Source organism: Primulina eburnea, chromosome 3 (assembly GCF_022965805.1).
Source record: "Primulina eburnea isolate SZY01 chromosome 3, ASM2296580v1, whole genome shotgun sequence".
NCBI classification, from domain to species: Eukaryota; Viridiplantae; Streptophyta; class Magnoliopsida; order Lamiales; family Gesneriaceae; genus Primulina; species Primulina eburnea.
Genome location: NC_133103.1, coordinates 14,560,726 through 14,621,673, shown reverse-complemented (window position 1 = coordinate 14,621,673; position 60,948 = coordinate 14,560,726). Strand labels below are relative to the sequence as shown.

The window sequence follows — 60,948 nt, the reverse complement described above, 5'->3', positions numbered from 1 at the left end:
GTAAAATTCGGATATAGCAAAATAAAAAAATTGGGCTTGTTCTTGTATAAATTACTGTTTTGTGGTTTTTTTTCTTCGTTTTCTCGTTGTTTTTCTGTTTCTAAAACTGCACTCAGATGCGGAAAATGGCTTGATGAATTGATTTTTATTTCTGGGTTCAGTCTGAAGGTGGTGCTACATTTAGTTATGAGGTATTTCATCTTTAAATTTCTTTGTAATTACCTGGCTTGAGGCAGACTTAAATTTCATTCATTTTCATTTGTTGAGATTACTATTTTGACCCATTGATTATAGTTTTTTTAGAGTCATCTATTATGATTACACTGATTAAACTTATCATGTTAGTTTTTCTTGCAAATAGGTTGCTGATAATTTAACTGTTCAAACTCCATATTCAAGAAAGATGAATAAAGAGACCTTGAATAAGTGGTGTACGTTTAGATTTATATGTTGATCATGTAGTTACTTGTAATCTAAATTTCGCGTTTCGAGTGTAATGAAAACGTAAAAAATATATTTTTGACATAAAAAATATTTACAGTGAAAATTAATACTTCGTGAATCAAATAAACATGTACTATAAAGTAATACTTTAACATAAAAATAATAACACTCTGACAATAAAAAAATAATTTTTATATAAAAAGTAATTAGTTTTAAATAATAATTAATATTTTTATGTCATATATTACAAAGTAATACTTTTATATAGACGGTAATGCTTTTGTGATGAAAAATTATACTTTTAATTAAAAAAAGTAGTAGTTTTATAGTAAAAACTAATATGTTTGACGTAAAGTTTTGCTCATTTATTATAAAAGCGTGAAAATAATACTTTTGTAATTAAATAAATATTTTTTGATATAAAAAGTAATACTGTTGAGTCAAATAAGTACATTCCACAAAATAATATTTTTACTGCAAAAACTAATATATTTAATACATTTTATGTCAAATAAATTATGTTAGGATCAAGCGCTTACCATTAGGCCAAAAACTATACCTGTTAGCCAAATCACAACTTTATTTCCTTATACTTATGACAATGCAAAGTGTATCTACTTGGGTGCTAATGGGTCGGGCTGTTAACCTATGATTCCAAGGAGGTCTGTATCTATCTGCTGGTACTGTCTCATATCCCTTAGAGATCATTCTTACCCTTTCCCTATCATCGGCCATATCCCCAGTAGAGACAGTATTAACCATTAAGATCTGATTTCACTCTTTTGCGATCCACTTAGTCAACCAGATCAAGCGGCGCAACGTCAGCAGCTTGACGCATGAGAACTTTCTAGGAGGTCACTCATCTCAGTACTACTATCACTCATGTACGCTTAACCCAACATTTTCCCCAAGAAGTAAACAAATATGTTTCTTGAGATCAAGCATTTAACACTAGGCCAAAAACTATAACTGTTAGCTAAGACGCAACTTTATTTCTTTATACATGTGGTAGAACTGAGTGCATCTACTTGTGTGGTAATGGGTCGGGCTGTTAAGTTCATGAGTCCATGAAGGTGTGTGCCTATCTGCAGGTGCTGTCACATATCCTTTAGAAATCAGTTTTACCATTTCCTTACCGTCGATCCTTCCCCCAGCAGAGACGGTATTACCTATTAAGATCTGATATCAATCTTTTACGTCCAACTTAGTCAACCAGATCAAGCAGCGCAACGTTATCAGCCTGATGCATAAGAACTTCCCAAGAGATCATTCATCTTAGTACTACTCTTACGCATGCACTCTTAACCCAACAAACTATATTAGAAAACAACGATTTTGACATAAAAATTAATATTTTTCAATCATATTATTTTAAAATTTAATATAATAAAAACAACTCAAAGCTAAATTGAATCAAGAAATGATTCTAATTTGTAAATCAAAACGAGTAAAAAGATAATCGACTTTACACATTTACAACAGATAATTTAGACGAGGTTAAGCACATCTAATTATAGATGATATCTTCTAATTACGAGTTTATCTGTTAAATTTCGTAAGCAAATCGATGGAGTTAGAGCTCAATTCAGTCGAGAAATTGGGATTATAAGATGGGTCTCTGAACAGGAGCGGGTCGGATCGTAGAGGGAGGATGGAGAGACGGATATTCGCTGTCGGAAGTAAATCTTAAACAATAATTAAATATAAATTTTATGATAATAAAATTAATGTCAGTAAAATTTGGATATTCACCTCACAAAAATAAATAATACATAAAATTCATGAAAAAAATTTAATATTACAAAGAGCCACATATTCATCTCACATAAACAAATCGTAGCAGCTAATTATAATAATTTAATATATGTAATATTCATCACTTTTTATATTACTATATTCATCACTTTTTATATTACTTTGGGCCATAATCCATTACGACCATGACAGCGACATTTTGGCATATACCTTCGTATATTTATTTTCTCTTATTATTCAAAGGCAAAGTCAATTAAAAAAAATCTGTGATATCCCTTTCCCAAAGGACAAAAGGACACGTCTTTGAAATTTTTGTGTGAAAATTAAAATAAAATGTTGCATGATTGATAATTTTTTTTTCCAAAAAATGGGTATTATCCGATCAATTCAATAATAGAAATCTAGCTCGAGAAAAAATGATTCGATTCGAATTAGACTTTAAATTCGTTTTATTGAATAGTGCATTAATTTAAATAAAATCGTCCTGGATAATCTTTTAAAATTAGTTCATTAGTTTTAAAATTAATTGTTTTTTTCCAAATAAATAATATTTTTAATTAGTTCGATTTTCTTAATTTCCTATGTGTTCAATTTTCTATACCTCCCCGAATTATCCTGTGGTAGTTAGTATCCAACCTTTGAGTAGGTCTCATGTGAGACCGTCTCACGGATCTTAATCCGTGAGACGGGTCAACCCTACCCATATTCACAATAAAAAGTAATACTCTTAGCATAAAAAGTAATACTTTTTCATGGATGATCCAAATAAGAGACCCGTCTCACAAATATGACCCGTGAGACCGTCTCACACAAATTTTTGCCCCAACCTTTTAATCTAGAAGGAAGAGGCTACGAGGAAATCACATTTATTTTTTCACATGGATCTACGGGTACATAAGAAATATCGAGTCTTTTTAACAAGTAGGTCCGAAGGTACGTGAAAAATGTCGAGTCTTTTTAATAAGAAAATCTGAAATGCATTGCGTTGCAATTGCACTGCATTGAATCCCAAAAAAATATAGTTTCTGATAATCATCTATTTATCATAGTATTTTTTAGTCTTGCAACTATAAAAATCCCAATTCCTTGATAATCATCTCGAATTCTTCCATTTATCATCAATCTTAACTTTTATGTTTTCTATAATATTTTAAATTTAAACTACTATATCTAATAAGTTGTTCTTTTGTGAGATGGTCTCGCGAATCTTTATCTGTGAGACGAGTCAACCTACCATAAAAAGTAATACTCTTAACAAAAAAAGTAATACTTTTTTATGGATGACCCAGATAAGAGATATATATATCTCATAAAATACGACCCGTGAGACCGTCTCACATAAATTTTTTACATATCTAATTAAGCTTGTTTCCCTAATTAGATCTAATATTTAGAGATATTTTTACCGGTCTATAGATAAATTAAGGATTAATGTCAAAAAATTTATGGCATTTTATAATTACACATACCACTGTTAGATTTTGTTCATGACAATTAATTATTTTAAAGTTCAACTGAATGGATCATTTGTTCAACACTCAAATGTGTATTGCAGCAAATTAGCCAATTTTTTTTGAAAGTGAATGGCTGTGAGTTTCCCCATATCACATGATTTGAAAATAGTCGATCAAAATTATTTTACAAATTTTCCTGATCAAAATTTAACAAAATACGAAAAAAATATTGACAAAAACTTGTATGAGATGGTATCACGAGTCGTATTTTGTGAGACAGATATCTTATTTGGGTCATCCACGAAAAAATATTACATTTTATGCTAAAAATATACTTTTTTATCGTGAATATCGGTAAGGTTGATCCCGTCTCACAGATAAATATTTATGAGGTCATCTGACAAGAGACCTCTTCAAAATTATTTCGTTTGTATATTAAAATTCCCTTTCCTAGATGCTAAAAAGTACTAATTCATAGAAATTCTTTTCTATACATGAAACGCAGCTGCAAGATACACATACAGAAGAAGACCACTGCGAGAAATCAACTAGTGGTTCACTGTATACCACACACAGCTCTTTTCACAAGTCACAACTCATAGCTTCCTAGCACATCTACAAGAGAAGTATCGCAAAACGAATTCGGCCCGAAGATCTCCGCAAATTGTTCTTCCATTTGAGAGGTTCCCCCGTCGTGGACGCTCTCGAAGAAAGAAACCGACGAGTTACACGTAGTTGTATCGTTTGAATTCGAAATCGATGAGAACTTATACCCGTCGCTCGTCTCCGTCTTGCGTAACCAAATCCCCATCATTCAAATCAATTTCAAGAAACTCGTGAATGACTTTATCATCGTTAGTAATCTCTGTATATTGCTCGATATCAGAGTTTTTCCCTGTAAGTTCTTGCACGAGAGACATAAACCTAGAGGCACTAGTCTTCACCTTCATGGGACTAGAAATGTACACCACTTTTAGTGAATCTTTGCCTTTTTTCTTCTCTTTGAAACTCTTCTTTTGTCTCTTCACCGTTCTTGCAACACTTTGACTAATATCCATTCAAGGAAATCTTTTCAACTTTTATGGAAGCTGCGTCACAAAATGTTGTTTGTGTACGTGACAGATACTAGCAAGGGGTGGAAGATTTACTATATATAAAGTTGTGGGGACATACGTATATTTATTTGTATGTATATGTACATGTGTATGATATAATGTAAACGTTGAGAAAATGGTGCTTCGTGGAAGGAGATAAAGACGACAATAATGGAGAATACAGGTACTTGGATGACCCTCAAGCGTGAAGACTAAGAAGATTGACTCTAGAATTACATAGATCGTTTAGATATAGATTCGGACATATTTGTTTATATAATAAATATAATATCAGAAGAGCTAATCATTAAATATAATAATATTAAAAGATACACACGCGTGATATATAGTTATTATTATTTTTAATTTGATCAAATAATACTAAACAATTAATGAAATTATTTTCGATATAAAATAGTTGTTCGATTTAAAATGAAGTTTTTTTTAGATTTGCAGTTTCTATGTAAAATATATAGTGAACTGAGAAGATTTTAGTAGGATAAGAAAAATAAGTATGAAATTAAATTTTTTGGATTAATCAGAATCGAAATAAATTTTAAATCTATGTCGTGTCAAGTATATTGAATATAATCTGAATTTCAACCTCAGATTTTCCAGGAAGAAAATATCTTCCTCCAAATAAAAATCATGTAGCTTTTATTTTTTTATTTGATGGAGGTATATACCATTGTCATGTAACAATAAGCTTAAAAACAGATTAAAATAATCCATAAATTTCTACTGTACATGATGAGTTCAAGAAACCGTGGGCGTTACATCGAATAGACGTGTATGGACTCAAAAGCTAGAAGAGTTCTGTAAGTAAGATTAGAGGGTGATTCTCACGTGCGCAGCCTCGTTTGACTCCGTGGGCTACTAAATTGGAATTTGAAATATAAAAATAAATATCATATTCCCTTACGATGTATACTCGGACAAGTGGCGACCTCACTTCGACAATTTATACTGAAGTATTTTTTTTTTAATTTTAAAAAAAGCTTTTGGGAGCAAATTTGTGGGCGACTTGGTTGGCATTCGGAGAGCAGACGAATAGCTTCCGTGACGTTATCATCCTTGGAAAAAAGAGTGCGAATATTAATAGACACTGACCCCGCGCCAGCCAAATTGACCGTCCAGAATGTTGGGCCATCAATAACCTTTGTGAATGACAACTATTCAGAGTATGATAATTGAAATGTATTCAACTTCCACGACTTATTTTGAAAATTTAATAGGTATATAACCAAAATGGTTAATAAAAAAACATATATTTTTTTCCAAGATGATAAGAACTGTATCTTTTACGACAACCAAACACAAAAAGAACTCAATTGAATTTTCACTCGAGTTTTCTAGAAGTTTAAGCGTTTAGAAATATGTTCCAAGAATTGAAATAAGATATTAAAACATGTTGGTAAATTTAAAGTTTAATGAATGTAAATTAAGTATCCTATATATGGTCTGAAACAATTCCGAATGCTGGGAACGTGTCTAAGCGGCTTTTGTTATGTAGTTGAGGCGCCTAAGTATCCCTCTATGCTACGGAATTTTCCATGATCGAGACAGAAACATTGTTTGCCATGAATTGCGAATTTTTCATGGATATTTGTCGCTTAAAAATGTATATTGATCACATTTTCAATATTTGTGACTTAGATATCAATACGTTTGAATGGATTAAGATAATGAGAAACAACATAACATCAAATTTGAGATGATCGAACAAAGAAAGAACATTTGCATTTGCACTCTAGGTAGTTATTATCATGTCCTCACACTTAATAATATAGTATAGAAATATAGATAAGGAAAATGATATTTTTAACTTTCATTTTTTTCCCCACTTTTGATCATGATAACAATAAATTTGTGCTTTTACTCTTATAACTTATATTTCTTTTTCATTTTGATCATGTTACGATTAATTTTCATTTTTTACGATTAATTTTCATTTTACACTTGTAACTTTTATATATATATATATATATATATATTTGCAAGAATCATCGTTTTTGTTCATAAAAAAGACAAAAAAAATACATGTTACACGAATAAAATTTTAAATTCATCGTAATATGATCAAAAATGAAAAAAAAACAATCAAATTATAATATTAAAAAACATATTCATCATTAATAGGAAAAAATATAATCACAGGACAAAAAATATATCATATCCTATAATATGTACCAGTGTTCATGACATCCGTATTGCATGTGATCCATAAAAAAATACTACAGTTAATGGTATTTTTTTTATTTTAAAGTAAATTATCAAATTTTAAAATTGTAAATTACAGGAGAGTAAAAGAGAATTGAAAGAGAGTTTTAATATGAAATGAGTGATTAAAGTACATTTTTAAATTATGAAAAGAATTTCACAACATACCAATATAATCAGAATATTATCAAATACCATCAAAGCTCAGGTAGTCTCATATAAATACCAGGTTGAGTTGAGCATTCAATATTGTTTTCAGCGGTTATATTCACTCAGTCATGACTGAATAAATCCAGAACAAAGGATAGGATAATGTCAAAACCGCATCGGACTAGTTGAATCGGAATCTAATTCCGTGAGTTCAACGTATTATTTTTTCATTAAAATAATAAAAATAGCTGCGGCTTTGTACCCGCGTTTGTAATATATTTCATATTATTATTATAAACCGGCGTTTTCATATTTCATATTATATTATGATTATATAATGGAGACGATTAAATATTTGGTGGAATCAAAACGAAACTGATAAGGCGCATGCACTCAACCCAAGGTATAAAGTCCAGGACATACCAAAGGGTTTAGGGTTTAAACGGTAAATCGCATCTTTCCGCCATTCTTTCGCACTGCCTTTTTCAATGGCGACTCACCGAGGAGAAGATGAAGTAGTTCACACTGGAATAAGCCCAATGCATCATTGCATGGAGCCTGAAGTTATCGAAGAAGAGGAGGAAGAAGATCAGAATTGGGATGATTGGGAAGCTGAAGACGAAGCCGTGGAGGATGCCTCCGCTTCAGAATCCCAGTTGCGCTGTCTGTTCTGTGACTATTGCTACAGTTCATGCAGCTCTCTTTTCGAGCACTGTGCTTCAATTCACCGCTTTGACTTCGGCGAGATTAAGAGATCGCTGAGCTTGGATTTCTATCAATGCTTCAAGCTCATCAATCACGTTAGGTCGCAGGTATAATCGCGTAACTTAGTTTTTGGCGCTTTTATGGTTGTATTTTCGTATAGCAGCAATGTTCTTTGTTTTATCAAACAAAGTTTTAAAGTAGTACCCAATTCTCATACTGTGCCGGAGCTTGTTGATTTGAGTTGGTTCCTACTTCTTATCATCTAAAAGAGAACACTCAAGGGCATCAGTTGAATTTTAGATTTGTAGTAATGAACATTTGAGTTGTCAGTTAACTTATTTGACATGCACTTTTGTGTCATACCCCTCGGAACAAGAAAATGTCTAAATTCTGTGTTATTTTTTCCCCTCTCTCTTGTTAGGTTTCAGAAAACAAATGTTGGAGTTGTGCGATGATATGTCAATCGAAGGAAGAACTGCAAAATCACCTACACAAGAATACTAACTTTGAACACAATGTTTTACCTTGGAATGATGATATATATCTTAACCCATTTCTTCCAGATGATGCATTATTGTATAGGTTTGGTGAAGAGGACGAAGACGAGGATGGAGATGCTATGCCCATTGACAAAGAGGAGCTGGAGACTTATTTATCTCAAATTGAGAGCATCAGCATCCATGACATTGGTGTTTCTGATAAATACACATCAAACTTCACGATTCCTCGTGAGAATGGGGAAAAGGAGGTTGTATGTTCGTTTGACAAGGACGTGAATGGAATATCTCCGGAAATGGTAGTACTAAATGGTGCAATGTAATGAAACTGGTGGAATCTCTTCACATAGAAATTGGAAAATGAGATGTGTTTTGCTTTCTTCTTCCGAAATCGCCGCAAACAAGATTAAGAATATAAACAAGAATTATTTTGGTGCATATAGTTCATATGGTATCCACCGTGAGATGATCAGCGATAAGGTAAAGAACATTAGTTTCTTAAAGTAAGTCATGCTTACACTTTCAACATAAAAACCATTTTCTCAATCCTGATTACTGTGATAGAGATATGAGGGAAGTTGTCATAAATTTCCAGGCAAGAACAGATGCTTACAGACAAGCTATCTTGGAAAATCCTTCTTTGCTAAGAAATGCGGTTGTTATGGATGTCGGTTGTGGAACTGGGATTCTAAGGTAATAAAAAATTTAATTTTTCTTTAATCATTTAAAATTTTTCTGTTGCTTTTGTTCCTTAATTTGAATGTATATTAAGCAACAGATGTAAGTACACAGTCTTGCTTTATAGTGATTCACAAAGCACACAAAAGCTAGAAGAAGTAATTTGTTTTCTTTTTGGCCATGCCTTTTTCGCAATTATTGGTAACGTGGGAGAGTATTATGGTAGTTCTCAAACTGAGACATTATCTTCTGCAATGCAATGCAATGCTGGTTTGCTTTCCATTAACAATGACTTTAAACCTTTATTAAAACCTGTCCATGAGTATATTTAACAAATACCAATCACTTTTGCATCATGTGCCATCTGGTATTTCCTTAAAGTAGTCGCACCATCTTATGTTATGTGTTATTATTGTCCCAAGATTGTCCTGAGTTTTTCTTTTTCACTAGTCTATTCGCAGCCCAAGCAGGAGCTTCAAAAGTTATTGCTGTTGAAGCTAGCGAGAAGATGGCTGCAGTGGCTACTCAGGTTAAATCTGGCCACATCAATTATTTTTTTTATTCTCAAGATTATCGTGCTTTATCCAGATATTATTTTAGTTTGTCTTTATGGATGATTTTACTTTTTACCCAAGCAGGTGGCAAAAGATAATGGTTTGCTGCTGACCAGAAGCGAAATCAGCAAAAATGGGGTCATTGAAGTGGTTCCAGGCATGGTCGAAGAGCTATACAACGATGACCATATCAAACCTCATAGCATAGACGTGTTATTGAGTGAATGGATGGGCTATTGCCTGTTGTATGAGTCAATGCTCAGCTCTGTTCTTTTTGCACGGGATCAATGGTTAAAGCCTGGAGGTGCCATTCTTCCGGACACAGCTACTATTGTGGGTTCACTCTTTCCGATGTGTCTTTCTTACCGTTCTTTATGCTTGCCTTCATTATAACGGTAAATATTGTTGACCTTGATTCGTCGTCCAGTTTGTTGCTGGTTTTGGAAGAGGAGGGACCAGTCTTCCGTTCTGGGAGAATGTATATGGTTTCAATATGTCTTGCATAGGGCAAGAGATTGTTGAAGATGCTTGCCGGTTTCCTATAATTGATGTAATCGACAGTATCGACATTATCACGACTACTGGAGTTTTGCAGGTTTGTGGTTCTTTATCAACTCGCTAAAATTTTACCATTTACTTGTAGGGTTTTTTTTAAAAATAGTTTGTTTGTTTTTCTCTCTGTCTTCACTACTACAAAAATGATTTTTCGCAGCGCGCAAATTCATTTTCCGCAGCGCACATTGCATGCTGCAAAGTTACAAGCGTTGAAAGTTCAAGATTATCCGCGTCGTATATGTGCACGCTGTTAATACTATTATCTGCGGCATGTATATATCCGTAGGAATAGCGACGGTTTAAAAAGTTCAAGATTATCCGCGTCGTATATGTGCACGCTGTTAATACTATTATCTGCGGCATGTATATATCCGTAGGAATAGCGACGGTTTTTAAACCGTCGCTAATGCAATGTATTTTAGCGACGAATAATAAACCGTCGCTGATTCAATATGAGTGACGGTTTTCTAAAACCGTCGCAAAATCCATTTTAACGACGGTTGGCTTTATATATTCCGTCGCTAAATTTTCCGTCGCGCGGACGTGGCTCCACGTGTGCAGCGTCCGCGCTTACGAAGCACGGACGCTGTTCACGTTGAGCAGCGTCCGTGCTTCGTAAGCGCGGATTGCATTAGTTTTGCAAACCTTTTTTTTAAATTAGTTTTGAAATTAATTTTAAAAATTAAATTACTTTTAAAAAAACCCTTTACTTGCAATGTTAGGAGTACTGTGATGAAAATGAAAATGAAAATGTGCTACAACCTGATAGACAGGCTGAATTGAGTTGAAACTAGGGTCATCCATCCCTCTATTTTGGGGAACTAAATCAACCTAAGCCATTTATAATTCTATCAAAGGTAAAATATCTTATCAAACATATTTAAACAAGATCTGATTTTGTCAATTCCAGTAAATTTCTCAGCATCCCCCCTCAAGCTTGGTGTAGATGTCGATATCAATTATGCCTTCTTCCAATTTTTCTTTAATACTGGATTGCGAGTAATGATGATGGTAGACTTGTTATAACAAAAGGATTTCATAGGATTTGCAAATCCCATCTTCAATTTCTCCATCACATTTTTAATCCAAATAAGCTCGCATACTCCTTATGTCATGGTCCTATATTTTGCTTCTGCACTGCTCTAGCCACAACCGACTGTTTTTTGCTACGTCATATTACCATATTTCTCCACAACAACGTGCAATATCCCGAAGTTGACTTTTTATCATCAATGGAACCAGTCCAATTTGCATTGGAAAATCCTTTTATACTTTTATAACTGGTTTTGGCAAAGAACAAACCTTTCCCTGGTGTTTGCTTCAAGTACCATAAGATTTGATACACTGCACTAAAATGACCTTGACACGGAGAATGCATGTACTGACTAACTAGAGTGACTGCAAATGTGATATGTGGCCTTGTATGAGAGAGCTAGATTAACTTTCCAACAAGACGTTGATATTTTCCATTGTCAACCGGCTCTTGTTCCAACAGTTTGTCTTTGTTACCAAGCTCAATTGGAGTCTTGCACGGTTTGCATCCAAGCATCCCTGTTTCCCCCAAGAGATCTAAAGTATATTTCCTTTGAGAAATTGAAATGCTTTTTTGGCTTTTCACTATGTCCATTCACAAGAAGTGTTTTAATGCTCCAAGGTCTTTCACTTCAAATTCTTTAGCCATCATCAGCTTAATCCTCTCCATTTCTCCTATATAATCTCCGGTGATGATGATGTCATCAACATAGACTATGATAATGGTGATCTTACCCCTTTCAGAGTGTCTAACAAACATCGTGTGATATGTTTGTAGCCAAATCTCTTGATGGCTTTTGAAAACCTGTCAAACCAAGCTCGTGGAGATTGTTTTTAGGTTATCAAGTTTACAAACAGTTTCTCCTTCTAATTCGAATCCAAGAGGTTGGCACATATAGACTTCCTCTTCCAACTCTCCGTTTTAAATCGCATTTTTGATATCAAGTTGATTTAGAGGCCAATCAAGATTGACTACCAATGAAATTTGAATCTGAACAGTGTTTAGTTTGGCAATGGTGGCAAATGTCTCGTTATAGTCAATTCCAAAGTTTACGTAAAAGCTTTGGCAACCAATCGAGCCCTGCACCTCTCCATTGAGCCATCCGCCTTGTATTTCACCGTAAAACTAAAACCCATTTACACCCCACTGTTGTCTTGACTTTGGAAGTTTCACTATGTCCCACATTTGATTTTCTCGAGGGCATTCATTTCTTCTAGCACAGCAGTCTTCCATTGTGGGATTATTAATGCTTCCTCCACGTTCTTGGGAATCAACGTACTAGACAGATTTGAGGTAAAGTCCCGAAATGCGGGTGACAGTTTTAAGTAGGAAACAAACTGAGCTATATGGTGTTGGGTTCAAGATCTAACACTTTTTCTGAGAGCTACTGGAATGTCAAGATCGATAATAGGACAAGATGTATCCTGGTTTGTTGAGTGGCTATACTATCGGATCATTTGTTTGACAATGAGTGGGATTCACGACTTCTTTCTCAGTTGAGGCCTTTCCTTCGAATGTAGACTTGTGGCTCTTGTTGTCTAGGAGTGTGTTCTTCCTTATATTCTAGGCTGGAATGTTCACTTGTATGGATGACATGAGGGCTAAAAATGCTTTAATTGGGCCTGGACAAACTATGCAGTTGTACTATGCAGTGGATCAACAGGTAGGGGTAGACTCAAACTGTCCCGAAAGCAAGACTTAGTCAATTGCTCCCCCTGCATTGAAGCAGATGAGAAGTAGGGTGTTTCTTCAAAGAATGTTTCATTGTATGTGACATAAAACATCTTGGTTTGAGGGCAGTAACATTTATAATCCTTTTGGGTTGGAGAATAACCCACAAAAACTGTTTTGACGGCCCTAGGATCCAACTTGCTTCGGTGATGTTCATGAAGGTGGACGAACGCTGTACAACCAAAGGTTTCAAGAGGATCTCACGAGGTATATACTGAGGGTAATGCATAGTAAGGGTAGACAGAGGAGTCTTGAAGTGGAGTGGGCGACTAGGTAGGTAGGTGATTGATAAGATATGCAGAGGTTAAATGTGCATCGCCCCACAAGTATTTTGGAACATGCGTAGTGAACATAAGAGCTCGGAAAACTTCTAATAAGTGCTTATTTTTGCGTCCGACACCCCATTTTGTTGCGGAGTTTCGACACAAGCTTTGGTGAATAATACCTTGGTCCGATAAATATTGCCCAAGAATAGAGTTAAAATACTTCTTTTCATTATCTGTTCGCAACAGTCGAATTTGGGTCTGGATTTGGGTTTTTACCATTTTATGAAAGTTTTGAAACATAAGGCTGGCTTCACATTTATCACAAAGTAGGCCAAACATAAGGCTGCATCGCACATAATCCAGTTCGTGATTTAGGCCCGCTAAAAAATCAAAGACTCTCTCTTCTCAAGATTTTTCGGTTGTTTGTCAATGCAAGTAGTGCATGTTACCTCTTCATCAAAGAATAAGTCGAGTTCTTGCCACAAATAAATATTGAGTTTTAGTCTTCAATCCTCGCTTCATCTCTTTGAACTTGGATCGACGTTGCCAAGATCGGAATACATACGACATGCGGCATCCCACACATCCTTAGCCGTCTTAAACCAGAGATAACGACGACTGATTTGAGGCTCCATGGAGTTGATAAGCCATGCGAGAACCAAAGAATTGTCCACCACCCATCTTTGATATGAAGGATCTGTGGATTTTGGAGTGGACAAATCTCCAGTTAGATAAACTAACTTTCCTTGAGCGCAAAGCACAATATTAACTGATTGTGTCCATTGGAGAAAATTCTCGTCATTTAGTTTATGGCTTGTGATCGACAGGGAGGAGAAATCAGCACCGAACGCAATTGGAGTTGCGAACTGTAGGTACTTCATGTGCGGCCTTGGATTGATCATCTGAAACAGCGCTGTCGGAGGTCGAACCAGAGTCTGTTTTGACCATTTTACACGAAGAAAACCTTCGTCTCTGATACCATGTGAGAGAGTGGAGAATATATTTCTGTTGTATCTTATTCATTGGGTCTATACCCTTTAAATAATGTGCAGGTTACATATCATAATCCCACTATTTTGGGTAACTAATCAACCTAAACAATTTACAATTCTACCATAGGGAAAATATCTTATCGACCATATTTAAACAAGATCCGATTTTTGACTATTCTAGTACATATCTCAACACCATATGTACTGAATTCTATCTTTTAACAAACGCTGACTCAATCCATGTTCCAAATTTTCGAAGTGTGTAAGAAGATTGTATGGAGGACTCAACTTTGAAGTTCCTCCCTTGTTACTTTTGGATTTACTGCTCTAACTTTACTAGAATTACCATTGTTATAAGAGTTCAACAATAAAGGCTTTTCCATTTCCTTTGGGAAATATGAGGTCCAATTGGCGGCTAAAATTGTTCTAAGGACTTCAAATATCCGTGAAGCCTAGTCAATTATTTTAGCTCTTGAATTTAATATCATACAGTTTGTTGTTGCTTTTGTTGGCCTTATTCTGGTTGTCCGCATGACCGATTTAGAGTTTAAATTAATGGCATTCGTGAAAAATGTTGTAATATGTACTGAATGCATCACTTAGATTTACTGTGTTTTTGTTTGATTTTTCTCTGCATCCTATTCCAATTGTGCCTTATAAGACATAAAATTGCAGTGGGTCATATGCTGGTTATTTGATTCATTGTGCATGCTTTTTGAGTGCTGATGAGTTATACCTTGTGTTACTCTATTATTTCAGACCTTTGACCTGGTGACAATGCAAACTAAGGATATGGAATTTACGTCAGAAGTTGAACTCGATACTAAGTTGGTTACTTCCTTGATCAATACTACATGTTCTAAACTAGAAACTGCTTGGTGTTATGGAGTTGTTTTGTGGTTCGAAACCGGATTTACGAAGAGGTTTTGTAGAGAAAAACCAAACGTTTTGTCCACGTCTCCTTATGATCCAAGTACACATTGGTCGCAGACTATCCTAACTTTTCGTGAACCAATTGCTATGGGGTCCAGTATTGGTAGTGAGAAATTGGCGGCAGTTGGAACAAATGAGTGTCCTGCTGCGAGAATACAATCTCGCATCAGTATTGTCCGTTCTACTCAACATCGAGCCATCGACATTTCCATGGAGCTTACTGGGATTGGGCACGATGGTAGAAGACGTAGTTGGCCAGCTCAAATGTTCAATCTCAGATAATCAGTTCATTTTGGGTGGTGTCCTGCTTCACTTTTCTATGGTGAAAAGGTCTTAATTAACAACCCTGAAGACAGGGAAGAAGGGACCGACCTATCATTTTTGCGGGGGTTCGTTGCTCTGCTAAGATCATGATCCATAAATATTTTGAAAGTCGGAATCTGTTGCTGTCGTCGGGATGTAGATGAACAACATTGCCTAATGAACTTATGAAGCCCGGAGTGTGGTAGTGGCGATTTGATGTATTTTTGCAGGAAATCTGACTGCATGTATCTATCATCATTATTGTTATGATGATGATGTGATGAGTGAACCAAATTTTAGGGAAGCTCAGATTGACGACGTGATTAGAGGCATTTTTCCCAGCAAATATTTTCTCCTTTGTTTTTTGGGTCTGCGAAAAAATAAGAGCGAACATAAAATGCGAGTGCAAATATTTTCTTGAAGAAAAAATGCAGAATGCAAAGCCAATTTGAGGAAAGTGCTTTCAATGCTGTATTAATTTCGTAACACGCAATGGATCGCCCAAAACATTACATGAAAAATCAGAAAATAACAAAGGGAAAAAAAGAAGAAGAAAAAGAGTAAAGTGGAAGTGAGAACAATGCTCGTGGTTTTGCGGACTTTTGTGTTTGAGGCATCTTGTTCTCCTTCATGAACGTTAATTTAAACTAATCAATTACAATAATTTTCCTTTCCAAAGCTTCACAGTTTTATATTTTCTTTGTTCATGGTAGATTTGAAATGAAATCTATACTCAAACGACTAATATTGAATCATAAACTTCAAGACCATAAAATCATGTGCTAACTCTGGATGCATATGCTACTGTACGCAGTAAAAATGTTTTAAGTTTCGGCATAGTTGGGGATAGTTCTTTTCGGAAAATAAACATAGATGATACGAGACGATGAAAGAAGCATAATTTATGAATAATAATTTCATATGTATGGTTAACATAATGGTTCATAATTTTAATCATTTGTAGAATTTGAGTTAACTATTAGATGAAACAATAATGTTTAATCAATTAACATCACATCCTTCCCATCAAATGATGCCGATCATGTATATCCACACATGTAATTTTCTATTTTTTTCTCCTGAATATGACTAATGATCTACATGGAATATTGTCGTAGCGTTTTAAATAAAAGTACATGATTATAACAAGTAATCAAGATGTGTAAAGATGAAGCAATCACATGTGATCAAGTTCATTCTCAAATGATAAAATTGTTGCATGAATCACTTTTTGTTTCCTCTTTCTTTATGCTAGAAATGGAATTAGATCCATATAAGATCACTTTTTTTTTTTTTTATATTTATCTGGGAGCACTAAATACCCTACTAGAAAAATATCAGAACGTGATGTATGCTTATGTTCAAAATATTTAAGTTGTATTGTAGTCGCCGGCTATAATATTTTCCCCACTTACACACAAAAAATGCTTATATTATTTTTCACCTAAAACTTGAAAATCCTTGTTTAATAGAAATCTTTTTAAGCATAGTGATTCCGAACCAAAGCCGGTTCACAATTATGTATTAAGTGAGAAGTGATCAAGTTTAATTCTTATTTATCTAAGACAAGTTAATTAGTCATGCGGCCTTGTCCGGAAAAAGAAAAAAGAAAGAAAGAAAGAAAGAAAGAAATAATATGTCCATCGATTAGTTATATGCTATTAGTATTTCTTAGATAAAGGCTACATAATCATGAAACCTAGTCAAACTAAAGGAAAGTGACGTGTCAGTAGAACAAACAACACTTCATTTATGCAACTAATAATGCTTTTGTATCTTTTTATCAATAATAATAATAATAATAATAATAATAACGCTTGAGCCTAAAGCAAAGAATTTTTCCACTGCACACTGCCAAATTTCTTCAGAGAAACTTTTCACACTCCTATATATATGTGAGTGCATATTTGATTAATAAATGCTTCCAAATTTTTTCTTGATTTTTGAGCAGATTAATTGCATTAGCTTTCCTTTCATGGCTTCTCTCTTGAAGCTCTTGCCTATACTGCATTTGCTCTTCATTCTTGTATGTTGCATGGCACTAAAGCAAGGCCCAAAGGCAAGTATAACATTGAAAGTTGGTCTTCTATTTGAAATCATCGGATCTTTTCTTGATCGTTTGAACTCATGCAGCCATACATTGTATATATGGGGAGTTCTTCGGATGCCGATGGAGGCGATGACTCGTCAAATCTTCAAATGCTATCATCCATAATTCCAAGGTGAGAGTCCTTATCTCTTAAAATTTAAGATTGATTCATAACGTAATGAAACTGTTCGAATAAACCTCGAAATTCCGTTTCTTTTGTTTGTTGGGCAGTGAAGAGAGTGAAAGAAAGTTTTTATTGAACTCCTACAATCATGCTTTTAGGGGATTCTCTGCTATGTTGACAGAGAATGAAGCATCTGTCTTATCTGGTAAATAAATTTCCTTGATTCTTTACTATAGCCGTGGATTACTAACAGTTCAAACGTGGGCTTGTTCTGTTATAGAGGTTTAAGGAATCGAGTTCCACTTTTACTATATGCTTCTATTGTTTTAACATTTATAGAAGGTTCATTGTCTAAATGATTCTATCAAAAGCAGGATATGATGAGGTCGTATCCGTGTTTCCTGATCCGGTCCTGGAACTCCATACAACTCGTTCTTGGGATTTTCTCGAAGCTAGAGACTCCAAGTTAAGGTCTAGGATCCCTTTTGATCACAACTCAGTTGATGTGATAATTGGAGTCGTAGACACAGGTCTGGATTTATGAAACAATAATGACTGAATTAATTAAATTTAGTTGAGATTTCATACTAACTTAGCCTTTCCACTTCAAAGTTCATTTGAAATTAGTTCTAATCTTTTGCAACACAGATATACTCTTTCATATGCATGCTGTCATAAACTGATTAATATATTTCATTAATACTGATTTGTTCAAGGCATATGGCCCGAGTCACCAAGTTTCGACGACAATGGTATCGCTGAAATCCCATCAAAATGGAAAGGAGTTTGCATGGAAGGCTCTGATTTTAACAAGTCCAATTGCAACAGGTATAGATATTCTTTGCAAATTCAGATATATATATCCTAATCCTATTATGTAACTATTGAAATTTACGGTAAACTTGGCGGCAAATGACTCAAACGTCTAAATAACTAGAAAATAAAACTTACAAAAAAGTGTGAAATTTTCCCCACATGGATTGTGGGGAGTTGTGGACCCTATAAGACCGTGAACATATCGCGAGTTCAAACTGAGCTTGTGAGACGAGCTCAAGCTCGAGGTCTATTTTCTTTGTTTGAGCTTAAGCTCGTAGACTTTCACCAGTTCTTGTCAAACTAGACTTATTTTCACTGACATAGAAATGAAACTAACTCCTCCTCTTCATATGACATAGGAAGTTGATAGGAGCAAGATACTACACCAACAGAGCTCCCGTAGCCAAACAAAACGAAACAAATCCAACACAGACGCGGGGCACACCTAGGGACCTCGCTGGCCATGGAACTCACACAGCCTCGATTGCAGGCGGGGCACGAGTCGATAATGCAAGCTATTATGGCCTAGCAAAGGGCACATTGAGAGGTGGCCTACCGTCAGCCAGAATAGCAAGCTACAAGGCCTGCACAATTGATGGGTGTGCGGGCTCAATTATACTAAAAGCTATAGATGATGCACTTAAAGATGGAGTGGATATCATCTCGATATCTATCGGTGTCTCCTCAATTTTCCAATCTGATTTTCTCAATGACCCTATTGCCATTGGAGCCTTTCATGCCGAACAACTGGGAATCATGGTCGTTTGCTCGGCTGGGAATGATGGCCCTGATAGTTACACCGTCGTTAACTCGGCTCCATGGATATTTACAGTCGCAGCATCTACTATTGATCGGGTGTTTGAGTCGAGGATATTACTAGGAAACAACAAATCTTTCGAGGTACAAAGGATTAATATTATTGTTCTGTCTTGATGCATATTTGTTTGGTGAATTGAGTTTATTTTTGTTGTCATTAATTGTGTTTGTTATGTGGAACTAGGGGGCTGCAATCAATTTTTCTCCTCTAAGTGCGGGTAAACAATATCCTCTTGCATTTGGAGGCGATGTTGCTTCAAGTTTTACTCCTGTATCTGATGCAAGGTGGTCATTTTCTTCCTCTTCACCACATTTTTTATTACAAGCTCAAACGTATATCATTGTAAAATTAATTAATGTATAATGTTGGATCATGCATCAATCTGAGCTTTTGGTACTAATGACTTATTACATTGCACCAGAAGAGGAGGCTCTGTATTTGGAATCATCAGACAGTTTTTTTAGGAGTTTGAACGTACTTGTTTTCATACCTATTTCTACATCAATCTCACGATACACAACCCAGATGTGAAACATTTGGATGTTTCTTTAAGGTTGTCTTGGTCCCCGGTCTTAGGCCGATGCGTAATGTCATGTACCATAATCTAAAAATTGTCACAACACTTTCATCAGCTCTGAGAGAATGATAGTTTATAAAATAATACCAAAGCATGAAAACTTTTGTCCTCAAATTTGTGTTTATCTATATTTCTTTGAAGATATAATTGGCCGTTTCATATTAAAATGCAGAAATTGCATGCCCGGATCAATAGACTACAAGAAAGCTGCTGGAAAAATTGTAGTGTGTGTGAATGATGATCCAATGGTTTCAAGGAGGATAAAGAAATTAGTGGTAGAAGATGCCAAAGCAAAAGGGATGATCTTAATAGATTCTGAACGTGAAGATTCACCGCTGGATTCAGGGACCTATCCATTTGCACAAGTTGGACAAAGTGAAGGATCCCACCTCCTCCATTACGTCAACTCCACAAAGTAAGAGAGTCGTCTTAAAATTTAGAACACAGAATTATAGTTGTTAGTCGAACCTGCAGCACGAAGTTCTAAGTATTTATTGACATTTTGAGTTTGACACAGGAATCCAACAGCAACTATTCTCGCATCAGAAGAGATTAGAAACTTTAAGCCAGCACCTGTTGTTGCAACTTTCTCTTCAAGGGGCCCTGGGATCCTCACCGAGAACATTCTCAAGGTAAATTGATAACCGAGATTCAGCTTATAGTCTTTGTCTAATATATATTTCTACTCAAAGTTCGTCATTTTCGTCATCCAAGACTAAAACAAAATGTCATGACTTGCAGCCTGATATTATGGCTCCTGGGGTGGCCATTTTGGCAGCAATAGTACCCAGGATAGACTCATCCTATGGAGCACCTGAAAATAAGTCTTCACTCTTTGGCATTAGATCTGGGACTTCAATGGCTTGCCCACATGTTGCTGGTGCCATGGCATTCATCAAGTCTATTCATCCTCAATGGACTTCATCTGTCATTAAATCCGCATTGATGACGACTGGTAACAAATCGTTGTTATCAGCACTATATAAAAGCAAACATCCTCTTTATATGGATTGATATTCCATTTCATGTCAACTACGGTTAAAAAAATTTGAGTCATCCGCGAGTTTTGACTAGATATACAACTACACGCGTGACATATCCGTATCCTAATCTTTCTTCTCTGTTGTTTTTGCAGCATCCATACTTAACAACATTGGAAAACCTTTGACAAATAGCACCTCGGATTATCCATCGAATCCCCATGAGACTGGAGTGGGAGAAATTTCCCAACAAAGGCTCTTGACCCTGGCCTAGCATTTGAAACCACCACAAATGATCATCTAAATTTCCTTTGCTACAATGGCTACAAGAACCAAGCAATAAAATCAATCTCCCACAAAAATTTTAGCTGCCCAAAGAAGTCTAATCAAGACTTCATTTCCAACATCAACTACCCCACCATTTCCATTGACAGATTAAATAGTGCCGAAGGACCAAGAAGGATTAAAAGATTTGCAACCAATTTAGGGTCACCAAATGCGACATATTTTTCCTCAGTCAATGCTCCTCATGGGCTACAAGTTAAGGTTCATCCACGGAAACTTGTGTTCACTCAAGGCATGAAAAGGGCCTCTTTCAAAGTGTTCTTCGATGGTAAAGAAGCATCCAAAGGCTACAATTATGGGGATATAAGATGGTTTGATGCCACACATATTGTTCGTGTTGTTTTTGCAGTCAATGTTCAATGATTTGTGGTGTCCCTTTTTCTTTTTTCTTTTTTTAGAATATATACATACAGATTACCATATTTCATATATATATATATATATATATATATATATATATATCTATTTCTATATTCAGGGTGAGCCTACTAGTTTCTTCATATATACTAGCAACCGAAGTTTGCGATGCACGTGTATAATATAATATAATATAATCAGTATTATATGTAAGATATGAATAATGTATTTTAGTTTTTCAAATAATTAGTTTAGTTAAGGTTTTTATATATAAAAAATGATTTTCTCAAATATTTGATTTAATTATAATTTTTTACATATAAAATAATATATAAATAAATTGAAAAGTGATTTATCCTATATATAATACCAAGTTGAGGAAATTATGGAAAATTTTGATGAGAGATACTTAGAATTATTAATGTATACATAAAATCAAATCTACATATCAATATAATATTAAGGCAATTTTGGGGAAAAAAGGGTGTCTCTGTAATGAGCTCAACTATTACCTACAGTATAGATTAACAATATTATAAGCTTCAATAATCACAAGATTATCCTTTGAAGCTTTGATAATTTTCATTTTACCCTGGACCAACTTTGATAATTGTCAAATTACCCCTACAATAGGCAATACTACCCTTATTCTAGAAATTAATTATAAAATTACTCATGTTCCACGAGTTAATTACAAAAACTGAGAAACCAAAATTAAAAATTAAAAAAAAAAGTTGTACAAGCTTACAATGAGTACATAGCATTGCTAATTCTTATTGTCACAAAGATTTTCATGGCTAAAATTATATGTAGAAAAGACCTCTAAAGTAAATATAGCTATTTTAAAACCTTTTTGCGAATTGTTTTTTCAGTCTTTTCAACATATTGGTCTCTTGCGAAAATTTGAGATAATAAATATGGAAATAAAAAATAAATTAGATACCGAGATTTATGTAAGAAAACCCCTAGAAATTATTAGGGTAAAAACCACATGATAAGATGAAAAGAATTCTACTATAATATTTTTATGGTGTATAACCCACTCACGTGTGTTCAAAGAGAACACACACTCTTAATACATGATAACAAACATCTCACAAATATTATAGAACTAAGCACTCAAAGACTATAAAATATGAGAAAACTCGATGAAGGAATTATCTCTGAATAAGAAAGATACTTCTTAGAGCTTTTTGTCCGTATAAAAACAAATATAAAAATGCGTTTTCTGGTCTGCTTCCTTTAGCTGTCTGGGCTGACAAAACTTTGGGGGAACGAGCCCCACTCAATAAACCTATAACATGTATTTTGAAGAAAATTACATTTTTGATATGTTTTTTTTTTATTTTTCGTTATGTTCGATCAATTTACGGGGTACACTAATTTGAACAAGTTATCAAGATTTTAGTACAATAATTTGTATAATTAAATTGACAATATAATCTTCTCCACCTTTCTCGAATTGAATATTAAAAAAATTGTTAGATCACCCCTTGAAATGTTTAACGTTGTTATATATATTTAATTACAAGCACATTCATTTTTCTCCCTCAAAAATTAATCTTCTTTTCAAATATCTCACTTGTTCCATGGTGCATGTAATTTAGATAGAAAAATCACAGAAGTTCCAGTGAAAAATACTGGAAAAAAATTTGAAGAAAATTAACCTTAATAAAAGTTTTCCCAATGTGACGTATACAATGGCAGAGCTAATGTAGCCCAGTGTGGATACCCAAAAAAAGGGTTTACGTAGGTCCAATGTAGAAAGCTACCCACATTTGCCCAATTGTATTTGGAAAACTCCATTAAAAAGTTTATTACAGTTAGAAAATTTGATAAATTTCATTGGAGAATCGTTGTACGTAGATGAAACATCCATTACTAGTTTTTCTTTAAAATATACTAGAAATTTTTTTTTCTACTAAGACATTCGGCCGAAATTACACTATATATATATATCTTAGTAGAAAAAAAAATTTCTAGTATATTTTAAAGAAAAACTAGTAGTGGACGTTTCATATATATATATATATATATATATATATATATATATATATATATATATATATATATATATATTTAAAATACTTTGGCAACATTTAAAATAAACCAACCATCTATTATTTGAAAATCCAAAAGAATATATATATATATATATATATATTTAAAATACTTTGGCAACATTTAAAATAAACCAACCATCTATTATTTGAAAATCCAAAAGAACTCAATTTATACATAAAATCGTAAACGTCAACCAAACTTAAGCTAATATTATTTCAAAAATAAACTTAACTCTGACATCCTCTCAAAAACCTCTGAAAAACATCATAATTCATAAAATCTTTAAATAATCATAAATCATAAACACCGTTTTATTTGCGAAAGACTAGCGACGGTCATGGGATTGTGTTCACCTTCAGTCCAGCTATATCAACCATCAAGATCTCCATTAACATCAATCTCATTCTCACTTGCATCGATCACATGTAGTGTGTCTATTTACTCAGCAAACCTTAACCATAGCAAATAATACATATACATTCACAAGCAAAAATGAAAACAATTTTATTAAAGTAGCTTTTCATGAATAATGAACTTTAAACATTTTCCTTTCAATATATCATATCATATTTCCTTTCATTATATATATACATATACGTTTCCATTTTTATTGAATTCATATCCTCAATTGTGACTTTCGTATTAGCTGTAAGTCGATGGATCCATCTACGTATTACCACGGTACTGGGGCGACGGGGACATCAGCGACAGTCTCACCCGTCAACTGAGCCTTGACCTTACATATTCTCGTATCATTGTATTAGTCACAATCAATTCACCTCTTTCAATTTTTCATATTTTCATTACTTATAAAAATTCATGTATATATAAATCAGTTTTCTTTTTAAACTAACCATACAACATATCTTTTAGCATTAACGTTTCATCATAAAATTTCATAAATATTTGAAATAAACAATTTTAACATTTATTACAGCATTCAGGGCATTGCCAGGACGTCTAACATTTTTCAAGTGTAAAATGACCGTTTTGACCCTGTAACCCTAACTTTCTAAATTTATCTTTAGACCTTAAAACGACGCCCCAAATTATTCCAAAATTAGCATATCACCTTAAAATACACCCAAGCATATTTCTTAGACTTAAAATTTAGCTTCTCGATTAATTCCTCAATTCGTTTTAAAATTTAGAAGTACATCCCGTTTTGACTCGTATGGATTCGAAACTTAACCAAACTTTAATTAAAGCTTATTAACACCTAACTAAACCATACACAACCCAATTCATGCCCATTAAACCATTATATTGTACAAGCCTAAACCAGCTACTGAATGTTCCTCGCCCTAACTTGAAAACCCTAGCCATCTATCCATGCAACCCTCAGCCTTAACCCATCTCCACCATGACCAGCCCCTAGTTGACCACCCTAAGACCCTACTAGACCTTATTGGACCGAGCTTGAGAAGCCTAAAACCCACATCCCCCCAAACCCATCACAAGGCATGCGGGGCTCCCCTTTTTCCTCACGCGATCACCTAGCCTTTCGAACCTAGCATCATGCAGCTCCCCTTTAACCATCCTACAGCCCCTTTAGGTATTCTGGTCATACCCTAACAGTAGCTAGAAGCTGTGGCCATCAAGGACTTCTAGCCGAAGAGCCCTAGTCCACAAGGACTCTATTTTCGTTCCTCTTGCTACCTGTTATGTCCAACCCTTGATCGTTCCCTAAGGACTCTAAAATCCTTGGAAAAACGTCCATTATAAAGCTCCTACCATGGCAGCCCCTTGGTGCAATATTAATATGAGTTTTGGATAATAATATGATTCCTTAAAAAATCACCTAGCATTGGTATGATGATCGGAGACTAGATATGGGGGTCGTTAAAAACATGATTAGCGGGTTTTGAAGAATCGCGGGATGAGATAGTCGCTCCTTCGAATAAAAAAATTCACAAATTTTTCGCGCATGGAAAAATTAACAAATACGGCATTGTATATAATCATAGATACAAGTTTTCATAGATTAAGCGGATTCGTAGGTGGAGAGATGGAAATAGGGCATTCTCTTTCTTAAACTTACATGCATAACGTTTTGCCCATCACTTGATTGATACATATCCTATAATTCTAATATATTTTCGCTATCGCTACACATGATACGACCCTAACATAACATGTATTGAATGTATGTCTCAGATACGTTAAATACAGGAGAGGTCGTGAAAAAAACCCTAATTTTTATAGATCCAACAGCCGGGTTGTTTTGTTTTATGAGCTTGGTCAAATTTTTTTTAAAAATATAACGTGGTACACTACATGGGAGGTTATTTTTTAAAAAAAAATTTGACCAGGACTATTTTTTAAATTAATCCAACAATGGACACAAAATAAATGTGATAAAAATATATACTAGAATAATAATGCTAAAATAAACTTACTGTATGTTCCCAAGTAAAGGTATTTGTTTCCTAAGACGTTTCCTATTCGAGCCTCCCATCTTCCATTGTGGTGGTGCCTGTCAAAAACCAATGAAAAGTGGTAACGTTTTAATATATTTTTTTCCCAAAATAATCACACAAACAGTGTGGTCACATTTTGTTTTTATTTTTATTTTAAATAATCACATATATGTATAATTGTTTTTTAAAAAATAAATTGATTAAACATATCATATCTTTTATGTTGTATTTGAGTTGACGAATTTGAGAATGTTGATTTCAAGTTCTTTGACGTGCTTGGATGGATAGATTTGAAGGATTATGCATTTTTAATAATATTAATTACGATGAATTTCAAATACACAGTCATTTGAAATTCATCATTAAAATATTTTGTCAAAGTAAATCCATGAATCCAAGCACATTTCATAATTGGACCGATGATCGAATCGATCCACTTTAAATAGTAATTCAACCGGATGATTAGACTAGAACACTGTTATATAATATAAAATAATAATAATTAATATATTTTAAATTCTAAACATCTTAAATATGTATACAAATAATACAAATCTATATTTTTAAATGTTTTAAAAATCAAATAATTGTTACTAAAATAATATTTTTAATAAAGTTCAAAATTCAAATAATTATATATATTACAAAAAATTAAATTAAAAAATCGTGAACGGGTACTCGATATGTTCTTTTTGACTGACTTGATCCGTAAAACGATTTTTGAACAATGTCCGGACCGAACTCGTGACCGATTCTCTAATTGATTGGTAATTTATTCATCAAACTGCATTAACAACATTGGCTCCACGTACACATAACAAATCATTTAATTTACGCGATAAATCATAAATTCAGAATAAAATTTTTATTATAAGAATAAAAATAAAAGATTCAAAATCGAGAAAAAAAAAATACGCCAACCTTCAAAATCTACACACATAAAATCTAAAAATAATTAGTGGGAGGTACCTGCTACACCACGATAGGTGTCGATATATGGTTAATTATGTCCATTTAAATTTATTTTTAATATATAATATCAGCTTTCGCTCAGATTATTTTAGATTGTAAATAATATTTTACTTATAATTTTGCACACACGGAATGTATTGCTCAATTACTAGTATGTATATTTACACGCTAGAAAATAAGAAGTTTGGAAAGTTATGATAAATGCAAAAGATTAGGGGTGTACGGACTAGGATGGCAACAGGACTGGATGAGGCGGGGTGGAGGTGGGCTTTCCATCCGTGTCTCGAGTTCTATCTCCGTCTCCATATCTATCTTGATTCCAACTTTTTCGAGTCCGAGGAATCCTCGTGTTAGTAATTTTCTCACAAACTTAATGTTGTTTGTAATTTTCTAACAAACTAGTCGCTACAAACTAGTATATAAATAGGAGACATAGTATTCATAATACTCCATACTGCATTTGTTATAATATCTCTTACACTAAACGATTGATTTTGTTCCACATTGTCTCAAGATCCTAGTGAATCTAACACAGTAAACATTCTCGAAGATACAATGAATTGCCATACACAAGTTCAGATCATGTGATACTTCAACATCAACGTAAATTATCCGAATTAGTTGAAATTTATTATAGAAGGGAACAAAAAAGAAGGTCAATTAACAGGGAACGTGCCGCTGGTCACACTCAACGTATTAATGATTATTTTTCTAATGAGCTAGTACGTATACCGATGAAATGTTTCGATGGTGATTCCGACTGAAAAAATATTTATTTTTATGCATAGTCAATGCTTTGGGAAATCATTATTATGGATGTTTCAAACAGAAGGAAAATGCAACGAGAATAAAAGGCTTACCGCCGATTAAAAAATGCACGACAGCTATCCGCCAATTGGCTGATGGAAGGTCAACTGATCAATTGGAGAAGTATCAGCGGATGTGTGAACAATTGCTCTTGAATGTTTGTCCAACTTTTCCGATGTATGATGCAAATATATGGGATGTACTTGAGAAAACCTATACATAAAAATTTATAAGAGATGATATTACACGTCAATTTTGTAATATATATTTATTTCATTTATCTTTAAATATTATTTTTACGATAAATATAAAATTGTTGTGAAAAAGTAAAAATTTATGGTAAAAAGTAAAAATCTCAAACTCTCAAAATTTACCAAACTACATACTTTATAATATTTTTCTCTCTACTCAATTGTGATTTTCTTCACAAATGAGAGATCTATTTATAGAGTTTCATTACACATAATCCAAAAATAAAATATATCATTACCTACATCATCACACACAAATTTCTAACTTTACAACTCTTATTTTCAACATTCAAATATTCAACTATTACTTTTTCAATATTCAAATATATTATTTCAACAAAAATGATCTAGAGACAAAAACTGATTTTATCATGACCTAAACTTTTAATAACAAAGTTTGGGGATATTTATATTCCTCACCTAGTCTACTGTCATTCGCCCTATAATCCTCCATTTCTAAAAGCTTCGAATGAAAATACTTGCTACTGACGCTTGAAGGTCGTGAATCCATCGGGAAATATTCATTCATGGAGTTTGTAATTCTCTCTCTCGCTCAATCTCTTTCGTGTTCTTGCGCAATTTTATTTCCTTTGTGGGCGCGTATTTAGTTAGATTTTGGAAATAATTTTTACTGCAGACATGCTTGAATAAAGGCAAAGGCTACTACTTCCCAGCGTGTCACATCTTGGACATTTGCGGTTTCCGGGTTTTATTCGATTGTCCTATTGATTTCTCGTCTCTAGCGATCTTTTCTCCTCTGCCTTTGGATTTGGCTTCGACGATTAAAGATGAAAAATTTAACTGTTCTTGTGTAAGTTATGCTGATATGGAGTCGAATGAAACCGAGACTCCAAGAACCGTCAAACCGCTTGACAAAAACAGCTTAATTCAAGCCGAGCCGTATTATAAATTTGTGAAGGACTTGCTTTTGTGGGACATTTCTTTTGTTGACGTTGTGCTAATATCTAGTCCAATGGGTATGATGGGGCTGCCGTTTCTTACTCGGAATCGACAATTTTCAGCTAAGGTATTCAAGATACCGTTTCCCGTTGGTCATTTCATAGTTATTGACGGTCGAATGTTTGCAGTGTTGCTCACATCACGTGTTATTTGATGTATGCTAATAAGTTGCTGATAAAGTTGACGTTAATATCCGATAGTTTAAAACTACAAGCAAAAATGAATAATCATTGCGTGGCATATCACCTCTTACTAAACTGGCTACATTTAAGCGTACGATCAGAATTTAAGGCACGCACTTCATGACCAGTAAACCTGCTTCATTAAAAGGCTGGTAATCAGATTATGAGTTGGAGCAATTGCTAAGACTCTTTGCTGCTTAGAGATCATGTGCATACCTGATGGTATGACTGTGGTCTAATCTATCATTCACCCTTTCTTGTTGATGCTGTACTTTTGATTTATTTTGTTTCTGGATTGGTTTAGGTGTATGTTACTGAGGCCACAGCCAGAATTGGACAACTTATGATGGAGGATTTAGTTACCATGCACAAGGAATTTAGGCAATTTTATGGACCTGAGAATTCTGGTGCACCTCAGTGGATGAAATGGGAAGAACTTGAATTTCTTCCTTTGGAATTGAAGGATGTTGCATTAGGTGCAGATGGGACAGAATTCGGTGGTTGGATGCCATTGTACAGGTAAAATTTGTGCTTATTTGTTAATGATGATGATTGGAGGAGGAATACATTGATATTTTTATTCTATCCTGAAAGTGAGATGGAGAAAAAAGTAACATTATTTCCATGAGATGTTTGAGAGGATGATTATTGGAAGAACAATTTAAAAAGTGGGATGGGTGTTTTTTGTGATTGTAAAAGGCCTCCAAAAATAATTAAAGTAATTTTTAGGGTCCTATCGCAGTATCTCTCGAGTTTCATCCACGAAACCAAGAGCTCATCGAATAGAGTAATGCTACCAAACCAAGAAAGAAAGTGAACATATTAGAGAAAAATCTGGGTTAAAGTGTTTGAAATTAAGATAAGGGTTGGATATAAGATGGTATGAGCACATTGGATGTCAGTCCCAAGAAAATCAAGCTTGGAAGTAGTTAGATATAAAATGGCACATATTTAGTAAATTTCTTTATCTAAAGTGAGAAAATTTTGTCCAAGTTGTACTTCAGATAAAACAAAATGGGAATTTTTGTTTCCAAAGACTTCGAACGTTATAAAAATGCTTAATGGATAATGGTACTGTTGACATATCTGTTCTGAAGATGTAATGTGAATACTTCTCAGTGCAGCTGATGTAAAGGATTGCATGCTGAAGATTGAGACTCTTAAATACGCTGAAGAAGTTTGTTACAATGGCACATTGATTATAAAAGCTTTTAGTTCTGGTCTGGAAATAGGCTCATGTAATTGGAGTATCAGTGGCCCAAAGGGCAGCATAGCCTATATTTCAAGTTCTGTTGTCTCGTCAGCAACAGCAATGAGTTTTAATTACCAGGCTCTTCAAAGACATGATGTAACTCTGTTTTCAGATTTTTGTTTTTGCAATGATACAGAGAAACTTGAAGATGATAACAGTTGCTCTGGCGGTAGTGGCAACGCCTTCTCAAACTCAAGGTGCTCTACCTTTCAATTGCAGTAGAATATATTTCTTGAAGGGCTTATGCTATGTTTAATGATTATCAATCTTCCACACATTAGTAACTGAAGGAAAATTTGGAGTTTTATCTTTCTCGTTTGATTCTTTACGCTTATTGGGCTTTGTAACCATTTTTAGTAGTGCTGATGTCAGTTCGGAAGCGAGTGACACGTTTCTTAGTGTCAGTGAACGCTCAGAGGAGATGGAGAGGTTAGATTTTATATGTTCATGTTCCATGGACTCTGTAAATGCTGGAGGTTCAGTTCTTATTCCCATTGGTCGACTAGGACTCATTCTGCAGCTGTTGGAGCGATTTGCCCTTGGTTTAGAATATGAAAATATGAAGGTACTTTCACCTTGACAGGAAAGCCATTAAAGTAATTTTGTGTTTTGTTAGACATGATGAGGTACATGATCAGTTATGCTTTGGAGTTAAAATGTGAGTGCACCAACTTGAGTTGATAGTATTAGTACCAAATGATAAATTATTAAGAGTTTCTTTAATTCTGTGTCTGTGCATTGTTGGTACTTGAAATGTATTACCAGATTTTCTTTTAGGTTATTCTGGGATGCGAGACTTGCAAAATGACTAGGTCTATGCTGATGGATATCTGTTTACTTTGATACAAGCATAAAGTGCTGTTTAAAGTATAGATGAATATGGTGTGTATCGTACATGAAACATGCTTTATTCTTGTCCCGGACACATTTTCTCTTGCACAGTTTTTAACTATCGTTTGGTTTTGTAGGTTCCTATATTTTTTGTTTCCTCCGTTGCTGAAGAGCTTATTGCATTTACAAATATCATTCCAGAATGGTTATGCCAGCAGCGATTGGAACGGGTGTGCATAATTAAAACTAATATTATGGGCAATTTCAAACTTCAATGCACTTATGAGCAAGATGATACAATTTTTTTTCCCTATTAAATGACTCTGCAGTTGTACTCTGGCCAATCATTATTCTCTCATGTGGAGATGTTAACAGAAGGAAGACTCCATTTGTTCTCTGCCATCTATTCACCCAAATTAATGTAATTAGTTGTCTTTTTTCATAGCAGTGATATAAATGTGTTTTTCCAATTTTTATTTGTTTGTTTACTTATTTAGTATTTTTGTGGCATTATTTCGGGTAGGTGGGTCTTAGGTAGACAGGTCTGGGTAGTGGGTGAACTTGGCAGCTGATGGTTTATTAATGCTTGTTAAATCTCATATGTTGTCTTGAATTGGGCACTTTGATGAGATAAAATTGGGATGAAACTTCAGATTTTAAAACTATGTTTTCCTGTTGTCTTGTTGCATTAGGCTATTGTGGTGCTATATGGTATTGGACACGTGTAATTCTTGTATTGTATTGTTTCAGAACTAGATATGTTTCTCCCCTAGATTTACACTTTAGATAATCGTGATTAAAAAAAAAAGAAAATTTTTCTATTTGCATTGTTAGACCCAACTAATGCCTTGTATACAGATTGGCCTGGCAGGAACCTTGCATAGTCTTTTGTCCTCACTGGAATCTGCGGCTCGGACCTGCTATTCATTTGATTCGACGGTGGTGTAATGATAAAAATTCACTACTTGTTATGGAGGTGCCTGCAATGATTCTATGCTTCTTAGCATTATTTTTTTATCTTCCATGCGCCATTAGATATTCCTTTTTAACTAAAAGTTGGGACTTTGTGTCATTCTTGCTTTATTTATTCTACTTTCTCATGTGTAATTCGCAGGAAGGTTTCGATGCCAATTTGGTTCTATTGCCTTTCAAGCCAATGGAAATGAAAGTTCTCCAATGTTCCTTCTCTTCCGGATTCCCGTAAGTTGTATTCTGTTCATTTTGTTCAATAGCCAGAAAACGACAACATATTATTACTGCTTCGAGCTGTCTTTTACGTCGTTAACCAGACCCACAATTTTTATCCTATTTTCAGGCTACACAAATCCTTGCGTTTGCTAAAGACTTTACGACCTAAACATGTACTGGTAATACCATCTCATTCGTATATCCTCTCTTTTTTTGTGACAAATAAATAAAATACCTTTGGTTCCTCGATATCTGAGAACATCATTTCCCCCCCTAAACACAACAGTTTCCTGAGATGTTTAAGCAACATGCCTGGCCATCGGAACCTTTGTTTTCATTCCAATATTACTTTGAAAACGAAACGCTTCAAATACCAAACATGAAAGAAGACTCGGAATTGGACATTTCCATAGAGTTGGCCTCGAGGCTCCATTATACAACTCTTGAGAAGCAGGACGTGAATTTTTCAAGGTTGAAAGGAGAACTCGTAGTAGAGCAAGGGAGACACCGGTTATACCTTGGAAACAAGGACGTGTCCTCTCTAAATAGCCCAGTGGTGCAGTGTTTTGGTAGAGTTGACTTGGATGCTCTTCTCATAGCATTGGAGAAGATAGGAGTGAACGTGACGGTGGGAAACACAGCGGTTGATGGTGATTCAGATGGTCCTCGTGTCTTGCATGTGTCTGAGCCGGGCGAAGCTAGGATAGAAGTCACTGAAGCACAAACATTGATTAGCTCAGGAACTGAAAATTTAGCCTCTCTTATTTCTAAGGCTGTGTGCTCCATCTTGGACTGCGTTTGATCATATTGCCAAAATATTACATTTTGGTAAGATCATGCACGTCTAATTTTCTCTTTTTCCTCCATTTGGATATTTGATATTATGTTTTCTATAATACAATTTAATGTTTATAACGTCCGTCACCCACCCCTACATCTTGTAGTCGATCTGTATCAAATGCACCTCAACAATTTGTTTAATGTCATAAACAATTTATATTTATTGAAAAATAATTTTGTTTAGAAGATAATCAAAACTCAAGAATGATATTTTACAAATTTATATTTGATTACACCAAAAATTCGAAGCATTCTTCCCTAAATTAGAAATAAAAGCTTATTAAATGGATATTTGGTTTTATACCTCCATCTAGAAATAACCATTGCAATTATAAGTTAAGTTTGTGAATAGAAAATTGGCAAAAACTTATGTAAGACGATCTCACGGGTCATATTTGTGAGACTGATCTCTTATTTGAGTCATCCATGAAAAAGTATTATTTTTTATGTTAAAAGTATTACTTTTTATTGTGAATATTAGTAAGGTTGACTCGTCTCACGGATTAAGATCCGTGAGACGGTCTCACATGAGACCTACTCTAGAAAATTAAGAAATATTCTCACAAAAATCAAAATAAATGTTTATTTTTATAGAACCAGATAAACACTCGATACGTGAGTGCCATTGAATCTTTTCTTGTCTTATTATTTAAAAAAACATAAATCATTTAAAATAATCTCACATTATATACAATTATTTTGTTTAGTTGATCTTAGAATAACAAACAAGTTGGGTTGACTGAGGCCAGGACGAAACCAGAAACTTTATATATATATATATATATTTTGTTAAAAGGGTTATTTTAAAAATATGTGACTGGAACATCAACCCCAATCAATATTTTTTTTGAAAGATTATCTGTAAAATATTTTTCAGCTAAGGTTGGTTTGGTTGCAGGATAAAATAAACTAATGATTAGTAAGTAAATGATAAAGAAAATGATTGTTTTTAAAAATAAGTAAATTATTTTAAAAATATTTGACTGGAACATCAACCCCAATCAATTTTTTTTTTTTTTTGAAAGATGATCTGTAAATTATTTCTCAGCTAAGGATAAAAAAAATGGAATTGAGACAAGATGTTTTGGTCGTAAATCAGATTAAATATGGCCTACGAAAGTGATAGCCACCAAAGCCCAAGCCACAAGCTTCTGGGAACCAACGACTTCTTGTATATGATTAACTTATTGCGAATGGCAAAAGGGAAACCAATCATAAAATTCTCATTATACCCTTGATTGAGTTTCTCTCTCAACGGACGTGTAAATTGTATTCGACTTTTGTGGACTATATAGTTTTTGTGGACTAGATGAAATATATATATTCTATAAAAGTCGATAAAAACCTATAATCAATCAAATTTATATGGTTTAATGATATTCGATGCAAATTTTTGTAAAAAATTACTTAAAATGAATGAAAATATTTTAAGTTTGATTATTTATTTAATATTAAAAATTATTCTTACTTATTTTAAAAATTATTAATTAGTTCAATAAACATGTTGGATAGGCTTTAATAATTTGAAATCTAATCATAATAAATTTAATAATGATTTATTTATCTTATTTTGTATATCATACCAATAAATAAAAAAATATAACTTTTTAATTAAGAAACATCGTTTCAAATTACCCAAAATCTACACAAAGACTCTAAATTAAAATCATTTCTCTCCCACGCTACTGAACCAGAAAAGTAAATTTTTTTGGTATAAAAAATGATACTTTTTCATGAATCGAATTAAATTGAAAATTTGTTTCATAAAATTGATTTGTGAGATGGTTTCATAATAATTTTTGTGGAAAAGAAATGTTTGAAGGGTATATATTTTTTAATGCTCAAGAGGGGTTTTTTTGGTAATTTATAGATGCCGAATCATTGGTGGACCAATAATAGTGCTACAATAGATCTAACCTTTTAATAACCACAAATTTGATACGGCCCACTCACAATGTGAGGCCCTAAAAACTTTGTCGCTTTCAAGGATTTGGGCCCACCACTCGTATTCATTTTTCCACTATTCATTCACATATATATTAAGATTTATGCATCATTTTAGAAATATATCATCATTAAAATATATGCATTGTTTTTTTTTTGATGGTAATACTTGTAATATTATTAAGAATCGATCATATCAGAGGATACAAGATTTACCAACCAAAAAGGAAGGTTCCCAAGCGTCCAAACAAAGGGAGCAGGGGAAGAAATAGCAAAACAAGCAATGGAATGTGCAACTACATTAGCTGATCTTCGCACATGATTAACTCTAATCCCGTGGAGGTCCAAAAGTAGCTTACGAACTTCATGTGCAATTGCACCTGTATAACTCAAGTCCTCCTCTGGGGAGGTGACTGCTTGCACCGCCAGTAAGGAGTCCGAAGTGACTTCTTGAATTTGTAAGGAGAGTTCTTTCGCCTTTCTGAGGCCCTCTCGAATTGCTTCCAATTCTGCATACTCAACTGATGGGGACTTTTTTATTTGATGTCCAAACGCAAGTACTATCTTGCCTTCATGATCACGTATTGCTCCCCCCACCGAGAACCAATTTGAGTTTACATTGTAGGCCGCATCTGTTTCTAGCCGTAGTTGGTTGGTCTCTGGCTTATTCCACCTTCGTCTTATGCTATGTAAGCTTTTAGTCGGTGCAATACCAGTCGCTTTGTGAGCTTCTTTATATTCCTGCAACAGGTGAATGCTCCAATCTGTGTCAGCACTAGTTAAGTTTCGTTTATTTTTGTGCAACAGCTGTAATCTTTCATGCCAAACTGCCCAGGTGCGAATCGCGAAGGATTCAAGTTCCTCTTGATTGACTTGATCTTTCATCCACATGAAAATATCCACTATATCGGCTTTATGAGCTCTTTGGAGAAGTGATTTGAAAGTCGTACCTTTCCAACATGGCTTCATTACCGGACACCAGAATAAGGCATGTTCAGTTGTATCAAACCCAAAGTTACAGAGCTTACAGTGTCCCTGTACTGGAACATGATGAGCCAAGAGATTTACCTCGGTCGGGATTATGTTATGCAATGCTCTCCACCAGAAAATACGGGCTTTCGGTGGGATCGAGAGTGCCCATAAGGATTTCCACCACCTCCTCGCTTGTAATTCAGAGCAATTCGGTGGGGCTTCATAGCAACCAATTTCCCGCTTATACCCGTCCCGCACCGAGTAGCGTCCTTTCGGTCCTTGTATCCAGAATCTTGAGTCCTCTTTTTGTTCTCCTGCGATTGGGATGTTCAGTATTTCACCAGCAATATAGGGAGGGAAGAGTTGATGAATCAATGATTCATTCCATTCTCCTCCCTGGATTAGGGTACTCACTGACATATATTGTTCTTGTTCTTGTAGTGCCTGCAATGGGTTTTGGAAACCAGGGATCCAGTTGTCCCTAAATGTACGAATCTTCTTTCCATTTCCAACTCTCCAGCTGAGACCTTTTTCTATCAGATGCCTACTCCATAATAATGATCTCCATATGAATGACGGATTGCTCCCGACTGTGGCTTTCATAATGTCTTGGTGCTTGAAGTATCTCGCTTTCAGGACTCTCGCAACCAGAGACTCCGGAATAGTCATTATTCTCCAAATTTGTTTCGCCAGGAGAGCTTTGTTAAAAGCTTCCAGCTGCCGAAATCCCATACCCCCTAAGCACTTTGGTTTGCATAGAGAGTTCCACTTTTTCCAATGCATTCTTTTCTTTTCATCAATCGTGCCCCACCAGAAGTTCGAACACTCTTTTTCAATGGCCTCTAGAATGGATTTCGGGATGCGGAAGCACGACATAGCATACGACGGTATTGATTGGAGAACAGATTTGATTAAGATTTCTTTTCCTCCAGCTGAATATGTCTTGCTACCCCACCCTTTTATTCGACCCACAATTCGCTCAATGAGGTATCGAAATTGCATCTTTTTTTGTCGGATAGAAAATGTCGGTAGACCCAAGTACAATTCATGTCCCTGTACAACTCGGACCGAAAGCATCCCTTTGATTGTATTGACAACATCCTCGGTTGTATTGGGGCTAAACGATAAAGCGGATTTGTCAAAATTAATCAGCTGTCCTGACGCCTTTTCATATAGAGAGAAACATAAGCGAAGCCCAGCACAATTCTCCACCGTAGCCTTAAAGAATATTAGGCTATCATCTGCAAAAAAGAGATGAGATATAGAAGGGCAAGAGTTTGCTATTTTAACTCCAGAAAACAGGTTGCGAGCTTCGTAGTGTAGGAGTAGATTAGATAGTCCCTGGGCACACATGACGAATAAATAAGGTGAGAGTGGGTCTCCTTGGCGCACACCTCTTTGAGGTGTTATTTTATCCGTGAGTTCACCATTGAGAGAGAATGTATATTGGACTGTTCGGACACATCTCATCACCTTTTCTATCCAATTGCTGGAGAAGCCTATTTTTTCCATAACTTTCTCAAGGAATTTCCATTCGACTCGGTCGTATGCCTTGCTCATGTCTAGTTTCAGTGTTGCATATTTTTGTTTTCCCCCTTTCCGGCTGCGTATCCAATGTAGCGTCTCATATCCCAGGATAATATTATCAGTGATTAATCGGTCTGGTACAAAAGCACTCTGAAAGTCATTGATTGTTTTCTTGAGGATTGGTCGGAGCCTATTTGTCAAAGTTCGAGCAACAATTTTATAGCAGACATTGCACAAGCTTATTGGTCTGAAATCCTTCACTGTCATCGGTGTTTTAATTTTTGGTATAAGTGTAACCACTGTTTCATTCCAGCCCTCTAGTGAATCTCCTTCATTTAGAACACCCAGGATTGTTGCTGTTACCTCTTCCTCAATTTCGGCCCAGTATTTTTGGAAGAAAAAAGCTGACATACCATCCGGTCCCGGAGTTTTATCTGGGTGTTGATCGAAAAGAGCTTTCTTTACCTCCTCAGCAGTAAAAGGTTTGTCCAAATCAGCTCGCATGTCCTCATCTATTGTCGGCTGCAAGCAATCTATTACATTATTCAAGTCTGAGTCCGATGGTGTGGTGGATGTAAATAATTCTGCGAAGTAATTTAGTATCAGCTCCGACATGCCGTTCTTGTCATCACACCAGTCCCCATGAGAGGACATCAATCCATTAATAAAATTCTTGGCTTTTCTTTTAGATGCATAAGCATGGAAGAATTTAGAATTTCTATCGCCATGTGTTAGCCAATTTACCCGGCTACGCTGTTTCCAGTAGATTTCCTCTTTGGTTGCAAGGGCTTCAATTTGTTTTTCTAGGATCTGAATTTGGTTCGACTCTTCATGCCATCGTTCATGTGTCTTGATTCGATTCAGTTGCTCCCTTTTCTGTTTTAGTTGTTTAGGGATATTTCTAAACCTAGATCCAGCCCACCTAGTGAGTTCATTTGTGCAGTTCCTGATTCGGTCAGCCAGGGACATTGATCTCTCCTCTTTCTTCCAACCTTTTACCACTGTGTCCAAGCAGTCCGATTCTGTAGCCCAGTGGGATTCAAATCTGAAGATGTTACCATGTCTAGTGTGCTTGGAAGCTGTCCTCCCAAGTTCAATAAGGATTGGGCGGTGATCCGAGTGGAAAAATTCCAATGTTTGAGCTCTAGCTGCTGGGTAAAGTAGTCTCCACTCAAAGGTTCCCACGTAGCGGTCAAGGCGTTCGAAAATGATGTCCCCATCCGCTCGTCGATTAACCCACGTGTAGAACTCACCCGCAGCATGAAGATCTTGAAGATTACAATCATCGAGAACATTTCGGAAGGCTCTGGTTTGATGCATCGGTCTAGGGTGCCCTCCAATTTTTTCCCTATCAAAGCATATTTCATTGAAGTCTCCTCCAATCAACCATGGATACTCTTGAAGTGCATGCATGTTGCTCAGACGACGCAATAATTCCCAAGAGTTGTGGCGTCGACTATGATCCGGCTGTCCATAAAATCCCGTGAACCTCCAAGTTTTATCTAAGTGCGATATTACACTGTCTATATGTCCCTCAGTGTAGGATTTAATAGAAACTTCAAACGGGTTCTTCCAAAGGAGCATTAGGCCCCCACTTCTACCATTACAGTTGACAACGAAAAGTCCATCATATCCCAGCAATAATTTCCACTTTGTGCATTGGTGTTCCCTCAGTTTCGTTTCAGAGAGGAAAATGAGGGAAGGGCTCTTTTCAGCGATAAGTCGCTTCAATTCTCGGAATGCCCTTTGGTTCCCAAGCCCCCGGGCATTCCATACTACACAACTCATTGGGATCGGCGGGGTTGCTTGGTAACAACCTCCGCCGTTTCAGTTGTATTAGTAATCTCCATCTCATCATTGAAGGCTCGCTTGCGAGGGAGATTGCAGTCGTCCTTAGGCAAGCTTATCTTCTCCACTGTAGTATGATTAGGTGGAGAATTTGTTTGGATACCTGACTCTGTTTGATATCTTTTCTCTCTTGCTCTCCTCTTCCATTTCTTTTGTGGCATGGTTTCCTTCCCCGAGCTTGGGAGTAAGGGAGATTTCTGTGCTACTTCCATTTTAATTGTCTTGCTTATTCTGGGAGTACTTGTGTTAGTGTTTGTACCCATCTGTTGAACATTAGATCGTTGATTGGGTGAGGGATGTTCCTCCCCGTTGAAAACATTGTTAACCTGCCAGCCCTCATCTGCAGTGTCTTTAATTGTCCCAAAATCCCTTCCATTGACCTTATCTACCAGTGGTCCTAGTTGAAGAGTGATTCTGGTAGATTCCTCAGTGTCGTTGTCACTTGAACTGTGTGATTCCCCTGAACCAGTACCTGTTGTAGTATTCCTTCTCAGTTTACTTGGAGATTCCCTGTGTGATTCCCCTGAACCCCGTTTACTTGGAGAGTTTTTGTGGTTATGTCCTCCACTTTTAGATGCCGCTCTCAGCCACTCCCCATACTTAAGCTTTCCTTTCTCTATTGGGTCTGTGTCACAGTCTCGAAATGAATGTCCTATGATTCCACACTTGTAACAAAAGTCCGGCAAGCGTTCATAAGCCAGGATAACTATTACCTCTTCTGTCCCTTGGTTATCTGAGATGCAGATGTGCTTTTTCAATGGTTTGGTGACATCTAGGCGTACCCGAATTCGAGCGAATCGACCCATGGCAAAGCCGTTTGCCCTAGTATCCACTTCTTCGACCTTCCCCACTTTATTGCCCAATTGGTACAGGAACGTATTCTGCATGAGTGCTAAAGGCAGATTGTAGCATTGGACCCAAATTGATATATCATCAAATTTCATCGAGCTTGGTGTCTGCATTCCTTTGGGTTCTCTGAATATGACAAGATTTCTGAAAATGTTCCAAGGTCCGCCTAGGATCGCTCGATTTCGATCTTGCATGGATTTGAAGTCCAAAAGAAATAAGTTGTCCCCAACAGATCCAATTTCAATATGTTTGGCCGCTTGTAGGATGCGTGGCATCTGGTTTACGAAGGCATCGCGATTTATGGCTTTGGCTGAGAATACCTTAGCCACAAGACAATGCTCCAATTTCCGTTTACCGATCTGCAACACCTCCTCTTCAATGGTAAGGTTTTGTTCATCACTTTGTGTTGTTGATATCTTGAGTTCTGTAACTAACCGCATGACTTCATCGGGGTCCATAGTTAACCAGTAACCGTCGATTGTTAGTTCTGAATCTCTTAGAAATGTAGTATCGAAGACCTACACCAAGGTAGGGAGGGAGATTTTCATTAGGGTTGCCGTCAGGAACCCTAAGAAAAAACGATCTCAGTAGAATAATTAAAATAATACTGTTGTTATTGTTAATATATGCATTGTTAATATCTCAGTCCAAAAGAAAATATATGCATTGTTAATATCAATATGGCAAATTTTTTCATTAATCAATTCTAATAATATATTATTATGAAAAGTTGTGTTTGGATTGATGGATTCAGATGTTTTTTTACTGTTCAGATAAGTAAGAACATACACTTTGAATACAGTCATCGTATATTTATATTTAATTTCATGTTAACGATGATGAATTTCAATTTCACCAAACAATACTATTATTTGAAATGTATTCTAATTTGTCTTACAAATGTGTAAATGAATAATATGTGGATTTAAGATTTGATCAATTGTTTCAGTGTAAACAATTAAACTAGAATCGAAATATATGAATTTCAAATTAATCTTCCCAAACACAACCTAAATATCTAAAAACGCATAAGAATTGTGACTTTGTAATTAACTAGAAACAATAACTTTAAAATGACTTTTAAATTCATATATATTAAGATTTATTGGGAAAATCAAAATATATCGAGATATGTTTTATTTTGAATATGTTTTAAAAGTAATTATTTTATGATACGTTCTCATATATTTTTATTTGTGACATTATCTATAATTATCATGAAAAGTAATATATTGGACGTAAAATTTAATATTTTTTGAGATCCTTCTTACGAATTTGAGTAGTATGAGAATTTTTGTGATATTTCGATATATTGGTATTTATTGAATTTTAAAATATATCCATAATATTTTATATTTTATTATTCTAAATGAAAGAATAAAACAGACTAATCTGAAATTAATATTAATTTTTTTTTTAATTCCCAATTCTTAACATCTAAATACAGCTTCAAATGTAAAAAAAATAAAACTTGGAAATTTTATGAGAGTATTTTCTGAAGCTTACTTTTTTTCTTTTTGAGCCAAGTTCCATGCCTGCGCTTATAATAATAATTTAACAAAAGTTCATGTCAGGCGTCGAGAATAACTAAAAATCCATTCTTTGAATTTCAACATTTTTTGTTGATTAATGTTCTGGCTTGGCGGTGTGTGATCGGAGGAAATTTGGCGATGCTTGGACTGTATCTGAAGCTTCATTCACTGAGGCTGCGAGTTTTTCGATTCAAAGAAGCTTATTTTTCTTGGTTTTGTGGCTATGTTTGATTGGAACGACGTACAGGTACGTGGGCTTATTTTCTTAATTTGTCATAAGTTGAAATTCAAATACTTTCTGGATTTTTATCGCTGGTTAATGGCTTCTAAGTTCTAAGATTGAAAGAACTGGTATTCTATGATTTTCGATCGTGGACTGTGCTTTTTGGGATCTGAGGGTCGTGCAATCTTTGATTATATTTGGAGAAGAGGAAGTTAAAATTTCACGGTGATTTGCTTGAAGGTCACCCAACTCTTCTTTAGCCTTTTGGGTTTCAGTTTCACCAACTCCTGAAGTCATTATTGTGGTTCTGTTTGGAATTTGAGTTGAAAGGGATTTTTTTGTCTTCTTTTATCGTATGAGAATTTGGTTTAATGATTTAAATCTTTCACAATAGTTTTAAATCTTTGTTTTGGTAAATACATAAAATTTGAAGTCTTGGGATATAGTTGTGGTGACTATATTGAAATGTAATACAATATGATAGTCTGACATTCATGCACAGAGGTCACCTCGTCTTTATTTAAGCATTGACGGAGCATGATAATGACTTTGTTGAGAGTATGAACGGAGAATTATTGGTTTTTGATGCAATTATTTGGAGAAGTGATGGGGAACATTTGTTAGGCAGTTCATGAGATTTTTCTCAAAGGTAGAACTGCCAGCAGAAAATAGACTGAACCAGAAACCATTGGGGAAAAAAATGTGAAGTTGGACCTATTATGACAAGTTGGTAACCAAGATAGGCTTGATTGTTCTAACGAAAGTAGCCGTCATCCAAATTCATTTCATATGAAAACGATAAAGCGAAGAATTACTTTGTTTTTTTTAAAGAACAAAGAACGACTAGTAATACATGACTTGTGCATGTCCCAAGTGAAGTAAATGTTCTGTGGATGGATGTTGTTAGATGCCTGTATCCTCTGAACCCTTTTACCCAGGGATATTCTCCATTTCAGAAAAAGTAGATCCCCACTGGGAATTTCTTTGTACCAAATCCGCTTTTTTTTTTTTTTTAATGGTAGTCCAACTATATCTCTTCTTCATTTCTATCAATCTCACAGAAATCTTATAACTTGATCACATTCAAATCTACAAGTATGGGATTTTCCTTAGCTTTTTGTTGCTAGAGCTGTTGTGATATCACAATCACAGGGCGGGTGATGTATGTAATTTGGAATTTTACTTGATAGGTTCAATATCAACTAACGTCCATTTATTGTTGCTTTGCAAAAGTAATTAACCCAAATTTTTATATAACCCGAATTGTTATATATGTTAATTAATCTTTTAAGTTCTTGCAATCTTCCTTCACCAACTAATGTTGAATAGGGGTATCTAAATCACTCATCCTTTGTGCCAAGATATCATTGTCAAAATGCGGATCAATCCGCTATTTTTTTGAGTTGGCACCTACCGTTGTAAGATATGACTCTAATGCATGCCACTTTTTGTCCTGGAAGTTAAAGAGATGACTCAAATGACACTTTGTCCAGCATGGCTGACACCGGAAAATAGAGGAGAAGTAGGAGGTAGCACAAGGCATGACTCAACACTCACCACTGGCAGTGGAAGCGTGGTGGTCTTCGGAATTCCATGAAGCCTTGCTAATTCCTTTGAAATAAAGATCAGCTACATGTATCCAAGGTCTTGGTGCAAGAAACAAAATGTGCCATTTTAGAGAATCGATCAACAACCACCATGACTGAATCTTTGTTCCTTTGAGTGCGTGGCAATCCAACCACAAAGTCCATACTTACATCTTCCCATGGGGCATGGACCCATTTGTACTAGTAATGGAATGTATAAATCGGTGTTTTGGCCATGACTTTTGGCAATGTGACAAGTTCTACACCTTTCAACACATTTCTTGACATCTCGGTCTATTCGTGGCCAATAAGAATTTTCTTGAATAAGTTCAATAGTCTTATCTCTACCAAAAAAATATCCAGCAAGATCTCTGTGAGCTTCATTGATGATTGCTTGCCTTAGAGAACAATTGAGAACACATAAAAGCTTGTCTTTGAAGAAAAAGTCATCGTGAATCAAGAAGAGCTTGAGTGGAGCCTTCAAGCATTCATCCCAAATCTTACCAAAATATGAATCATTCTTGTAGAGATCTTTTCGCTTGAGATTGTGATATTTGAAACAAATATGTTGACAATAATTATCCGGAAAAGATTTATTGCGTAATTCCCTTTCCATTTTTTCCCACGTTTTAATCTTTTTCTTGCCATCACGAGCACATTGGTTCTTTAGGTGCTCCCACCAAATGGATGCACATTTCTTCAACTTGATGGCAACAAACTTCACTTTATGATTCTCATAATTTTTTGAATTCAAACACTCTTTCAACGGAGTTGAGCCAATCTATGAATCCGTGAGGATCATTTCTTCAATTAAAATCTGGAATGTCAACTTTAAAGTCAAAAGATTTCTCACGAACATTGTTCCTTCGATATCTGTGACCCCGAGATGCATTATCACTTGAATCTTCATTTCCATCACCATGAAATGGATTAAAACCCATTTCATTATCTGCAGAATCAGCCAACGATGACCCTCAACATCATGTTCCAAAGTTTGCCAAGTGCAAGACGCTGCTTGAGTTGTTGCACTTGCCTTCTTAAGTCATCCAACTTGATATCACGAAGGTCCCTTTGATGAGCTGCAGGATCATCAATATTTGGCCTATGTATTCTACGACCAGCCATTGAAAACCAAAGCTCTGGTACCAACTTGACCCCGGAAAATGCAGGAGAAGTAGGAGGTAGCTCGAGGAAAGACTCAACACTCACCACTCTAGGGAATCCACCAAAGAGTTTATAGCAATAACAAGAAGATAAATCTTCTAACAAGCTTAAGAGCTCAAAAATATGTTTTATAATCTTAAATATATTCTGCCTCCCACAATACAAAAGATGGCCTTTATAGGCAAGACTTGGAACCACCCTCCAAGATGAGTCAAAAGCATTAAATGACATTTGATATTTCCTGAGGCCTTGAGAATGAAAAGTGAGTCTAACAATGGAAAAGCTGATACAAAGTTTTTGAAGACTTATCAGCTTTCAAGTACCAAGAATAAAATCACCAACAATACCAAAGTTGGTTGAACATTCCGAATTCCCAAGTAGCATCACGATCCTGGCAGACTTCAGTAAAATTGCCATAACTTTCTGCACCGTTTTTTAAATTGAAAACTGGACATCTGTGGCTTTCCAATATTTGGCCTATGTCTTCTACGACCAGCCATTGAAAACCAAAGCTCTGGTACCAACTTGACCCCGGAAAATGCAGGAGAAGTAGGAGGTAGCACAAGGCAAGACTCAACACTCACCACTCTAGGGAATCCACCAAAGAGTTTATAGCTATAACAAGAAGATAAATCTTCTAACAAGCTTAAGAGCTCAAAAATATTTTTTATAATCTGAAATATATTCTGCCTCCCACAATACAAAAGATGGCCTTTATAGGCAAGACTTGGAACCACCCTCCGAGATGAGTCAAAAGCATTAAGTGACATTTGATGTTTCCTAAGGCCTTGAGAATGAAAAGTGAGTCTAACAATGGAAAAGCTGATAAAAAGTTTTTGAAGACTTATCAGCTTTCAAATACCTAGAATAAAATCACCAAGAATACCAAAAGTTGGTTGAACATTCCAAATTCCCGAGTAGCAGCACCATCCCGGCAGACTTCAGTAAAATTGCCATAACTTTCTGCACCGTTTTTTTAAATTGAAAACTTGACATCATACAAAGTTTTTGAAGACTTATCAGCTTTCAAATACCTAGAATAAAATCACCAAGAATACCAAAAGTTGGTTGAACATTCCAAATTCCCGAGTAGCAGCACCATCCGGGCAGACTTCAGTAAAATTGCCATAACTTTCTGCACCGTTTTTTAAATTGAAAACTTGACATCTGTGGCTTTCCAATGATAAATGGCTTGCTCTGTAACTCCTTCCCAGTAGATACAGTTTAATCCTTGAAGTTGTCACAAAAATCAATGTCAATGGCCATGCCTCTTCTAGTGTTCTAGTTATGGAACTGCTCTGATATAATTCAATTGGTTGGAAACATTCAATCGAGACTGCATATAATCAGCTCATACTTGTAACTGTTTTTTGTGAAATCATTGTAAATTCTTTCGAATATGTCCACAATGTTAAGGAGGGGTATTATGATAGATACCTCGTGGGACAAAGTGTTACTTACATGAAAGTCATTCATGATCATGTTTTGGGGCATTGATTTTTGGGTGGACTTTGAAAGAATTTATAAAATTGTAAAATATATTTCTTGAACAAATTGAGTTAATCATTTGAATAATGATGATGTATGCGAAGAAGTTGCTATAGGTATCAATGATGTAAGTTCTCGAAGTTAAGAAGGTCATGGAAGCTAATGGGTGTCCGATACAAAATACAAAGGTAAGGCACATGGAACACATAAAAAATGTGAGATTAATTACGTGGATGCTTATATGCATTTCCAAATTCGAATTCCATCGAAATTTTATTATTATAAGGCTGAAACTCCTTCAATTGGATGTGAGAGAGGAATTGTAATTCAAAAATTGAATTCTTGAATTGATGCCATATTATTTAGATAAGAAATTTCAACATAGGTAGTTTTGCTTCATGTTGCCTTCAAAATCCATACAACAACAAAAACAAGCATTCATACTACTAAGTGGGGATAGACTATATGGATCCTGCCACAATATTGTGTTCTATCAGCTACATTATCCTCATATATTGCTAACCATTTTTTTTTAAAATTTTCGTCTTCTTTGCTTAATGTGTGTATTTGTCATGGTCTCTTATATCACCTAAATAATTTAGGCATTTATTGGTCGCCAAGGTACATGTCAGCACCATTTAAATGTGAATCTTGAAGTTTTTCCGTCGCAGTCCCAACTTTATCTCTAATTTGTGGTAAATCATCATGCTGTGTGATCTGGATGTTGGTATGTTGTATCGTGCTTTGTGTTCTAGATGTCATGCTTGTATTCTAGAGAGTAATTCATCACGTTGTGTGATCTGGACGTGATCTAGTGGATCCTTCCTTGGTTGTTCGATCTTCCATAAACAAACTCTGTGTTTTTACTTTCTGCATTTACATTGCTATGCTTGTATGCTGATTATGCATCATGAGTGCTTATAGTATAATATATTCCGCAAACTTAAGTACTATACTAATGCCTGAACTTATATCAAATAAGATTCAAAGCTTAATGTCATGGACCCAAACAATTCAATCCAGCACATAACGCAAACGGGTCAAGATGCAAAGCCCAATGACATAACTTACCAATGATTCAGCCATGTAAGATTCAAGATTAAACATTAGAGAATTCTACAAGGATTGATAGGATCTTTATTTACTTTCCATTTTAGCCATAGATGACATAATTTCAGAATTTAATAATGAATTAAGCCACGTCTTCCTAAATAAGTGATGACTCTTCTTTTGTATTTTAATTGCTCAAAGTGATGAATAAAAAGACATCTAGAATTCCAATAATTACTTTACTAAAAGAGATCGAGGGGTTCTCTCAAGGAACGAGCCTCCAAAGTCTATTATAAAGATAATGAAAAAGGAAAAAAAACCCTCAAACCATTATCAGAATCTCAATGATCGATCTATCAATTGTCAAATAACTAGATACCTCTACCAAGCCCCATAACATTTAACAACCTAGAATCAACTTATCTTTAAAAGTTTTAAAGATATTTAAAATAATTCAGTAAGTCTATTCAACTCCTTTTAGACCTTATTTAATGTTTATTTAACATTCATCGAACTACCTCTCCTCGGACTTTCCAAGTGGTTACCATTTTTCGAGTGGAGAAATCCGTTTTTATGGTTGTACACCGTTAGTCCTTATGACCTGAGATAATGATATGCTTTTACTCATTTACTGACTCCATGATGGTCACCAAGTGACGAGATTTTGTGTAGTTACGATACATATAAGAGCCAATGCATCGTAATCGGTGATTTACCGCTCGTCTGCGGATGTGGATATCTTATATGAACTATTGAGATCACAGTGCATGGAATCTCTGGCCATGATATGTGCTTTAGAAAGAAAAGGGTTTCTTAGTTGCACATGCGATGCTGCTGTGAATACTCAAAGATATTTCACATTATCCAGCCCATCGTTTTATGTCCTCACATTCACCTTGACATCTTTATCAATGTGACTCTCATATTTTGCTCGTGTGCATAACCCAACATTCAGCTCGATATAAATGTGCTTGCAAAATCTATATATATGCAAAAAATGTCTCACTTTATATATGGAATAAAAACTTTTTTGTTGTAGTGTGAATATGACCGCAAAACAAATTTAACAACCGTATATTCAACCATATAGTGAATATAGGCACTTTTAATAATTTGTTCTGCCTGTCTTCACACTTGCTTGATATGTCAAATTGCCTGTGATTTTCTTTTTATCAATTTGATCTATGCTTTTGTAAGCGCATGTATGAAGAATATGATTGACGTTTGATGGAAGATCCTTACGTTTTGTAAATTCTAATTTAGAATACAACCACATTCTTGATTTTTTTATTACAATGAGAGTAGGGATTTTTATAATTTAACGTTAGATCAAAAGTTTATGTCGCTACACCATTAAGAGGTTGACAACAACATTCATGATATTTTCTAGAATTTTTTTGTGCTTGAACCTGATCCTTCCAATCTAGATTTCCATGTTGAAAATTAGAGGGAGAGTGATTTTCCAATAAGATGTGATATATTAAGATTACAATGTATCTTTTATGTGATTTCCAATTTATTTATCGGTAGAACATTATATTATTATTGTCTATCCACAAACTACTTAAAGCTTGCATTATGTTGTATTTTTTTTTTCTATGTCTGCATCAAGGATAAACTATGTTTCCAAATGTGAGAGATATGATCAAATACCAAACTCCTTTTCTCTGAACCATTTCATTTGAGAGCAACCTCTTTACCTTGACACAAGCTGACGTGGGTTGAGCTATGAGAATATGATTTGGATCCTTCCTTGTTAGCTTTACAGTGCCACAATAATCATATCTTCGTCAGCCGAGGAGATGTACTTGGAATAGTGGCGGCCGGACATACTGAGCCAGTGAGCCTAAATCAATTGCTACAGTGTGCCCTTAAACTTGGTTTTCCTAGAACATTCTGAAGTGTTCTACACTTCGATAGCTTTATTTGCTGCGTCATCTTCAAATGATTTCTAATAACTGCACTGGTGATGAAATTCATCAGCAACAAAGTAGCAATTCCTTTTATTGTAAAATTTAATTAATCGCTGGATTGGACTTTTGTGATGATGTATATTTTGATGAGTTCTGTGCCTAAATCGAAAGGATAAATATTTTAATTCATTTTGTTGTAATATAACTCCCATATGGCAAATTCTACTTCTTGATGCGTCTTAATATTCTTCTTTTTCATTGAGTCATTTGAACATATGCATAATGATGATCTCACTTCTCTATTTTTTCTATTATATTCAGTTAACAAATATAACATGGGCTGAGACCGGGGAAAGCGATGATCACATTGTTCCATATGCTAATCGAAATGAGGAAAATCATCTGCTTTTATTTGGAGATTTGGCAAACAAGGAAACAAATATTGAAACTTCTGATGTTGGCCCCATTAAACAAAAAAAGCCTCCTACCAACACTGACTGTCAGGTTGAGTTAGCTAACATTTCTAAATATAACATTCGCGATCATTCTCCGGAATTTGGCCTCGATTTATGGCCCAATGTTTCAGATACATCTGTTGTCGACGTTGTGAAGAGCAATCTTGATATTATGGGAACTAATGGATATAAGAGCATTACTAATAGTTTGGAAGGTGGCTTCTCAACAGGTAATGCATCAAATTTGATTTGACTAAATTAATTTTTTCCAATGTCTACAAAAATGCATCAATTCTGATAATTTTTTTAATCTTTTTACAGATGAGATTCCTCAGTTTGACAAAGCTTCTGAATATCTTCAAAACCTATCAGAAGACACCGAAAAAAGTGATTATGTTCACTATGACTGGGCAAACATTGAAAGCTTCGATGACCTGGATAGGATATTCAAGTAACTAAAATCTTTACTATTTTCTGTCTTTCAATTAGAAACCAAGTTCTTCATACTATTTCATGGCATTTAATTTGCTTGAAGAGACAAAATCTTTTCTTTTTCAAAGGAATTCTTTTCGTGATTATTTAAGGATAATAACTGGTGAAAAAATTCATCCTTATGATACGTTAAGTCTATTTTGGCTTCCTAGAATACAGACACGACCGTATAGTATCTTTTGACTGCACTATCATATACAAGTAGGGTGTAAACCAAATCGAGTCCAATATGAAGAAAATTTTAATGCTTGTATTTGGCTCGAATTAGATATATTCGAGCTTGATTTTGATTTCGCGGGTGAATAGGTAAACAAAATTTGCTCGCATTGAAAAATTCGAATATGTTTGCGAGCTTAACAAATTATTGTTCTACATTAAGTACTCAAAATACATCTATTAATATATAAATATATTATATAAAATATTAAAACTCACAAGCATATGCAAGCTATTGAACAAAATATTTGGGATCAAGTTCGTTCGGAAAAAAATCAAATATCTTCGAGCTCGGCTCGAATTCGATTATTTCAAATACAAATAAGATTTTTCGATCTGGCCAGCTTGCTCGATTCGTTTGATCTCCTATATACAAGGGCTTCAATCTGGACATCTCATAAATTATGTCTAAAATACAAAAAATCAACATTTATTTTTTAATGGTGATCACTTAAATAGAGTTACACTGCATGCTCACAAGCCCCTCCGAAAACCCTTAAAATTGGAAAAATGAAGTGGGAAACAAACCTTTAGATATTCAGCCAAATAAATTGAACAGCTATAACACAACCTCTAAAACCTTCAACCCAAGGGTGATTTGAAATTTAAAACTCTTGATAGCATCCTGTTAATTAGGTGTATGATAATCAGAATAGTGTCCCTTATAAGTATTTAGGTACTTTAGTGGTGACGATTAGAGACCTGACTACTTTTACAAGTTGTTTATTTTCTCTCCGCCATCTCATCTTATTATGGTACCTAAATAAAATAGCTATGATGAATTTCATCCTTTTCCTGAAAAAATTATCCCAAAATTTGATGAAAATACTCATTCCGATTATCGCCATTGTGTAAAAGTTTCTAAAACTTTGTTCAGCTTCTGATTTTTAGATAAAGCCAGCTTAAACATGTATGATCATCAATAAATCCGAGAAACTATTTTCCAGAAATAGTTGGGGTTCTAAAAGTTCCACTCAAGTTATTCTAGCCCTCTAAGTAGTAGAGACCTCCATTTGCTCTAGCACTGCCAGTCGTCTTCCTATAGTCCAGAGCCTATTAAAAGGAGAATTCGAGGAAACTATAGCATAACACTTCAAGTAGCGGTTTCATTTGCTAATGGATAACAGGTTAGATGAAAGAAATATTATGAAACTGTAAAACATTAGGCAGAGTCGAAGTTTTGGAAACAATAACAGGAAAGGGATCACTTTCTTAATGATCCTTCTAAAAGGAGGTCATTTTAACAATTTTTCTAGTTACTTCGTTCTTTGTTTCTATTTGAGAGTTGGCAGTGGCTGAGAGAACCATAAGCTATTTTAATTTTCTGGTCTTCTACACAAGGGGAATAGAATAGCACAATTTGGAGAATTCAATCATATGATGAGAAACTTACAAAATCTATTTTCCAATGATACGAAGATATGAAAGATTCAACAAGAACAGATTGTAAATAAGTATCTTCCAGGGCTAAGAAAATAGAGAATGATGAAAGAGCGGAGGGTGAAAATTCTGTGGATTGTAGTTATTCAATTTATTTAACTGTTCCTTATTTAAAGGTCATGGCCCTGAGGAAATTCTGAGCTATGTTGTTTTTCATGTCCACAATGATAGGCCTTTGAACCACCACACCTTTTTTGTTTAAATGTTTTTGCTTTACAGTTCGGTGGCTTCCCATGCAAGTCCCAACAGGTGTCTCCAGTATGCTGGGTATTTCACATTGATAGCACAAAAGGTCATCCTTTATAACCTATCGAGATTGTGCTCTAGAGAAGGTACTCTTGCTCACCAGAGCTGAAATCAACAGTTTTTTCATTCATCATCATTTACCTTCTCCCTTCCTCGATGCAGACTTTACCGACAACTTTGCTTAGCGATGGCAGAGGTTTTCGGCCCAATATTCTTACTCTGAGTTCATCTAGTTCTCTGTTTAGGCTGGCAAAAAATTCATCAACTCAATCGTTCTCCATACGTTTATGATATTTAAAGTTATCAGGTCTGAATTCCCATGAAATTTCATAACAAAGGTCCAGCTCCTGCCACACTGCCTTCACGTTGTTGTATCATTCAGTCACCCCCTTCTCACCTTTCCACGGAGTAGTCATTAACTCGAAAAGCTAGGATGAATTTTCCAGATCATAGTAGGTGTCGCAAACCGCATCCTATACATCTTTCACGGTGGGTAGGAACAAGTATGTCTTCCCAGTTGATGGTTCCACAGTCAATAAGCCAAACCATAACAATGAGTTCTCAGATTTCCATTTGCCCACTTTGAATAAAATATTGCTGGTTCCGAATTTCCATCGTTAAATAGCCCAAGCTTCCCCGCGACTAGCGGGAATGTGTTATTATTATGATGATGAAATAACCCTTCCTTTGAAGTCGTTTACCTACTTAAGCCTCCAATCGATGATGCATATGGAGATTTCATGCTTTAAACCTCGTCGAAGGACACAGTATTCTGATTGTCATTTGATGATCCAGACATGTTTGAGAGTTTAATACCCAGATTGTCACTCAGATCCAGAAATGCTAATTGAGGTGTTTTAACACCGTAGGATTCACAGGGTATGCATTTGGATGTTTTACGCTTCCAATCTTGTTGGTTGTTGGAGGACATACTACTCTGATTGTCGCTAGATCCAGACATGTTTGGGATTTTAATACCTTATTTTCCCAGTGGTTAATAAAGATGAGGGATCTAATACCATGTAGGCAGCACAAGAGACGACATAAGAGTGTGAGATAAAGTCATCGTGAGAAAAAAATGATTTTCTTGTATTATTAATATTCTTTCTTGTGATGAACAAAATACAAGGCCCTCTAAATTAAACATAATACTTTTTCCTATTTCTAGGTACAATCCCTTGCGTTTAGACGCTACACAATATTCTATCCTTTAGTCTATCTACTTGGGAAATAATATTAGCAAAATATTTCTGGATAAATACATATATTTGCTTCCATTTCTCGAAAATTTAGTACCCTTACAAGTGGTATTTTGCAGTCATGATAACCCAATATTTGGAGATATAAATGTTGGTTATGCGGATGAGTCGTGGTCGTCTTGCAAGGATGGAAATAGCTGCCCGTCCAAAATTACTCGTAAATCTAGTGATTCTTCTAATTGGCCACTTGTTGAATTAAGGTCCGTATCAGATGATAAAGCTCAACATACACTTGATTTGGAGGAGTCTTTTATTTCTGTGTCTGAGAAACTGCTTGGGAACAAATCTCAATCTCAGGATGAACAGGCAAGAAAAGCTACTATTGAACATTTTGTAGGTAACAATAAGCTATTTATGAACGAGGAGGTATGAAGGATTATGTTTGCAATATTGTTCGGTGGTTGTTTTCTTTTTTGCTTGCATTTTAAATTGCTTCATTTAATTGTTGTCTGAATCCCTGTATATAATTAAGTGAATAGGATGCACTTTCAGTATTTTACTCGCTTTTCTCAGAATCCTGGGATCGATGAAAACAGCCAAGTGTTGCCCGAGCAACTGGATGACTATAGTGTTGCTACAGTAAATGCATTCCCATTGAAGGTAACCTTTTCATCCACTCTTTCTGGAGAAAGCACCGTTGTACTCGAGAAACACTTCAATCTCTGTACAAAGAAGCTATTCTTCTCTCATCTGTGCTACTCTTCACATCCAAAATGATAATGATGATAAAAGAAAAAAAAATGGGAAGGATGGAAATTTCTGTTGCACATAAACACAAGTTTCATTGTCAGATAATTTTCTGAAGCTTTGACGAGATTTAACTTTAGATGTGTTAGAACTCTGTGATGCCTTCACATGTTGAAGTAAAACTACATCGATAATGCGTGGAAGGTAAGTATTTGAAATATACGTATTTATAACCACAAAACAGCATAAGTTAAAATAACGGCCAAACTGACCATGACTCAATACCAGACACAGTGGAACCAGGAAAATTTCTATACATCTTGGCCTCTCATACAAAATGATCTGTATATGATAAATTGTGTTCTCTTCTCACTGTGAACCAATAGAAGCACACGTGGTTTAGTAATTTTCTCTGTGTGATCGGCTTCTTTTTATTGTTTCAACGTCAGATTGTTTCTCTAGTTGCTTTCATGTGTTCAGGGTAATGAACAAAAGAGATTTACGAAGGACCAGAAATTGAAAGAAATAAACAAGAAACAGATGTATGATTTATGTGCTATGCGGTCCACAACACAGAGCATGTTTGAGCAAGTCAACGATCAATATGCACTGTCAATGTTCAAAGCATGTCCACCTTTGGTTGTTAGGAAGCAAAAGCAGGTCCAGAGATCCGAGCCATTCCAACGAAAGAACTTTTCTGGTCCACTTTTGGCACCTCCTTTATATGGGAATATGGTGTATCACTACCCCAGAACATCTCACTTATCGTCAAAGTTTCAGCCTGTTGGAGGCAACCGTAAACTTGCTTGTGCAACTCCTGTGAAAAAGTCAGTGGATGCTGCTACAAATCCTCCAGCAATGACTCCCGAGGAGAAAATTGAAAAGTTAAGGAGGCGGCAACAATCGAGAGTGATTATTGCAATTCAGAAACAGCAGCAGCAAATTGGTAATCCTGTGTCATTAGAGAATTCAACAATCAAAGGAGGAAATGTTGAAGTTGATGAATATATTAGCGGCTTTCCTTCCCTTGACCAGAACTCAGCCATAGGACATCATGATAACAATGCGGTTACCATGCCGTTAAGCATTTGCCCCATGGAGGAATCGGTACTTCAACGACTTCAAGATACCATTTCTAGAGTTAATAATCTAACCACCCTTGGAATATTTTTTCCTGGTCATATTGAAAAGTTGCATTAACTCCTAACCAAAAACTAACTTTTTACAGTTGGACATGCGAATAAGGCTTTGCATCAGGGACAGCTTGTTTCGACTCGCAAAAAGTGCTATACAGAGACATTGTTCTGGTGATACAAGCAGTGCCAACACCAGGACCAGAGATGAAATTAACAAAGCTATTGACAATCATAAGGGGTTAGTTAACAGTCTGCTGGTCATCTCAGAGCATGCCGTTCTTCTTGTTACTTGATTTAGTGTTCGGCTTTATTCTTTGTGGTTTATGAATAATTTACCGTTTTTTAGAATTTTCCTTATTTTAAGCCTTAGTACTGCAAAGCACATAATGTTATCTTATCTCGAAATTATTTGGAAAAAAGAGTAATGTTTGGCCATTGGATAAATTTATATTTCAAAAGTGTTTTTAACAAATTTTCAGTCCTCATATCCGGGCACACATTAAATGCTCGAGTCTCAGCTTTTTTTATTAAAGAACAAATTTGGTTAACTTTGATCTAGGATTGCTATTTTCTTATTTCTTGACTGATTCAACAGGTTTACTGGAACACCAGATGTAGAGACGAATACCAATCCAGTAGATCGGATTGTGGCACATTTGCTTTTCCACGCGCCTATGGAGTCCTCAGGAGAACTTTTGGAGAGCCCCGATACACCTGTATCTGCTACGCCCTTCTATGAGAAGAAAACATATTCATCAAAAAGTTTAGCAAATGGATATGTTCCCGAGAGGTTTGAAAGCCCACAAGTAATGTTTCCTCATGCATCAAAAACCCCATCTACTAATGTTGGAAAAGGTCAGTCCAAGAATGTACCCTGCTTAGATTCTGTTGAAAATGCATCAAGAGATGGAGCTACTATAGCCGGTGGGCATGTGAATGCTGAAGCACCCAAATCTCGGTGATGGTAATTTCTTGATCTCTTCCAAAATATTATCATGCGGCAATTTCATGTGTCCATTGGTAATAATCTTAAATTTTATAATCACCCAACTGGATCCTTTCTGGGGTTTGTCGCAGACCCTGCATTTAGTAATATCAAAGAAGTTTTTATATCAGAGCACAAGAAAATTCTGGTAGTCATATCTCAAAGTATTCGTGTTCGTTTGTTTGTGTTCCAGTTTTCATTTCTTGTTTAAATCCTTGAATAACGGCTTCAGAATTTGCCAATCTCCTGTGAATTGTGTGTATCAACATGTCTTGACTTTCTTTGTAATAAACTTCACATCCGTCCTAATTCTTCTACACGTGTGTCGTGAAACGTTGTTCGCAAATTTAATAATATGTGTTATTTTGGAGATATAAATTTTTTGGGGCATCGCTAACTATGTGACGTAAAGGTCTTGGGATACATGATACATTTGACTTTTTTAGGAAGGCGCAATTGTATAATTTACTTGAAATTTTCTAAAATAAGTAAGTTTTGGCTTTTATTTCTGCAAAGTTTGTGATGCAAACATGCAGTCAAATCAACAAGAGAATTGAATCATTCCTCACCTTGACCGCATCCCCAAGGGTCTCAAATTATATGTTAGAATTATGTGTGAAGTTTTTTAACAAATTTTTTTTTTTAGTATTTTAAAATCAAGTCATTTAAAAAATTGTGCTACCATGCAAATTCTGGTTTCCATAAACTCGTAATCCGTCGGGTTCAGGCTCATTGTTGAAGTCTGGAGCTCCTCACTTGGGCAAGGGTCACAGGATAGAGGTCTCAATGCTGGAACATATTTTTGAGTTCTGGTTTGGCTCAATGATGCACGTAATGCAAGTAATTCTTGGTTCAGTTTTATGCCTAACTCTCGACGATGCATTTGTGAATCGATTAAATTGCAAGAAACATAACAAAAAAAATCGTCGAATAAACTCGTGCTAAGTTTGGAAAGCATCACAATAATGATGTTACATATGGTGATCGTCTGCAGTCACGTTTGAACTTTGAAACAAAATCGGGACATGTAATTTGGATTTCGAATGGGAACCGTTTTGTAAGTCTGCATGATAATATAAAACAAACCACTTTGAGTTATATTTTAGTCAGAAAGTGGACAATTGCACCTAAAATTATAAAATCAACTAAAATATTCAACAATTGATTTTAAAATCACCATTTGTTCACACTCTAGTATCTTACATATAGAATGATTATTTCAGCAATCTAAGTAACAATTTACGACAAGAAACCATCAATCAGTTCTGTCACCAAAAGAACATCTCACTAAACAGACCGAGAAAAAAATGTTGCGTTGAAACTATCGAAATATAAAACACGATATAGACAACCATTCTTATTGAGAAAAAGATCAAAGTTAAACGGTTAATTGTCCCACATCGGTTGGATAAATAAACTGAGAGTTGTATATATGAGCTTGGACAATCCTCCCTCCTTGAGCTAGCTTTTGGTGTTTACTTAGGATCCAAGTTCCAATCTTAACATGGTATCAGAACTCGAGTCCCACCGTTATGGTAGATCAGTTCAAGTAAAGTGTATCGTGATCATTCAAAAAATCCAACTGCTAGAGATTTAGAGTTCCAATTCTGCTTCAGTAACAGGGCTAAAAAAATGCCAACTCGAACCATGAAAGGCTCGGAAAGAATCATCAGAAAAAGTTTTAATCCTAACCTCTTCAGAGAATTTCTTGACAGCCAAGATGTGCTTTCGTGAGTTAGAAACAGCAAGATTCTTACAAACTGACATGTGCTGCTCGTAGGAACCAAAACTGTTCCCAAAGAGTACAAGACGAATCAATCGATCCATTACCCAGTTTACTTCCAAGAGATTCTCATAAAGGTCTGCTTCACAGTGTGGCATGAAGAATAGGGTAGGTTTTTGGACTTGTCGACGGCCCTGTTCATTGACAGACAGAACGAAACAACCAAGAGAATTCAAAACCTTTGATTCTGTCAAAGAAATAATTGGATCAAAAACTTGTATTTCTCCAATCCAAGAAAATTTTCTCTTCATCAAAATTGCGAGGCTAAGTTGAAATCGAGGGGGTTCAAATGACTCAATGCTACCAATCCCATAGATTACCATCTGCATCTTTTCTTCCGAGCCCAGAACCTTAAGTAACCTATTCAACATATCCGGATTCAGCATCTGCTCCAAGAAAGAACTGAAGAAGTCAGAAAACTCAAGCTTCTGAAGATAAATCTGCATTTTCTGCATCAATTTGGATTCCCTCGCAGGATCTGCTTCCGTATCTATTGGAGTCCATGATTGCTCTTCTTTTTGTTGAATCGGGATCCCAGAATTGCCGAAACTTCTATTCTTCTTTCCACGACGTGGCAGAACGATGGTCCACTCTTCAGCCGGGCTAGATTCTTCTGAGGAGAAGTTTTTCACAGTAGCAGCCATTCATTCAGGCACACAATTCAGCACAGCATATATACCAGGATGTAATCGAGCCGAACTCTTAAATATTTGAGTTTGGTTCGTTTATAATCGAATCGAGCTCGAGCTTTGTTTAACGAACATATACATAACTCACTGTCAATTATACATTTAAATTTTCATTAAATTAATTAAAAAATAATGATATATTTAAAAAAAATATATTATTCTTATTAAAATTTGTAAATTTATTATAATAAATAAATTTAATAACTTTTTTTATATATTTCATAAATAATATACAAAATCAATAAATCAAATATCAAAACTATTATTTTTTCATCTAAAAGATTACTCATGAACTCAACGAACATGTTCACGAGCTAACGAGTCGAATACTGTAAAGCTTGAGTTTGGTTTGTTTATCTTAACGAGCCTCATTAAACGAGCTCAAATGAGCTTTTTATCGAATCGAGCTTCGAATAACTCACAAACGGTTTAGTTCGTTCATATACATTCAATTTGTCGGCAATTTTCGTCCTTGTAGCTAAAGAATAAATACCAGTTTTAATTGCAATCAGACGACTTCCACTCCAATTTAAAACTGAATTCGACGCAGAATAAGCTGATTCAAACTCTAGGTTTTCAATTTCCAACTTCCCCATTTCAATTCGAGCACGAGTCCTATAATATACATATAATTTGAAGAGAAAAAGGTTATAGAAAGCTACCTTAAGAAACGTAAAATGCACTTTGACCGGGCAAATACGGACCACGGGAGAATCTCAATTACTTGACGGGCATGAACTTTCCAATGGAACTGGAATGAACTTTCCGATGGAACTATAGTAAGAAAGCGTCGAGCTCCGCCACCTCAAATAGTCAAATTGGGTAGCTTAATCGGGCCAAGCTGGGTGTGTGGTACCAGGATATCAGATTTAAACGAATCGAATCGAATCGAATTCAGTACTTTTGAAAAATTTAGTACTCAGATTCGTTCAAAATGAATATATTAAATTCGATCTCGATTCTAAACTTAATTTTTTTTAAAAAAATTGTTTAAGATTGCCTCGAAATATTCGAATATGTTCGTCAATTATTCGAACTATTGCTTGAAATTAAATATTTGAAATACTCGAAATCTATTTATTTAATATATATTTATATTATATTAATAAAATATCAAGATTCGTGAAAAATATAAAAAAAACGAACATGTTTGAGTTCGACTTTAGTTCGATAAATTCAATATAATTTAAATATTTTTCAAATTAACTCGAAAAATTTACCAACTGACTCGATTCATTTAGAGTAGGAGGTTGCTTTAGGATTAGTTAATTAACCTCCGGTGTTCTCGTTTTCTCCCGGCCCATTTAATCCAAAAGTCCATGCAAAAATACCAATGGCCCCACAAAAATTATTTTATCATAACATGTTAAAAATCATTATCTATTATTTTGTTGTCACTCAATTCACTATAATCAAATTATGTAATTTTGGTCTTCAAAAATCAATTTTTTAAACTTATGCATTGGGTTTCGAGTAACTTTCTTTATAGTTATAATTTTCTATTTTTTTAAAATATTTGCATTAGTTTAATCGAAGTAACAAAACTATATACATAACTCACATTCAATTAATAATATAAATACAAAAAAAGAAAAAAAAATTAATAATATAAATACATGAAAATAAAAATAGGCATATATGTCGATGCATTACAAAACCATCATTTGATTCACTTCCTATTTTGTATGTACCATTTTAAAATAGTTAATGTGTCCTAATAATAATAATAATTTATTGATAGTTATTCCTTAATAAAATTTATAGTTTTATATATGTCTAAACATTGTTACATTGAAAATATCTTATTTTGGTGGTAAGAAACAATATCTAGCTGTTTCAGAAGCCAAATATTATTTTCATGTATTTACAGGTTTCAAGCCGGACATGATGAAGTCATATCGGACAACTTAATCTTCAAGATCTTGTTGTACTGCATAAACAAATAGCCATATTAATAGTCAGGCTGCATTTTTTCTATCAAGATCAAGGTACTCTCAAAACTTTAATCGATCTGCATGAAAAAGCTCAACCTCCAGTTTATTCTCTAGTTGGTATGCTTGCACACCAAGTCAGTGTGTCATACCAGCGCGACATCTCAGAAGATCCCTTGACCAATCAATACACATTATCTGACGTCTCTAGTTGTCCAATAATATCTCTAATAATATAAATATACATATATATTTTTCTCTCTTATGCATCAACTTTTCACAAACTGTTAAATTGTC

At 35.0% G+C, this 60,948-nt stretch overlaps 5 protein-coding genes across 12 annotated transcripts; 4 read left to right on the top strand and 1 right to left on the bottom strand.

The window, feature by feature from the left end:
- The first annotated feature begins 7,531 nt into the window (after positions 1–7,531).
- Positions 7,532–15,712, top strand: LOC140826785 (probable protein arginine N-methyltransferase 3). Its single transcript, XM_073189286.1, is given in 8 exon segments — positions 7,532–7,929; positions 8,244–8,636; positions 8,638–8,799; positions 8,915–9,012; positions 9,448–9,526; positions 9,636–9,884; positions 9,979–10,146; positions 14,888–15,712. Coding segments are annotated over 8 exon segments (1,929 nt in total). The 5' UTR covers positions 7,532–7,605; the 3' UTR covers positions 15,344–15,712.
- Positions 15,713–17,270: 1,558 nt separating this feature from the next.
- LOC140826784 (CO(2)-response secreted protease-like) lies at positions 17,271–21,544 on the top strand. The gene is given in 12 exon segments (XM_073189285.1): positions 17,271–17,423; positions 17,498–17,586; positions 17,685–17,782; positions 17,952–18,107; positions 18,294–18,405; positions 18,753–19,293; positions 19,394–19,494; positions 19,960–20,202; positions 20,305–20,419; positions 20,529–20,742; positions 20,923–21,009; positions 21,012–21,544. Coding segments are annotated over 12 exon segments (2,361 nt in total). The 5' UTR covers positions 17,271–17,282; the 3' UTR covers positions 21,476–21,544.
- Positions 21,545–28,368: 6,824 nt separating this feature from the next.
- LOC140826782 (uncharacterized) lies at positions 28,369–33,413 on the top strand. 5 transcript variants are annotated; one of them, XM_073189283.1, is made up of 11 exons: positions 28,369–28,515; positions 28,621–29,010; positions 29,430–29,644; positions 30,245–30,574; positions 30,735–30,942; positions 31,346–31,438; positions 31,538–31,629; positions 32,067–32,184; positions 32,323–32,408; positions 32,524–32,575; positions 32,683–33,413. In XM_073189283.1, exons 2-11 carry the CDS (start codon positions 28,810–28,812, stop codon positions 33,196–33,198), a joined length of 1,911 nt encoding a protein of 636 aa, XP_073045384.1. In that variant the 5' UTR covers positions 28,369–28,515; positions 28,621–28,809; the 3' UTR covers positions 33,199–33,413. The 5 variants fall into 5 exon arrangements, with proteins under 5 accessions (XP_073045384.1, XP_073045383.1, XP_073045382.1 ...); XM_073189282.1 differs by having other exon boundaries at positions 28,369–28,519; positions 30,750–30,942; XM_073189281.1 differs by having other exon boundaries at positions 28,369–28,519; positions 30,738–30,942.
- Positions 33,414–41,846: 8,433 nt separating this feature from the next.
- Positions 41,847–56,557, top strand: LOC140826781 (protein LNK2-like). Of its 4 annotated transcripts, XM_073189279.1 has the most exons (9): positions 42,215–42,371; positions 49,654–49,836; positions 49,919–50,017; positions 50,109–50,238; positions 53,500–53,806; positions 53,954–54,040; positions 54,590–55,267; positions 55,356–55,501; positions 55,859–56,557. In XM_073189279.1, exons 3-9 carry the CDS (start codon positions 49,960–49,962, stop codon positions 56,223–56,225), a joined length of 1,773 nt encoding a protein of 590 aa, XP_073045380.1. In that variant the 5' UTR covers positions 42,215–42,371; positions 49,654–49,836; positions 49,919–49,959; the 3' UTR covers positions 56,226–56,557. The 4 variants fall into 4 exon arrangements, with proteins under 4 accessions (XP_073045378.1, XP_073045377.1, XP_073045380.1 ...); XM_073189277.1 differs by lacking the exon at positions 42,215–42,371 and adding an exon at positions 41,847–42,155 and having other exon boundaries at positions 49,654–50,017; positions 54,608–55,267; XM_073189276.1 differs by lacking the exon at positions 42,215–42,371 and adding an exon at positions 41,847–42,155 and having other exon boundaries at positions 49,654–50,017.
- Positions 56,558–57,468: 911 nt separating this feature from the next.
- Positions 57,469–59,589, bottom strand: LOC140828308 (protein SENSITIVITY TO RED LIGHT REDUCED 1-like). The gene is made up of 2 exons (XM_073191297.1): positions 59,214–59,589; positions 57,469–58,644 (listed from the first exon to the last, which is right to left on the bottom strand). The coding sequence occupies exons 1-2, from the start codon at positions 59,314–59,316 to the stop codon at positions 57,842–57,844; spliced, it is 906 nt and encodes a 301-aa protein (XP_073047398.1). The 5' UTR covers positions 59,317–59,589; the 3' UTR covers positions 57,469–57,841.
- Positions 59,590–60,948: the final 1,359 nt, after the last annotated feature.

What these genes read in the sequence shown, in the direction of transcription:
- LOC140826782 (XM_073189280.1), top strand. An exon ending in GGTTGGATGCCATTGTACAG is followed by an intron (nt 29,645 to 30,244) that starts GTAAAATTTGTG and finishes AATACTTCTCAG; the next exon opens with TGCAGCTGATGTAAAGGATT. An exon ending in AACGCCTTCTCAAACTCAAG is followed by an intron (nt 30,575 to 30,734) that starts GTGCTCTACCTT and finishes AACCATTTTTAG; the next exon opens with TAGTGCTGATGTCAGTTCGG.
- LOC140826781 (XM_073189276.1), top strand. Translation starts at nt 42,132, where the DNA reads ATGTTTGATTGGAACGACGTACAG. An exon ending in TTGATTGGAACGACGTACAG is followed by an intron (nt 42,156 to 49,653) that starts GTACGTGGGCTT and finishes TATTATATTCAG; the next exon opens with TTAACAAATATAACATGGGC. An exon ending in TAAATGCATTCCCATTGAAG is followed by an intron (nt 54,041 to 54,589) that starts GTAACCTTTTCA and finishes TTGTTTCTCTAG; the next exon opens with TTGCTTTCATGTGTTCAGGG.
- LOC140828308 (XM_073191297.1), bottom strand. Translation starts at nt 59,316, where the DNA reads ATGGGGAAGTTGGAAATTGAAAACCTAGAGTTTGAATCAGCTTATTCT. An exon ending in TCTGATTGCAATTAAAACTG is followed by an intron (nt 58,645 to 59,213) that starts GTATTTATTCTT and finishes ACTTCTCCTCAG; the next exon opens with AAGAATCTAGCCCGGCTGAA.